This window comes from Triticum aestivum, chromosome 1B (assembly GCF_018294505.1).
Source record: "Triticum aestivum cultivar Chinese Spring chromosome 1B, IWGSC CS RefSeq v2.1, whole genome shotgun sequence".
Taxonomy (NCBI): domain Eukaryota; kingdom Viridiplantae; phylum Streptophyta; class Magnoliopsida; order Poales; family Poaceae; genus Triticum; species Triticum aestivum.
Window position 1 is genome coordinate 149,332,091 of NC_057795.1, and position 72,089 is coordinate 149,404,179.

At 45.2% G+C, this 72,089-nt stretch overlaps 1 protein-coding gene and 2 pseudogenes across 1 annotated transcript; all 3 read right to left on the reverse strand.

Annotated features, from left to right (window-relative positions):
* Positions 1-32,946: 32,946 nt before the first annotated feature.
* On the reverse strand, positions 32,947-43,179 carry LOC123112825 (BTB/POZ and MATH domain-containing protein 2-like; annotated as a pseudogene).
* A 2,032-nt stretch (positions 43,180-45,211) lies between these two features.
* Positions 45,212-50,042, reverse strand: LOC123112834 (BTB/POZ and MATH domain-containing protein 1-like; annotated as a pseudogene).
* A 505-nt stretch (positions 50,043-50,547) lies between these two features.
* On the reverse strand, positions 50,548-51,458 carry LOC123088561 (translocator protein homolog). The gene has a single exon (XM_044510768.1). It carries the CDS (start codon positions 51,363-51,365, stop codon positions 50,775-50,777), a length of 591 nt encoding a protein of 196 aa, XP_044366703.1. The 5' UTR covers positions 51,366-51,458; the 3' UTR covers positions 50,548-50,774.
* Between the last annotated feature and the right edge of the window lie 20,631 nt (positions 51,459-72,089).

The window sequence follows — 72,089 nt, forward strand, 5'->3', positions numbered from 1 at the left end:
AGCATGTGCTTGTAGTGCAAATTTGAATTATGCACATTAAATGCCCAAAAACTCAATTAATGTATAAAAAGGCCAAACAAACCCGGAATAATTCCAAACTTAAACACGATACTTCTATTTGGTCTAATCTGCCTGTGTAAAAAATTAAGGCGGGAGAAGGCAATGTACGTATGTCATTTCGCACATGGAGGTGACACGTTCCCTCTCGGAACCACGAGACTTCTTGAGGGAAGCTCCGGTTTGCAAGAAGCTTACACCAAAGCTTGTCCCAATTCGGCCAAAAAAATTACCGCAACATGTTGGTGCCATGTCATGACACCATGCCAAGTTTCATGATTTTTGGGGTGTTTTGAATTTACAGGAATTAAAAAATCAAGTTCCTCAATCTTTCCAGCCGAGCCACGACGCCCAGATGTTTGAATTTCATTCCCATTTCTTGCATGGGACCTATAAATTCACCCAAGGACACACCTGTGTTTTTTCAACCAACTTTGGTGCACTGGAGCATGTGTTTGTAGTGCAAATTTGAATTATGCACATTAAATGCCCAGAAACTCCATTAATGTATAAAAAAGGCAAAATCAACTCGGAATAATTCTAAAATTTAGCACGATACTTCTATTTGGTCTAATCTTCTTGTGTAAAAAAATTAAGGCGGAAGAAGGTAGTGTACGTATGTCGTTTCGCACACGGCGGTGGCACGTTCCCTCTCGGAACCACGAGCCTTCTTGAGGGAAGCTCCGGTTTACAAGAAGCTTACACCAAAGATTTCCCAATCCGGCCAAAAAAATTACCGCAGCATGTTGGTGCCATGTCATGACACCATGCCAAGTTTCATGATTTTCAGGCGTGTTTTGGATTTACAGGAATTAAAAAACCAAGTTTCTCAATCTTCCCGGCCGAGCCACGACGCCCAGATGTTTGAATTTCATTCCCATTTGTTGCATGGTACCTATAAATTCACCCAAAGACACACATGTGATTTTTCAACCTACTTTGGTGCACCGGAGCATGTGCTTGTAGTTCAAATTTGAATTATGCACATTAAATGCCCAGAAACTCATTAATGTTTAAAAAACACCAAACAAACCCGGAATAATTCCAAATATAAACACGACACTTCTATTTGGTCCGATCTGCTTATGTAAAAAAATTGAGGCGGGAGAAGGCAGCGTATGTATGTTGAAGAGGACCGGCGCTATCGTCGAGAAACTTATGGACGAGAATGCCATGCTGCGCATTGAGCGTAGAAGGCTGGTGGAGGAATCAGTGGATGCTCTCAAGCAGGACCTTGAGGACAAGAAAGATCTCATGGCCACTCGCCGCGGAGACTCATCAAGAAAGTAAAGATCAGCGAGCCAAATCATTGTGTTCCATCTTCTTTTGCCCTTGTGTATTTCGGGCATTGCCGCATGTGGATTTTTTTAATTATGTTCCTAAATATGTAAGACAATTATTATCCACTGTTATCGTCCTTATATTCATCATGCTTGCTATAAGTCGCAGTCGATGCTACATAGGTCTGTCGGATCTTACATCAAGATCCGTGCAAAACTTTCTTTTTAGATTTTCATTTTTCTCTCTTAAATCTCAGTCCAGTGAGATATATAGCCACGCCGTAGAACAGGGTCTTGATACGTCTCCAACGTATCTATAATTTTTGCTTGTTCCATGTTGTTATATTATAAAATCTTGGATGTTTTATAATCATTTTATAGTCATTTTATATCATTTTTGGTACTAACCTATTGACATAGTGTCAAGTGCTAGTTTTTGTTTTTTCCATATTTTTTACTTCATAGAAAATCAATATCAGATGGAGTCCAAATGCCACAAAGCTCCACGAAGAATTTTATGGGCCAGAAGGAACACAACGAGCTTGGTTGCGCCTAGGGGGTGCCCCGAGGGGGGCACACCAGGGTGCGCCAAGAGGCCCAGGCGCGCCCTGGTGGGTTGTGCCCACCTCGAGTGCCCCCCGGACCGCCTCTTTGCTCTATAAATACCCCAATATTCCAGAAGCCCTAAAGACATCGACGAAATATTCATCCAGCCGCCGCAGAGTCTAGAACCACCAGACCAATCTAGACACCATCTCGGATGGGGTTCACCACCTCCATTGGTGCCTCTCCAATGATGTGTGAGTAGTTCTTTGTAGACCTTTGGGTCCGTAGTTAGTAGCTAGATAGCTTCCTCTCTCTCGCTGAATTCTCAATACAATGGTCTCTTGGAGATCCATATGATGTAACTCTTTTGCGGTGTGTTTGTTAGGATCGATGAACTTTGAGTTTATGATCAAATCTATCTTTTTATATCCATGAAATTTATTTGAGTTTCTTTGATCTCTTATATGCATGATTGCTTATAGCCTCGTATTTCTTCTCCGATATTTGGGTTTGGTTTGGCCAACTTGATCTATTTATCTTGCAATGGGAAGAGGTGCTTTGTAGTGGGTTCGATCTTATGGTGCTTGATCCCAGTGACAGAAAGGGAAACTACACGTATGTATCGTTGCTACTAAGTTAAAACGATGGGGTCTATCTCTACATAGATAGATCTTGTCTACATCATGTCATCATTCTTATTGCATTACTCCATTTTTCCATGAACTTAATACACTAGATGCATGCTGGATAACGGTTGATGTGTGGAGTAATAGTAGTGGATGCAGGCAGGAGTCGGTCTACTAATCTTGGACATGATGCCTATATAATGATCATTGCCTGGATATCATCTTGATTATTCGAAGTTCTGTCAATTGCCCAACAATAATTTGTTCACCCACCTCTGCTATTTTTCTCGAGAGAAGCCACTAGTGAAACCTACGCCCCCCGGGTCTTCGTTCTCATATATTTGCCTTTGCGATCTACTTTTCTCTTGGATTTATTTTCAGATCTATTAAACCAAAAATACAAAAATACCTTGCTGCATTTTATTTCTATTTATTTTATTTAGCGTTCGATCTATCAATCTACTACAATTTATCTCACGTCCGTTTGCTTATCTTGAGGCGTCGTACCCCGGAAGGGATTGACGACCCCTTTAACATGTCGGGTTGCGAGGATTTGTTATCTGTGTGCAGGGGTTGTTTACGTTGTGTTTCTTGGTTCTCCTACTGGTTCGATAACCTTGGTTTCATATCTGAGGGAAATACCTACTGCCGTTGTGCTGCATCATCCCTTCCTCTTTTGGGAAATACCGACGTAGCTTCAAGCGACATCAAAAGGAATTTCTGGCACTGTTGTTGGGGAGGATCTTCAACATATACCAGGTTCCTAATGACAAATCTCATCTCCTTGCAATTTACATTATTTGCCTTTTGCCTCTCATTTTCCTCCCCCCTACTTCACGAAAATTTGCCGTTTTCTTCGTATCTCTTTTTCCGTTCGCCATTTTCTTGCCGGTTCTGTTTTGTGTGCGTTTTTGTTTGTGTAGTCATGATGCCTCAAAGAAAATATTATGATGTTCCTTACCCAAATATTTTTCTTGACATTGAGAAAAGTACCAAGGAATATATGACTACACAATTTGAGCATAACAAGTACTTTACTAAAGAAATTAAGGAACACTCCGTTGTGCTAGATGCTATTGCAAAACAACTTGATGATATTAGTAGAGAAGTTTGCAATCTACAATCTAAGTATGTTTTTGCCGAAAGTTTGCTAGGAAAAATATCCGATGCACAACCTACCTTAGTAAATCAAATGGCCGCTAAACAAATCTCATTAGAGGACAAAAGTGATGAAAATCTTAAAATGATTGGTGTTTCTTCTATTGATTCCTTATTTAGTAAAGTTAAGATTGATGAAAAAGGGACTGGAGAAGAGTCAACATTAGGTAGAAGGCGTCCCGATATTTCAGAGGTTGAAAATCTTGTTGAGAAAATGTATGAAATTGGGTTTGGAGAGGTAAAAACTTTAACTAGTGATGTGCCCACTCTTTTGGATTACAAAGACTTTAATTATGAAAGTTGCTTTTTGATTGATTGTATTTCTTTTTTGCAATCCATGATAAATTCACCCCATGCCTATGAACAAAATAAAGCTTTTACTAAACATATTGTTGATGCTATGATGAATTAGAAGTATCAATTCCTAGAAAATTGCATGATGAATGGGAACCTACTATCAAAGTCAAGATTAAAAATTATGAGTGTTTTGCTTTGTGTGACTTGGGTGCTAGTGTTTCTACAATTCCGAAATCTTTATGTGATGTGCTTGGTCTTACTAATCTTGAAGAATGTTCTTTGAATTTGCACTTGGCGGATTCTACTATCAAAAGCCTATGGGAAGATTAAAAATTATGAGTGTTTTGCTTTGTGTGACTTGGGTGCTAGTGTTTCTACAATTCTGAATCTTTTATGTGATATGCTTGGTCTTACTAATCTTGAAGAATGTTCTTTGAATTTGCACTTGGCGGATTCTACTATTAAAAAACCTATGGGAAGAATTAATGATGTTCTTATTCTTGCAAGTTGGAATTATGTGCCCATATATTTTATTGTCCTTGATATTGATTGCAATCCGTCTTGTCCAATTATTCTTGGTAGACCATTTTTACGCACTATCAGTGCCGTGATTGATATGAAAGAAGGAAATATTAAGTTCCAATTTCCTTTGAGGAAGGGTATGGAACACTTTCGTAGAACAAGAATTAAACCACCTTATGAATCAATCATGAGGGCATCTTATGGATCTCGAACCAAAGGTGACGAAACTTAGATCCTTGCTTTATGCCTAGCTTAGGGAGTAAAACTATAGAGCTTGTTGGGAGGCAACCCAATGAATAAATTTTATTTTTGCTTTTTGCTTTCTGTTCTTGAGTGTTAGCACAATTATTCTACTATTATGATTGTTTTTTGTGTGTTTTAATTAGTGTTTGTGCCAAGTAGAACCAATAGGATCTTCTGGGGTGATAGTTGTTTGATCTTGCTGAAAAAGACAGAAACTTTGCGCTCACAAAAATAATTGTAAAAAATCACCAGAATGTTATAAAATGCCAATTCATTTTGTAGAAGATTAATATACAAATTACCCATGTCCTCCTAGTTTTTCAGAATTTTTGGAGTTTTAGAAGTATTCGAACAGATCAGATTGCTACAGACTATTCTGTTTTGACAGATTCTGTTTTCTTTGTGTTGTGTGCTTATTTTGATGGCTCTATGGTTTTCTTTGATGAGTTTTTGCCATAGAAAATTTGGAATACAATATATATAATGCAAAACAAAATATGGATTGGTTTGATACATCACTTATAGTAGTGATTTATTTTTCTTACACTAACGGATCTCACGAAGGTTTTGTTGAGTTTTGTGTGATTGAAGTTTTCAAGTTTTGGGTTATCTTACGATGGATGAAGGAAGGATAGAAGAGACTAAGCTTGGGGATTCCCCGGCATCCCAAGCTATTATCCAAAAATGAGCAACCAACTAAGGTTGGGGATGCCCCGAGTGGCATCCCCTCTTTCTTCCAACGACTATCGTTATTTTACTCGAAGCTATATTTTTATTCGTCACATGGTATGTGTTTTGCTTGGAGCGTCTTATATGATATGAGTCTTTGCTTGTTTTATTTTGTATTTTAAGTCATCAATCCTTGCTGGACACACCTATTTGAGAGAGCCAAAATTATGTCACGACTTGTTAGAATTGCTCTCTATGCTTCACTTGAATTTTTATGAGCAATGGACTTGCTCTAGTGCTTTACTTATATCTTTTTTAGCACGGTGTGCTTAGTATTTTGGAAGAAATACTCTCTTGGTTCACTTAGATTTATTTGAGAGTTAGTATAATTTTCATGAAATTCTCTCTTGCTTCACTTAAATTATTTTCAGAGAAAGAAAGAAATGTTATGCTCATGATCTTCACTTATATTTGTTTGATCTTATGAAAAGCAACACATGAAAATTAGTCCCAAAGTGATAGATATCCGAGAAGAATATAATAAAAACTTTCATGAAGATCATTGGACAAAATAAACTTGATTCATAGTAATAGTTTTGAGATATGATGATGTGATATGTGAGTTATGTTGATGAGTAATTATGCTTTAATAAGAATATTGGTGTTAAGGTTTGTGATTCCCTACGCAAGTACGAAAGTCAATAGTCATGCAATGAAATTATATCCTACTTGTGGTGCATTATTCGGTGTTATTTATGCTTAATGCTTGCTTATGAGACTATTTGTTTCTTGGTTGGTCGCTTCCCATCTTTTTGCTAGCCTTCATTTTGCATCAAGTATGATCTCTACTTGTGCATCCAAAATCCTTTAAACCAGTTTTGACATGAGTCCACTATATCTACCTATATGCGGTATTCTTTTGCTGTTCTAAGCAACTTTGCTTGTGCCATCTCTAATTTTCAAAATAAACTTCTCTTTTGTGTGTTTGTTTCGCTTGCGGAGCGGTGAGGGGTGGCTAATATTTTCCATCGTGGATGTGTGATTCTCACGATGAGTGTTTATTCACTTGTCATTGCACGAGAGTAAGGCAAAGGTTTTAGGGATGCCAAGTCCTGAAATGCAAAAATGAACTTACTTTATGTTGTTAAATAATAAATTCCTTGGGAAGTGTTGGTATGGAGGGCAATCGTGGATACGGCTAGCCATGGAAAGTGAAAGTATGGTGGAAAAATGAATACACTTTGTTTTCTGTTTGGGAACCACCTATGGCATATCTAGCATGGAAAGTGTTGGGAACTCTAAGTTGTTTTCGTTGGTGGGATGGATACACCTCCCAAAATGTTTTTATCTCTAATTTATTGCTTTGAGCTCTGGCACCTCTACAAATCCCTACTTCCCTCTATGAAGGGCCTTTCTTTTACTTTATGCAATTTATATTTTGAATTTGAGCCTCCATCTTCTCTCATAAAAGCACCAACTAGGAGGCAATATGATCGTTCTTAAGTATTGGGTGTAGCTAATATTTGAGTGTGTTTCATGAATGGATCAATGGTTGAGCATGATGGGCTAGGGATAACTTGTTTTAGCGTTGATATTTTGAAAGACATGGTTGCTTGTTGATATGCTTGAGTATCTAAATTATTATGTCAAAACTAGACTATTGCTTTGAACAACTAAAAGTCCAATTGTCCATGCTATAAAGAAAAGAGTATGATATGGCATGTTAGGCAGCATTCCACATAATTCTGTTTTTATCACTTGACTACTCGAGGACGGGTAGGAGTTAAGCTTGGGGATGCTGATACGTCTCCAACGTATCTATAATTTTTGCTTGTTCCATGCTGTTATATTATCAATCTTGGATGTTTTATAATCATTTTATAGTCATTTTATATCATTTTTGGTACTAACCTATTGACATAGTGCCAAGTGCCAGTTGCTGTTTTTTTTCATGTTTTTTACATCGCAGAAAATCAATATCAGACGGAGTCCAAATGCCACGAAACTCCATGAAGAATTTTTATGGGCCAGAAGGAACACAATGGGCCCTGGCTGCGCCTGGGGGTGCCCCGAGGGGGCACAACCCACCAGGGCGTGCCAGGAGGCCCAGGCGCGCCCAGGTGGGTTGTGACCACCTTGGGTGCCCCCCGGACTGCCTCTTTGCTCTATAAATATCCCAATATTACAGAAACCCTAAAGGCATCGAAGAAATATTCATCTAGCCGCCGCAGAGTCTAGAACCACTAGATCCAATCTAGACACCATCTCAGATGCGGTTCACCACCTCCATTGGCGCCTCTCCGATGATGCATCAGTAGTTCTTTGTAGACCTTCGGGTCCGTAGTTAGTAGCTAGATGGCTTCCTCTCTCTCGCTGAATTCTCAATACAATGGTTTCTTGGAGATCCATATGATGTAACTCTTCTGCGGTGTGTTTGTTGGATCAATGAACTTTGAGTTTATGATCAGATCTATCTTTTTATATCCATGAAAGTTATTTGAGTTTCTTTGATCTCTTATATGCATGATTGCTTATAGCCTCACATGTTCCTACAACTATGAGATTATGCAACTCCTGTTTACCGGAGGAACACTTTGTATGCTACCAAATGTCACAACGTAACTGGGTGATTATAAAGGAGCTCTACAAGTGTCTCCAAAGGTACATGTTGAGTTGGCGTATTTTGAGATTAGGTTTTGTCACTCCGATTGTCGGAGAGGTATCTCTGGGCCCTCTCGGTAATGCACATCACTACAAGCCTTGCAAGCAATGTAGCTAATGAGTTAGTTACGGAATGATGCATTACGTAACGAGTAAAGAGACTTGCCGGTAACGAGATTGAACTAGGTATTGGATACCGACGATCGAATCTCGGGCAAGTAACATACCGATGACAAAGGGAACAACATATGTTGTTATGCGGTTTGACCGATAAAGGTCTTCGTAGAATATGTAGGAGCCAATATGAGCATCCAGGTTCCACTATTGGTTATTGACCGGAAACGAGTCTCGGTCATGTCTACATAGTTCTTCAACCCATAGGGTCCGCACGCTTAAGGTTTCGTTGATAGTTTTATTATGAGTTTATGACTTTTGATGTACCGAAGGTTGTTCGGAGTCTCGGATGTGATCACGGACTTGACGAGGAGTCTCAAAATGGTCGAGACATAAAGATCGATATATTGGACGACTATATTTGGACACCGGAAAGGTTCCGGGTGAGATTGGGACAATACCGGAGCTCCGGGAGGTTATCGGAACCCCCCGGGAGGTATATGGGCGTTAGTGGAAAGAAGGGAGAAGAAGCAAAGGAGGGCCCCCCCCAAGCCCAATCCGAATTGGGAGGGGGCCGGCCCCCGTTTCCTTCTTCCCTCCCTCCTCTTCCTTCCCTCTCCCTCTCCTAATAGGAAAAGGGGGGTCCTACTCCCGGTTGGGGTTGGACTCCCCCCCTAGGGCGCGCCACCCCCCTTGGCCGTCCCCCTCCTCCACTCCTTTATACACGGGGGAAGGGAGCACCCCATAGACACAACAATTGATCTCTTGATCTCTTAGCCGTGTGTGGTGCCCCCCTCCACCATAGTCCTCGATAATATTGTAGCAGTACTTAGGTGAAGCCCTACGACGGTAGAACATCAAGATCGTCACCATACCGTCATGCTGACGGAACTCTTCCCCGACATACTGTTGGATCGGAGTACGGGGATCGTCATCGAGTTGAACGTGTGCTAGAACTCGGAGGTGCCATAGTTTCGGTGCTTGATCGGTCGGGCCGTGAAGACGTACGACTACATCAACCGCGTTGTTCTAATTAGGGCTGGACTAATGAGCAGCTCGGCTCGTTAAGCTCGTACTCGTTAAGCTCGTGCTCGTTAAGGCTCGGCTCGTTAAGCTCGTTAAGATTAACGAGCAGAAAACCCTACTCGGCTCGGCTCGTTTGAAGCTCGTTAAGCTCATGAGCGCTCGCGAGCGCTCGTTAACAGATTATAATGTGTTATGATATACATGATGAATGTGTAGGTATGGTTTTCAAGATGAGATATGGTGACTACAAAAAGAAATAAAGTAGTTTGTTGCCTCATATGTCGATTAGATTAAATAGATGGGTTGAGGTGCTACAAAAAGTTTGTCACGTAATATGAAAATATGTGTGGTGTTGTTACTAACGAGCTTAACGAGCTACTCGTGAAACTCGTTAGCTCGCTCGTTAATCTCATTAAGCTGAACGAGCTAAAATCAATGATTGGATCTGTTCATTAAGAAGCGAGCTACGAGCTTAACGAGCCGAACTATCAAGCGCTTGTTAAGCTCATGAGCTACGAGCTTTTGGTCCAGCCCTAGTTCTAATTCTTCCGCTTTCGGTCTACGTGGGTACGTGCACAACACTCTCCCCTCTTGTTGCTATGCATCACCATGATCTTGCGTGTGCGTAGGAATTTTTTTGAAATTACTGTGTTTCCCAACAGTGGCATCCGAGCCTGGTTTTATGCGTAGATGTTATATGCACGAGTAGAACACAAGTGAGTTGTGGGCGATACAAGTCATACTGCTTACTAGCATGTCATACTTTGGTTCAGCGGTATTGTTGGATGAAGCGGCCCGGACCCACATTACGCGTACGCTTACGCGAGACTGGTTTTACCGCCGTGCTTTGCACACAGGTGACTAGCGGGTGTCTGTTTCTCCAACTTTAGTTGAACTGAGTGTGGCTATGCCCGGTCCTTGCGAAGGTTAAAACAACATAACTTGATGAACTATCGTTGTGGTTTTGATGCGTAGGTAAGAACGGTTCTTGCTCAGCCCGTAGCAGCCACGTAAAATTTGCAACAACAAAGTAGAGGATGTCTAACTTGTTTTTGCAGGGCATGTTGTGATGTGATATGGTCAAGATGTGATGCTATATTTTATTGTATGATATGATCATGTTTTGTAACCGAGTTATCGGCAACTGGCAGGAGCCATATGGTTGTCGCTTTATTGTATGAAATGCAAGCGCCCTGTAATTGCTTTGCTTTATCACTAAGCGATAGCGATAGTCGTAGAAGCAATAGATGGAATAACAACAATGATGCTACGATGGAGATCAAGGTGTCGCACCGGTGACGATGGTGATCACGACGGTGCTTCGGAGATGGAGATCACAAGCACAAGATGATGATGGCCATATCATATCACTTATATTGATTGCATGTGATGTTTATCCTTTATGCATCTTATCTTGCTTTGATTGACAGTAAGCATTTTAAGATGATCTCTCACTAATTATCAAGAAGTGTTCTCCCTGAGTATGCACCATTGCGAAAGTTCTTCGTGTTGAGATACCACGTGATTATCGGGTGTGATAGGCTCTACGTTCAAATACAACGGTGCAAAACAGTTGCACGCGCGGAATACTCAGGTTAAACTGGACGAGCCTAGCATATACAGATATGGCCTTGGAACACGGAGACCGAAAGGTCGAACGTGAATCATATAGTAGATATGATCAACATAGTGATGTTCACCATTGAAAACTACTCCATCTCACGTGATGATCAGACATGGTTTAGTTGATTTGGATCACGTGATCACTTAGATGACTAGAGAGATGTCTGTCTAAGTGGGAGTTCTTTAAGTAATATGATTAATTGAACTTAAATTTATCATGAACTTAGTACCTGATAGTGTTTTGCTTGTCTATGTTTGTTGTAGATAGATGGCTCGTGTTGTTGTTCCGTTGAATTTTAATGCGTTCCTTGAGAAAGCTAAGTTGAAAGATGGTGGTAGCAATTACACGGACTGGGTCTGTAACTTGAGGATTATCCTCATTGCTGCATAGAAGAATTACGTCCTGGAAGCACCGCTGGGTGCCAGGCCTGCTGCAGATGCAATTGACGACGTTAAGAACGTCTCGCAGAGCAAAGCTGATGACTACTCGATAGTTCAGTGTGCCATGCTTTACGGCTTAGAACAGGGACTTCAATGACGTTTTGAACTTCATGGAGCATATGAGATGTTCCAAGAGTTGAAGTTAATATTTCAAGCAAATGCCCGGATTGAGAGATATGAAGTCTCCAATAAGTTCTATAGCTGCAAGATGGAGGAGAACAGTTCTGTCAGTGAACATATACTCAAAATGTCTGGGTATAATAATCACTTGATTCAACTGGGAGTTAATCTTCCTGATGATAGTGTCATTGACAGAATTCTTCAATCACTACCACTAAGCTACAAGAGCTTCGTGATGAACTATAATATGCAAGGGATGGAGAAGACTATTCCCGAGCTCTTCGCAATGCTAAAGGCTGCGGAGGTAGAAATCAAGAAGGAGCATCAAGTGTTGATGGTCAATAAGACCACCAGTTTCAAGAAAAAGGTTTAAGGGAAGAAGAAGGGGAACTTGAAGAAGAACAGCAAACAAGTTGCTGCTCAAGAGAAGAAACCCAAGTCTGGACCTAAGCCTAAAACGGAGTGCTTCTACTGCAAGCAGACTGGTCACTGGAAGCGGAACTGCCCCAAGTATTTGGCGGATAAGAAGGATGGCAAAGTGAACAAAGGTATATGTGATATACATGTTATTGATATGTACCTTACTAATGCTCGCAGTAGCACATGGGTATTTGATACTGGTTCTGTTGCTAATATTTGCAACTCGAAATAGGGACTGCGGATTAAGCGAAGATTGGCGAAGGACGAGGTGACAATGCGTGTGGGAAATGGTTCCAAAGTCGATGTGATCGCGGTCGGCACGCTACCTCTACATCTACCTTCGGGATTAGTTTTAGACCTGAATAATTGTTATTTCGTGCCAGCGTTGAGCATGAACATTATATCTGGATCATGTTTGATGTGAGACGGTTATTCATTTAAATATGAGAATAATGGTTGTTCTATTTATATGAGTAATATCTTTTATGGTCATGCACCCTTGAAGAGTGGTCTATTTTTATTAAATCTCGATAGTAGTGATACACATATTCATAATGTTGAAGCCAAAAGATGCAGAGTTGATAATGATAGTGCAACTTATTTGTGGCACTGCTGTTTGGGTCATATTGGTGTAAAGCGCATGAAGAAACTCCATACTGATGGACTTCTGGAATCACTTGATTACGAATCACTTGGTACTTGCGAACCGTGCCTTATGGGCAAGATGACTAAAACGCAGTTCTCCAGAACTACGGAGCGAGCAACTGATTTGTTGGAAATCATACATACTAATGTATGTGGTCCAATGAATATTGAGGCTCGCGGCGGGTCACTACTAGGGAAAAGCCTAGCAGCAGCGCGGGTTTTGGGCCTATTAGTAGCGCGGGGGCCGGCGCTACTAATAAGGCGCTACAGCTAACTTATAGCAGTAGCGTGGGTGCCACCCGCGCTACAGCTAACGTATAGCAGTAGCATGGGTAAAAACCCGTGCTACTACTAATTTGTAATCTCTGAAAAAAAATTGAATTTTTTTGAATTTTTTTTTTGATTTTTTCCCCTAATTTTCAAATTTCTAAATTATTTTAACCTCAAATCTCTAATCACCCATCATCGCTGCTAAATTTAATCTCTAATCACCCCTCATCATTCCAAATCATCTAACTTCCCGGACGGTCACCCATCCTCTCACTACTCCAGCCTGAGCACGCTTAACTTCCGGGTTCTATTCTCCCTCGTTTCCAAGTCTGCACTTGTTGTTTTCCTGACAATAGTAAGATGTCAATCCTATTAACCTCAGGAATTTAGCTTGAGCATGTAGTGACACATTTCACTGTTTGAGTTTGAAACTATTGTTCTAAAAAATTAGTAACACTAATATTTCTTGAATAATTAGTTTGACCCACAGTATGACCATAGTTTGACCAGATTTGACCACAGTTTGACTAGATTTGACCAAAATTCAAAAAAACTAAAATAATTATTTAGTAACACTAATATTCTTGAATAATTAGTTTGACCATAGTTTGACCAGATTTAACAAAAATTAAAAAAAACTGAGATTTGATGGATTTTTTTGCCTCCAGATCTTAAAAGCCCCGTAACTTTTCGAGTAGATGATTTTTCATATAAAAAACTTTTTCATCCGAGTTCGTATGCAAAAGTTATGGCCATTTTACAAATTTCCAGAGAGATTTTGCAAATAAAGTCAAAATTCGTATTTGTAAATTTTCCCAACAACTAGACCACATATCACATGGGAAACTTATTTTCTTTTATTTTTTTGACATTTTTATCATTTTATTTTATTTATTTTAAAACTGAAAAGGCGGTCCACAGGGGGGGGTAGACTTTGACAAATAGGCCATACCCCGCGCTACTACTATGACAGACGATTAGCAGTAGCACGGGTTTTTAACCCTCGCTACTACTAAGTTGATAGCAGTAGCGCGGGTTTATAACCATCGCTACTACTATGGCATGGTCCAGGGGCCACTTAGTAGTAGCGAGGGTTAAAAACCCGCGCTACAGCTATCAACTAAGTAGTAGCGAGGGTTAAAAACCCTCGCTACTACTATGGCATATCCCAGGGGGCACGGTAGAGACCGCTTAGTAGTAGCGAGGGTTACAAACCCGCGCTGCTGCTATCAACTTAGTAGTAGCGAGGTTTAAAAACCTGCGCTGCTAGTAAGTAGCAGTAGCGAGGGTTTTTAACCCTCGCTGCTGCTAAGATTCTGTGTATAGCCTTTTCCCTAGTAGTGGGTATCGTTATTTTCTCACCTTCACAGATGATTTGAGCAGATATGGGTATATCTACTTGATGAAACACAAGTCTGAAACATTTGAAAAGTTCAAAGAATTTCAGAGTGAAGTGGAAAATCATCGTAACAAGAAAATAAAGTTTCTACGATCTGATAGTTTGGTTTACATTTGAAGCAATGCGGAATAGTTTGGCAACTCACGCCACCCAGAACACCACAAAGAAATGGTGTGTCCGAACATCGCAATCGTACTTTACTAGATATGGTGCAATCTATGATGTCTCTTACTGATTTACCGCTATCGTTTTGGGGTTATGCTTTAGAGACATCCGCATTCACGTTAAATAGGGCACCATCAAAATCTGTTGAGACGACGCCTTATGAACTGTGGTTTGGCAAGAAACCAAAATTGTCGTTTCTTAAAGTTTGGGGCTGCGATGCTTATGTGAAGAAACTTCAACCAGATAAGCTCGAACCCAAATCGGAGAAATGTGTCTTCATAGGATACCCAAAAGAAACTATTGGGTACACCTTCTATCACAGATCTGAGGGCAAGATTTTTGTTGCTAAATTCGGATCCTTTCTAGAGAAGGAGTTTCTCTTGAAAGAAGTGAGTGGGAGGAAAGTAGAACTTGATGAGGTAATTGTACCTGCTCCCTTATTCGAAAGTAGTTCATCACAAGAACCGGTTCCTGTGACAACTACACCAATTAGCGAGGAAGCTAATGATATTGATCATGAAACTTCAGATCAAGTTACTACTGAACCTCATAGGTCAACCAGAGTAAGATCCGCACCAGAGTGGCACGGTAATCCTATTCTGGAAGTCATGTTACTTGACCATGACGAACCTACGAACTATGAGGAAGCGATGATGAGCCCAGATTCCGCAAAATGGCTTGAGGCCATGAAATCTGAGATGGGATCCATGTATGAGAACAAAGTATGGACTTTGGTTGACTTGCCCGATGATCGGCAAGCCATCAAGAATAAATGGATCTTCAAGAAGAAGACTGGCGATGATGGTAATGTAACTGTCTACAAAGCTCGACTTGTTGCGAAAGGTTTTCGACAAGTTCAAGGGGTTGACTATGATGAGACTTTCTCACCCGTAGCGATGCTTAAGTCTGTCCAAATCATGTTAGCAATTGCTGCATTTTATGATTATGAAATATGGCAAATGGATGTCAAAACTGCATTCCTGAATGGATTTCTGGAAGAAGAGTTGTATATGATGCAACCGGAAGGCTTTGTTGATCCAAAAGGTGCTAACAAAGTGTGCATGCTCCAGTGATCCATTTATGGACTGGTGCAAGCCTCTCGGAGTTGGAATAAATGCTTTGATAGTGTGATCAAGGCATATGGTTTTATACAGACTTTTGGAGAAGCCTGTATTTACAAGAAAGTGAGTGGGAGCTCTGTATCATTTCTGATATTATATGTAGACGACATATAGTTGATTGGAAATGATATAGAATTTCTGGATAGCATAAAGGGATACTTGAATAAAAGTTTTTCAATGAAAGACCTCAGTGAAGCTTCTTACATATTGGGCATCAAGATCTATACAGATAGACCAAGACGCTTAATTGGACTTTCACAAAGCACATACCTTGATAAAGTTTTGAAAAAGTTCAAAATGGATCAGGCAAAGAAAGGGTTCTTGCATGTATTACAAGGTGTGAAGTTGAGTCAGACTCAATGCCCGACCACAGCAGAAGATAGAGAGAAAATGAAAGATGTTCCTGTTGGGGAACGTTGCATAAAATAAAAAAAATCTACGTTCACCAAGATCAATCTATGAGTTCATCCAGCAACGAGAGAGGGGAGTGCATCTACATACCCTTGTAGATCGCGAGCGGAAGCGTTCAAGTGAACGGGGTTGAGGGAGTCGTACTCGTCGTGATCCAAATCACCGGAGATCCTAGCGCCGAACGGACGGCACCTCCGCGTTCAACACACGTACGGTCAGCGTGACGTCTCCTCCTTCTTGATCCAGCAAGGGGGAAGGAGAGGTTGATGAAGATCCAGCAGCACGACGGCGTGGTGGTGGATGCAGCAGGGATCCGGCAGGGCTTCGCCAAGCGTCTGCGGGAGGAGGAGGTGTAGCAAGGGGGAAGGGAGGCGCCAAGATGCAGGGTGCGGCTGCCCTCCCTCCCCCCTCTTTATATAGGGTCCCCAGGGGGGCGCCAGCCATAGGAGACGGGATCTCCTAGGGGGGGCGGCGGCCAAGGGGCGAACTTGCCCCCCAAGGCAAGTGGAGGCGCCCCCTCCCCTAGGGTTCCCAACCCTAGGCTCAGGGGGGCCTAAGGGGGGGCGCACCAGCCCACCAGGGGCTGGTTCCCCTCCCACTTCAGCCCATGGGGCCCTCCAGGATAGGTGGCCCCACCCGGTGGACCCCCGGGACCCTTCCGATGGTCCCGGTACAATACCGATGACCCCCGAAACTTTCCTAATGGCTGAAACAACACATCCTATATAATTCTTCACCTCCGGACCATTCCATAACTCCTCGTGACATACGGGATCTCATCCGGGACTCCGAACAACTTTCGGTTTGCTGCATACTAATATCTCTACAAGCCTAGCGTCACCGAACCTTAAGTGTGTAGACCCTACGGGTTCGGGAGATATGCAGACATGACCGAGATGCCTCTCCGGTCAATAACCAACAGCGGGATCTGGATACCCATGTTGGCTCCCACATACTCCTCGATGATCTCATCGGATGAACCACGATGTCGAGGATTCAATCAACCCCGTATTCAATTCCCTTTGTCAATCGGTACGTTACTTGCCCGAGACTCGATCGTCGGTATCCAAACACCTCGTTTAGTCTCGTTACCGGCAAGTCACTTTACTCGTACCGCAATGCATGATCCCGTGACCAGACACTTGGTCACATTGAGCTTATTATGATGATGCATTACCGAGTGGGCCCAGAGATACCTCTCCGTCATACGGAGTGACAAATCCCCAGTCTCGATTCGTGCCAACCCAACAGACACTTTCGGAGATACCTGTAGTGCACCTTTATAGTCACCCAGTTACGTTGTGACGTTTGGCACACCCAAAGCACTCCTACGGTATCCGGGAGTTGCACAATCTTATGGTCTAAGGAAATGATATTCGACAATTGGAAAAGCTCTAGCTAAACGAACTACAAGATCTTTGAGCTATGCTTAGAATTGGGTCTTGTCCATCACATCATTCTCCTAATGATGTGATCCCGTTATCAATGACATCCAATGCCCATAGTCAGGAAACCATAACTATCTGTTGATCAACGAGCTAGTCTACTAGAGGCTCACTAGGGACTTTTGGTCTATGTATTCACACGTGTATTATGATTTCCGATAACACAGTTGTAGCATGAATAATAGACCATTATCATGAACAAAGAAATATAATAATAACCATTTTATTATGCCTCTAGGGCATATTTCCAACAGTCTCCCACTTGCACTAGAGTCAATATTCTAGTTACATTGTGATGAATCGAACACCCATTGCATTCTGGTGTTGATCATGTTTTGCCCTAGGGAGAGGTTTAGTCAACGGGTCTGCTACATTCAGGTCCGTATGTACTTTACAAATATCTATGTCTCCATCTTGAACATTTTCACGTATGGAGTTGAAGTGACGCTTGATGTGCCTGGTCTTCTTGTGAAACCTGGGCTCCTTGGCAAGTGCAATAGCTCCAGTGTTGTCACAGAAGAGTGCGATTGGCCCCGACGCATTGGGTATGACTCCTAGGTCGGTGATGAACTCCTTCACCCAGATAGCTTCATGCGCTGCCTCCGAGGCTGCCATGTACTCCGCTTCACATGTAGATCCCGCCACGACGCTCTGCTTGCAACTGCACCAGCTTACTGCCCCACCATTCAAAATATACACATATCCAGTTTGTGACTTTGAGTCATCCAGATCTGTGTCGAAGCTAGCGTCGACGTAACCCTTTACGACGAGCTCTTTGTCACCTCCATATACGAGAAACATGTCCTTAGTCCTTTTCAGGTACTTAAGGATGTTCTTGACCGCTGTCTAGTGTTCCTTGCCGGGATTACTTTGGTACCTTCCTACCAAACTTACGGCAAGGTTTATATCAGGTCTGGTACAGGTCATGGCATACATGATAGACCCTATGGCTGAGGCATAGGGGATGACACTCATCTCTTCTTTATCTTCTGCCCTGGTCGGGCATTGAGCCGAGCTCAATTTCACACCTTGCATCACAGGCAAGAACCCCTTCTTGGACTGATCCATATTGAACTTCTTCAATATCTTATCAAGGTATGTGCTTTTTGAAAGACCTATGAGGCGACACGATCTATCTCTATAGATTTTGATGCCTAATATGTAAGCAGCTTCTCCAAGGTCCTTCATTGAAAAACACTTATTCAAGTAGGCCTTTATGCTGTCCAAAAGTTCTATATCATTTCCCATCAAAAGTATGTCATCCACATATAATATGAGAAATGCTACAGAGCTCCCACTCACTTTCTTGTAAATGCAGGCTTCTCCATAAGTCTGCATAAACCCAAACGCTTTAATCATCTCATTAAAATGAATGTTCCAACTTCGATATGCTTGCACCAGCCCATAGATGGAGCGATGGAGCTTGCATACCTTGTTAGCATTCTTAGGGTCGACAAAACCTTCCGGCTGCATCATATACAGTTCTTCCTTAAGGTGACCGTTAAGGAATGCAATTTTGACGTCCATTTGCCATATCTCATAATCATAGTATGCGGCAATTGCTAACATGATTCGGACGGACTGCTACGAGAGAGAATGTCTCATCATAGTCAATACCTTGAACTTGTCGATAACCCTTAGCGACAAGTCGAGCTTTATATATGGTAACATTACCATCCGCGTCCGTCTTCTTCTTAAAGATCCATTTGTTTTCTATCGCTCGTCGATCATCGGGCAAGTCTGTCAAAGTCCACACTTTGTTTTCATACATGGATCCTATCTCGGATTACATGGCTTCAAGCCATTTGTTGGAATCTGGGCTCGCCATCGCTTCTTCATAGTTAAAAGGTTCACCGTTGTCCAACAACATGATTTCCAAGACAGGATTGCCGTACCACTCTGGTGCGGAACGTGTCCTTGTGGACCTTCGAAGTTCAGTAGGAGCTTGATCCGAAGTATCTTGATCATCATCATTAACTTCCTCTCTTGTCGGTGCTGGCACCATGGGAACATTTTCCTGAGTTGCGCTACTCACTGTTTCAAGAGGTAGTACTTCATCAAGCTCTACTTTCCTCCCACTTAATTCTTTCGAGAGAAACTCTTTCTCCAGAAAGGACCCGTTCTTGGCAACAAAGATCTTGCCTTCGGATCTTAAGTAGAAAGTATACCCTGTGGTTTCCTTAGAGTATCCTATGAATACGCATTTTTCCGACTTGGGTTTGAGCTTCTCAGGTTGAAGTTTCTTGACATAAGCATCGCATCCCCAAACTATTAGAAACGACAGCTTAGGTTTCTTCCCAAACCATAATTCATACGGTGTTGTCTCAACGGATTTAGACAGTGCCCTATTTAAAGTGAATGTAGCTGTCTCTAGAGCGTATCCCCAAAATGATAGCGGTAAATCAGTAAGCAACATCATAGATCGCACCATATCCAATAGAGTGCGATTACGGCGTTCGGACACACCATTTCGCTGAGGTGTTCCAGGCGCCGTGAGTTGTGAAACGATTCCACATTTTCTTAAGTGCGTACCAAATTCGTGACTTAAATATTCTCCCCACGATCTGATCGTAGAAACTTTATCTTTCGGTCACGTTGATTCTCTACCTCATTCTGAAATTCCTTGAATTTTTCAAAGGTCTCAGACTTGTGTTTCTGCAAGTAGACATACCCATATGTACTCAAGTCATCAGTGAGAGTGAGAAAATAACGATATCCTTCGCGAGCCTCAACGCTCATTGGACCGCACACATCAGTATGTATGATTTCCAATAAGTTGGTTACTCGCTCCATTGTTCCGGAGAACGGAGTCTTGGTCATCTTGCCCATGAGGCATGGCTGACATGTGTCAAATGATTCATAATCTAGAGACTCAAAAAGTCCATCAGCATGGAGCTTCTTCATGCGCTTGACACTAATGTGACCAAGGCGGCAGTGCCACAAGTAAGTGGGACTATCGTTATCAACTTTACATCTTTTGGTATTCACACTATGAATATGTGTAACATTACGCTCGAGATTCATTAAGAATAAACCATTCACCAGCAGGGCATGACCATAAAACATATCACTCATATAAATAGAACAACCATTATTCTCGGATTTAAATGAGTAGCCATCTCGAATTAAACGAGATCCTGATACAATGTTCATGCTCAAAGCTGGTACTAAATAACAATTATTGAGGTTCAAAACTAATCCCGTAGGTAAATGTAGAGGTAGCGTGCCGACGGCGATCACATCGACCTTGGAACCATTCCCGACGCGCATCCTCACCTCGTCCTTCGCCAGTCTCCGCTTATTCCGCAGCTCCAGCTTTGAGTTACAAATATGAGCAACCGCACCAGTATCAAATACCCAGGAGCTACTACGAGCACTGGTAAGGTACACATCAATTACATGTATATCACATATACCTTTGGTTTTGCCGGCCTTCTTGTCCGCTAAGTACTTGGGGCAGTTCCGCTTCCAGTGACCACTTCCCTTGCAATAAAAGCACTCAGTCTCAGGCTTGGGTCCATTACTTGACTTCTTCCTGGCAACTGGCTTACCAGGCGCGGCAACTTCCTTGTCGTCCTTCTTGAAGTTCTTCTTACCCTTGTCCTTCTTGAACTTAGTGGTTTTATTCACCATCAACACTTGATGTTCCTTTTTGATCTCCACCTCCGCTGATTTCAGCATTAAATATACCTCAGGAATGGTCTTTTCCATCCCCTGCATATTGAAGTTCATCACAAAGCTCTTGTAGCTTGGTGGGAGCGACTGGAGAATTCTGTCAATGACCGCGTCATCCGGGAGATTAACTCCCAGCTGAGTCAAGCGGTTGTGCAACCCAGACATCTTGAGTATGTGCTCACTAATAGAACTATTTTCCTCCATCTTACAGCTGAAGAACTTGTCAGAGACTTCATACTCTCGACCCAGGCATGAGCTTGAAAAACCATTTTCAGCTCCTCGAACATCTCATATGCTCCGTGTTGCTCAAAACGCTTTTGGAGCCCCGGTTCTAAGCTGTAAAGCATGCCGCACTGAATGAGGGAGTAATCATCAGCACGAGACTGCCAAGCGTTCATAACATCTTGGTTCTCTGGGATTGGTGCTTCACCTAGCAGTGCTTCTAGGACATAATCTTTCTTGGCAGCTATGAGGATGATCCTCAGGTTCCGGACCCAGTCCGTATAGTTGCTGCCATCGTCTTTCAGCTTGGTTTTCTCTAGGAACGCGTTGAAGTTCAGGTGGACATGAGCGTTGGCCATTTGATCTACAAGACATATTGTAAAGATTTTAGACTAAGTTCATGATAATTAAGTTCATCTTAATCAAATTATTTAATGAACTCCCACTTAGACAGACATCCCTCTAGTCATCTAAGTGAAACATGATCCGAGTCAACTAGGCCGTGTCCGATCATCACGTGAGAAGGACTAGCTAACATCGGTGAACATCTTCATGTTGATCGTATCTACTATACGACTCATGCTCGACCTTTCGGTCTTCCGTGTTCCGAGGCCATGTCTGTACATGCTAGGCTCGTCAAGTCAACCTAAGTGTATTGCGTGTGTAAATCTGGCTTACACCCGTTGTATTCGAACGTTAGGATCTATCACACCCGATCATCACATGGTGCTTCGAAACAATGACCTTCGCAACGGTGCACAGTTAGGGGGAACACTTTTCTTGAAATTATTATGAGGGATCATCTTACTTACTACCGTCGTTCTAAGTAAACAAGATGAAAAACATGATAAACATCACATGCAATCATAATAGTGACATGATATGGCCAATATCATATAGCTCCTTTGATCTCCATCTTTGGGCTCCATGATCATCTTCGTCACCGGCATGACACCATGATCTCCATCATCATGATCTCCATCATCGTGTCTTCATGAAGTTGTCACGCTAACGACTACTTCTACTTCTATGGCTAACGCGTTTAGCAATAAAGTAAAGTAGTTTACATGGCGTTCTTCAATGACACGCAGGTCATACAAAAAATAAAGACAACTCCTATGGCTCCTGCCGGTTGTCATACTCAATGACATGCAAGTCGTGATTCCTATTACAAGAACATGATCTCATACATCACATATATATCATTCATCATTCATCACAACTTTGGCCATATCACATCACAAGACACTTGCTGCAAAAACAAGTTAGACGTCCTCTAATTGTTGTTTCAAGTTTTTACGTGGCTTCTATAGGTGATCTAGCAAGAACTTTTTCTTACCTACGTTAAAGCCACAACGTGATTTGTCAACTTCTATTTACCCTTCATAAGGACCCTTTTCATTGAATCCGCTCCAACTAAAGTGGGAGAGACAGACACCCGCTAGCCACCTTATGCAACTAGTGCATGTCAGTCGATGGAACCTGTCTCACGTAAGCGTACGTGTAAGGTCGGTCCGGGCCGCTTCATCCCACGATACCGCTGAAGCAAAATAAGACTAGTAGTGTCAAGAAAGTTGACAACATCTACGCCCACAACAAATTGTGTTCTACTCATGCAAAGAGAACTACGCATAGACCTAACTCTGATACCACTGTTGGTGAACGTTGCATAAAATAAAAATTTTCCTATGTTCACCAAGATCAATCTATGAGTTCATCCAGCAACAAGAGAGGGGAGTGCATCTACATACCCTTGTAGATCACGAGCGGAAGCGTTCAAGAGAACGGGGTTGAGGGAGTCGTACTCGTCGTGATCCAAATAACCGGAGATCCTAGCGCCAAACGGACGGCACCTCCGCGTTCAACACACGTACGGTCAGCGTGACGTCTCCTCCTTCTTGATCCAGCAAGGGGGAAGGAGAGGTTGATGAAGATCCAGCAGCACGACGGCGTGGTGGTGGATGCAGCAGGGATCCAGCAGGGCTTCGCCAAGCGTCTGCGGTAGGAAGAGGTGTAGCAAGGGGGAAGGGAGGCGCCAAGATGCAGGGTGCGGCTGCCCTCCCTCCCCCCTCTTTATATAGGGTCCCCAAGGGGGGCGCCGGCCCTAGGAGATGGGATCTCCTAGGGGGGGGCGCCGGCCAAGGGGGGAACTTGCCCCCCAAGGCAAGTGGAGGCGCCCCCTCCCCTAGGGTTCCCAACCCTAGGCGCAGGGGGGCCCAAGGGGGGCGCACAAGCCCACCAGGGGCTGGTTCCCCTCCCACTTCAGCCCATGGGGCCCTCCGGGATAGGTGGCCCCACCCGGTGGATCCCCGGGACCCTTCCGGTGGTCCCGGTACAATACCGGTGACCCCTGAAACTTTCCCGATGGTCGAAACAGCACTTCCTATATATAATTCTTCACCTCCGAACCATTCCGGAACTCCTCGTGACGTCCGGGATCTCATCCGGGACTCCAAACAACTTTCGGTTTGCTGTATACTAATATCTCTACAACCCTAGCATCACCGAACCTTAAGTGTGTAGACCCTACGGGTTCGGGAGATATGCAGACATGACCGAGATGCCTCTCCGGTCAATAACCAACAGCGGGGTCTGGATACCCATGTTGGCTCCCACATACTCCTCGATGATCTCATCGGATGAACCACAATGTCGAGGATTCAATCAACCCCGTATTCAATTCCCTTTGTCAATCGGTACGTTACTTGCCCGAGACTCGATTGTCGGTATCCCAATACGTCGTTTAGTCTCGTTATCGGCAAGTCACTTTACTCATACCGCAATGCATGATCCCGTGACCAGACACTTGGTCACATTGAGCTCATTATGATGATGCATTACCGAGTGGGCCCAGAGATACCTCTCCGTCATACGGAGTGACAAATCCCAGTCTCGATTCGTGCCAACCCAACAGACACTTTCGGAGATACTCGTAGTGCACCTTTATAGTCACCCAATTACGTTGTGACGTTTGGCACACCCAAAGCACTCCTACGGTATCCAGGAGTTGCACAATCTCATGGTCTAAGGAAATGATACTCGACAATTGGAAAAGCTCTAGCTAAACGAACTACATGATCTTTGAGCTATGCTTAGAATTGGGTCTTGTCCATCACATCATTCTCCTAATGATGTGATCCCGTTATCAATGACATCCAATGCCCATAGTCAGGAAACCATGACTATCTGTTGATCAACGAGCTAGTCTACTAGAGGCTCACTAGGGACTTGTTGTGGTCTATGTATTCACACATGTATTATGATTTTCGATAACACAGTTGTAGCATGAATAATAGACAATTATCATGAACAAAGAAATATAATAATAACCATTTTATTATTGCCTCTAGGGCATATTTCCAACAGTTCCCTATGCTTCAGCCATAGGCTCTATCATGTATGCAATGATGTGTACCAGACCACCTGATGTATGCTTAGCAATAAGTTTAGCAGGGAGGTACCAAAGTAATCCAGGAGTGGATCACTGGACAGCGGTCAAGAATATCCTGAAATACCTGAAAAGGACTAAGGATATATTTCTCATTTATGGAGGTGACAAAGAGCTAGTCGTAAATGGTTACGTCGATGCAAGCTTTGACACTGATCCGGATGATTCTAAATCGCAAACCAGATACGTGTTTATATTAATCGGTGGAGCTGTCAGTTGGTGCAGTTCTAAACAAAGCGTCGTGGAGGGATCTACATGTGAAGCAGAGTACATAGCTGCTTCGGAAGCAGCAAATGAAGGAGTCTGGATACATACGGATCTGAATGTTGCAGACCCATTGACTAAGCCTCTTCCACGAGCAAAACATGATCAGCACCAAGACTCCATGGGTGTTAGAATCATTATTGTGTAATCTAGATTATTGACTCTAGTGCAAGTGGGAGACTGAAGGAAATATGCCCTAGAGGCAATAATAAAGTTATTATTTATTTCCTCATATCATGATAAATGTTTATTATTCATGCTAGAATTGTATTATCCAGAAACATGATACATGTGTGAATACATAGACAAACTTAATGTCACTAGTATGCCTCTACTTGACTAGCTCATTAATCAAAGATGGTTATGTTTCCTAACCATAGACATGAGTTGTCATTTGATTAAGGGATCACATCATTAGGAGAATGATGTGATTGACATGACCCATTCCCTTAGCTTAGCACTTGATCGTTTAGTATGTTGCTATTGCTTTCTTCATGACTTATACATGTTCCTACAACTATGAGATTATGCAACTCCCATTTATCGGAGGAACACTTTGTGTGCTACCAAACGTCACAACGTAACTGGGTGATTATAAAGGAGCTCTACAGGTGTCTCCAAAGGTACATGTTGAGTTGGCGTATTTCGAGATTAGGTTTTGTCACTCCGATTGTCGTAGAGGTATCTCTGGGCCCTCTCGGTAATGCACATCACTACAAGCCTTGCAAGCAATGTAGCTAATGAGTTAGTTATGGAATGATGCATTATGTAGCGAGTAAAGAGACTTGCCGGTAACGAGATTGAACTAGGTATTGGATACCGACAATCAAATCTCGGGCAAGTAACATACCGATGACAAAGGGAACAACGTATGTTGTTATGCGGTTTGACCGATAAAGGTCTTCGTAGAATATGTAGGAGCCAATATGAGCATCCAGGTTCCGCTATTGGTTATTGACCGGAAACGAGTCTCGGTCATGTCTACATAGTTCTCGAACCCATAGAGTCTGCACGCTTAAGGTTTCGTTGGCAGCTTTATTATGAGTTTATGAGTTTTGATGTATCGAAGGTTGTTCGGAGTCCCGGATGTGATCACGGACTTGACGAGGAGTCTCGAAATGGCCGAGACATAAAGATTGATATATTGGATGACTATATTTGGACACCGGAAAGGTTTCGGGTGAGATTGGGACAATGCCGGAGCTCCGGGAGGTTATCGGAACCCCCCGGGAGGTATATGGGCCTTATTGGGCCTTATCCCTCTCCTAATAGGAAAGGGGGGAGTCCTACTCCCGGTTGGGATTGGACTCCCCCTCTAGGGAGCGCCACCCCCCTTGGTCGGACCCCTCCTCCACTCCTTTATATACGGGGGAAGGGGCACCCCATAGAGACAACAATTTATCTCTTAACCTATTAGCTGTGTGCGGTGCCCCCCTCCACCATAGTCCTCGATAATATTGTAGCGGTGCTTAGGCGAAGCCCTGCGACGGTAGAACATCAAGATCGTCACCACGCCGTCGTGCTGACGGAACTCTTCCCCGACATTCTGTTGGATCGGAGTACGGGGATCGTCATCGAGCTGAACGTGTGCTAGAACTCGGAGGTGCCGTAGTTTCGGTGCTTGATCGGTCGGGCCGTGAAGACGTACGACTACATCAACCGCGTTGTTCTAACGCTTCCGCTTTCGGTCTACGAGGGTACATGGACAACACTCTCCCCTCTCATTGCTATGCATCACCATGATCTTGCGTGTGCGGTAGATTTTTTTTTGAAATTACTACGTTTCCCAACACATTGATACGCCTAGTTGATGTGAGACTATCTTCTCCCTTTTGTCTTCTCCACAACCACCATTCTACTCCACATATAGGTGCTATGTCCATGGCTCACGCTCATGTATTGCGTGAAAGTTGAAAGAGTTTGAGATTATGAAAGTATGAAACAATTGCTTGGCTTGTCATCGGGGTTGTGCATGATTAAATACTTTTTGTGATGAAAATAGAGCAACAGTGAGACTATATGATTTTGCAGGGATAACTTTCTTTAGCCATGTTATTTTGAGAAGACATGATTACTTTGATTAGTGTGCTTGAAGTATCACCATTTTCATGTTAATATGAACTTTTATTTTGTATCATTTGGATCTGAACATTCATGCCACAATAAAGAAAATTACATTGAGAATTATGCTAGGTAGCATTCCATATCAAAAATTCTGTTTTTATCATTTACCTAGCATGAATTAAGCTTGGGGATGCTTGATACGTCTCCAGCGTATCTATAATTTTTGATTGCTCCATGCTATTATATTACCCCTTTTGGATGTTTATGGGCTTTATTTTACACATTTGTATCATTTTTGGGACTAACCTACTAACCGGAGGCCCAGCCCATATTGCTGTTTTTTTTGCCTATTTCAGTATTTCGAAGAAAAGGAATATCAAACAGAGTCCAAACGGAATGAAACCTTCGGGAGCGTGATTTTTGGAACGAACGTGATCCAGAGGACTTGGAGTGCAAGTCAAGAAGCAGTCGAGGCGGCCATGAGAGGGTAGGGCGCCCCCCCCTATAGGGCGCACCCCCTGTCTCGTGGGCCCCTCGGGCGGCCACCGATGTACTTCTTCCTCCTATATAAGCCTACGTACCCTGAAAACATCAAGGGAGCCACCAAAACACAATTTCCACCGCTGTAACCTTCTGTATCCGCGAGATACCATCTTGGAGCCTTCGCCGGCTTTCTGCCGGAGGGGGAATCGACCACAGAGGGCTTCTACATCAACACCATAGCCTCTCCGATGAGTTGGGAGTAGTTTACCACAGACCTTCGGGTCCATAGTTATTAGTTAGATGGCTTCTTCTCTCTTTTTGGATCTCAATACAATGTTCTCCCCCTCTCTTGTGGAGATCTATTCGATGTAAACTCTTTTTGCGGTGTGTTTGTCGAGATCCGATGAATTGTGGGTTCATGATCAAGTTTATCTATGAATAATATTTGAATCTCCTCTGAATTCTTTTATGTATGATTGAGTTATCTTTGCAAGTCTCTTTGAATTATCAGTTTGGTTTGGCCTACTAGATTGATCTTTCTTGCCATGGGAGAAGTGCTTAGCTTTGGGTTCAATCTTGCGGTGTCCTTACCTAGTGACAGAAAGGGTTGCAAGGCACGTATTGTATTGTTGCCATCGAGGATAAAATGATGGGGTTTATATCATATTGCATGAGTTTATCCCTCTACATCATGTCATCTTGCTTAAAGCGTTACTCTGTTCTTTGTGAACTTAATAATCTAGATGCAGGCAGGAGTCGGTCGATGTTTGGAGTAATAGTAGTAGATGCAGGCAGGAGTCGGTCTACTTGTTGCGGACGTGATGCCTATATACATGATCATGCCTGGATAATCTCATAATTATTCGTTTTTCTATCAATTGCTCGACAGTGATTTGTTCACCCACCGTAATACTTATGCTATCTTGAGACAAGCCACTAGTGAAACCTATGGCCCCCGGGTCTATCTCTTATCATATTTGCTTCCAATCTACTTTTATTTGCATCTTTACTTTTTGCATCTATATTATAAAATACCAAAAATATATTTATCTTATCATACTATCTCTATTAGATCTCACTTTCGCAAGTGGCCGTCAAGGGATTGACAACCCCTTTATTGCGTTGGTTGCGAGTTATTTGTTTGTTTGTGTAGGTGCGTGGGACTTTTGAGGAGCCTCCTACTGGATTGATACCTTGGTTCTCAAAAACTGAGGGAAATACTTACGCTACTATTGCTGCATCACCCTTTCCTCTTCAAGGAAAACCAACGCAAGCTCAAGACGTAGCACATAACAACATACGTTGTTCCCTTTGTCGTCGGTATGTTACTTGCCCGAGATTCGACCGTCGGTATCTCAATACCTAGTTCAATCTCGTTACCGGCAAGTCTCTTTACTCGTTCTGTAATGCATCATTCTGTAACTAACTTATTAGTCACATTGCTTGCAAGGCTTATAGTGATCTGCATTACCGAGAGGGCCCAGAGATACCTCTCCGATAATTGGAGTGACAAATCCTAATCTCGATCTATGCCAACTCAACAAACACCTTCGGAGACACCTGTAGAGCCTCTTTATAATCAGCTAGTTACGTTGTGATGTTTGATAGCACATAAGGTGTTCCTCCGGTATTCGGGAGTTGCATAATCTCATAGTTAGAGGAACATGTATAAGTCATGAAGAAAGCAATAGCAGTAAAACTTAACGATCATAATGCTAAGCTAACGGATGGGTCTTGTCCATCACATCATTCTCCTAATGAAGTGACCCCGTTCATCAAATGACAACACATGTCTATGGTTAGAAAACATAACCATCTTTGATAAACGAGCTAGTCAAGTAGAGGCATACTAGGGACACTTATGTTTTGTCTATGTATTCACACATGTACTAAGTTTCCGGTTAATATAATTCTAGCATGAATAATAAACATTGACCATGAAATAAGGAAATAAATAATAACCTTATTATTGCCACTCGGACATATTTCCTTCAGATCGAACGGCTAGAAGTGTCCAATCGCTGTGGGGAAGTGTAGCTTGCTGCATCTTACTGTTTAGTAATAGGCCTAGGTCAAAGAAAAGTGGATGATTCATCAACCATGGTCCATAGCATGAAGATTCTCAACCAAAGAATATTTTGAAGTGCCACCTTTGAAATCAAGCATGGATAACGCCGTCATTTTTTTGGTTTTCTGAGTAGCCTTTTAAGACATTGTACAATGCAATACGTTTAGGGGAGGCGCTTTAAGAAATAAATCATTCTTCCTTTACGCATCAGTGCTTATTTGTAGAGAGTCGACGCTTAATCAGGCGCCTCTTCTATAGAAAGAGGCACTGGTGCTTAAAAAAAATCCGTTTTTACTTTTCTAAGAATCACCATAAGCACCTAACATTGTACAAGGCCTAAACGCATCTCTCTTTCTAGCATAACATGTTCAAAAGACGGATCTCAAGCACAATCTCATCAGCAATTTCCACATAAGCCTCGTCCAAATCAAACCACATCTTCTTTGAGCTCGTGTGGCAATCTAATGGTGTGACAACGCACCAGGTTGGTAGATATATGGGCGAACATCTGCACTCAAGAATTATCCTTTTTTGCGAGGGCGAGATTTATCCTTTAACTATACCACATTTGCACATCATGATTCTTGCACCAGGCATTGTGTTGTTTCCCGTTGCAACGCACGAGCCTTTTTCTGGTACCTAATAGTAAAGGGACTATTGCTTATGTCTGTCTGTCATCCCTTTTATAGAAACACTCCTGCATTTTATGTGAATTAACCCACGGTCCAACTTAAGTCGCAGCCGAACCCTTTTTTGTGGTGTTCTTAGAAAACCCCCTGACTTTGGAGGTAATTAACCCGCCATTCATATGTAAGTCAAATGAATTGTTTTTTTGTTTTAACAGAAAACCCCCAGATTATTTGGTTAATCAATCCACAGTCCATCTAAAACAAATGCTTTTCTAAATTATGCATATCTTTTAAACCGTAACTCCGATTTTAACATGTTATATATAAAATATGATTAGAGAAATGTGTAGAATCTGAATGTGATATTATTTTGCCTGTAAATATTTTTTAAGTATTATTCTGGATGTAAACTTAATCTATAACATACGGTCTATCATTCTTTCGTACTGGCGGCAATCCCGATTGCAAATAAACAACCACTAAAACCAAATTGAGGTGAAAGAAAATATCGATAACCACACATGCACAATTCTAAAAACCAACATATTTCTCATCTTATTTTCGTAGAGCATGAGAGAGAGAAAGGAGGGGAGGGAGGGAGGGGGAGGGAGAGAGACGCCTTAGAGTTGACCACATTCAAATGCATTATGGTTGTGTGAGAACAAAGGCCACCGCCGGCGAGAGTAAGGAGGATAAGCAGCAACACAAATGTGATGCCCTGTTAAATTAAAGGACATGAACTTATTGGGGTTTTCAGTCATGACTATTGAGTTAAGAGCGTGTATTATTTTTTCCCGTTGCAACGCACAGGCTCTTTTGCTAGTGATTGATGATGGGCGAAACGAAAATCAACAAAGCAGCCCAAACCAAACAAGGAATATTATCTCCCTTTATTAGTAGGTATAGATAGTGAATGTTTTGCTAAATCATGATTATTTTTTGAAAATCGTAAGTAATTTTAGTTTTAAGAAAAATTCAACAATATACATTTAATAAAAAAATGATTTTTCAAAAATTCACAAAGATTTTAGAAATCCTGAACATTTCTAAATTCTTAAACACTTCTTTAACTCATGAACAATTTTATAAATTCGTCAACATGTTTCATCATTTTTAAAATTTATTATCGATTTTTTTGAGAAATGAACCAATTCGGATAAAAATATATGCCTAGATATAAAAAGCTGTCTGAAATCAGCAAGAATATACCATGAACCCATCATATGCCACACATGCACTTGCATGTACTGTGGGCCAGCCCAGTGCACGTTTTGGGGTCTATTCCATTTGTTTGGTATTTTAACCCCTCCAAATAATTTATTTGGTATTTAAAATAATGTTCACAATTTAAAAAAATTATAAGTTCAAAATTTTATATAAACTCACGAAATCAAAAGATGTGTGAAATTTAGGAATTATATCACAAACTTGAAAATGTGTTCACAAGTTTGCGAAAATAGATTAAAGGGATCATGAATTTTAGAAAATGTTCATAATTTTAAAATATATCCACGGATTGACAAACAGAAAAAAATGGGAAAAAAGAATAGAAAAACAGACGAAAATGAAAGGGCCGAGGAAAAATAAAGAAATGAGGAAAGAGAAGAAAATAAAGTAAAAAACGACAAAAATCACTGGAGAAAACCAAAGGAAAAAAAGGGAAACGGAATAACTTCCCACTTCGGCTGGCTTATGCGGGATGCCGCCCTATGCTATTCGTACCGTTTCACTACGGTAGTGAAGACAGGGAAATTCCAAAATTCTATAAAGTCCAAAATAAAATGCATGTCAAAGTAATTAAAAATACACAAATAAACCGATTAATAGGTACAAATCAACGTGCATCTAACCTGCCAAAATGCCCAAATGTAAATGCTACTAGATGATACCACATGCGTTGTCGCTAGACTCTTGTTAAAACAAATGCATAAATAGGTGCCAACAACAACTAAAACTAATTAAAAAGCAAATGTAAGGAGTGTTCTTCATTTTGAAAACATATACCTTTTTTTTACTAATAACGGAAATAGGTATTCTTGGTTCGTCATGCTATTTTGCAGAAAATCTCTGATGTTTCTGATAATAAACTGGCAGCACAGTTTAAACTAGATTTTTTTTAATTTTTTTGCTTACGGAGAAACCGTCTGATGTTTCTGGTAATTAACCTATGGGTCAATTTTAAGTTAGATTTTTTGCTTTTGAAGGAAACCCCATGATATTCGGGTTAATCAACCCACGTCACATATCAAATGTGTTTTGAAAATATTCATACCTTTTAAACCCTAACTCCAAATTTAACATGTTATATATGGAATTGGTTAGAAAAATGTGTTGAACCTAAATATGATGTTATTTTATCCGTTAACCATTTAAAAAATATTATTTAGGATGCAACCTTAATCAATACTGCATGATCCGTCTTTTTTTAATACCGGTGCCGATGCGAATTAGAAATGAATACCTCAGCAAAATCAAAATTGAAGACGAAAAAAACCATCTACAACCACACATGCACGCCTCGCCAAAACGTCATAGAAAAAAAAACAGATTTCTAGTGTTATGCCGGGAGAGAGACGCCTTAGGATTGGAAACATTTAAATGTGTTGTTTTTGTGAGAGCACTAAGGCCAGCATCCCCAACTTGCATCTCAGTTACTCCCTCCGTCCCATGATATAAGATAGTTTTGCAAGCTGTACAATCTGATAACATCCTCCAACTCATCTTACTTATCGCTGTCAGTACTTGGTAGCAACTAAGCCCAATACAGATAAGAAGATGATTCTCACTACATTATCAGGTCCCCAGCTTACCAAGTGCATCTAGTGCTACGCCAATTAGCTTTTAAAAGATACCAGAACCATTCACCAATTCCAAAATACCGTACTAGAGCTATGCTCTAAAACCCGAGCTATATACACAGACATGTATCTCACTACATTATGCCCTAACCCTCCTTTTGAGCTCGGCAGTAATTAATGGGAAATTCAGAACCAGTAGCGCATAACCATCGGTGAACATGGTCCTTGAAATTTTCCTCTACCACAAAGAAGTCAATGCACTTGTTCTTCAACTCCTGACAGTTGTAGGTTTCAGCCCAACCTAAGGTAGTTGCAACTGTATCTACAGACACTTTCTCCCATAACTTCTGGGCACAAATAACCTTCAGTCGATCCAATGCATACCGATCGGCCGCAGCGAGTAGATCCTGAAACATCTCAGCAGAGGAGTCCTCAAGCCTGTCTTCTCCAGGCCATTCATCCGTGTAAATGAACCGAAGCATAACTTTGAATGTTGCAGGTGTGATCTCGTGCAGCGTGATGCATGGTATTGTAGCCTCAGACATGGAACCGAAGAGCTCTGCTCTAAAGACCGGTGAGCGGGCAGCAAGCACTGCCCGGTGAGCATGGAATGTCTCATCATTGACTATGAATGACACATCTGTCCCGTCATTGTTATCTACTCCCTCCGTTCCTAAATATAAGTCTTTGTAGAGATTTCACTATGAACCATATAGTGATGTATATAGATGCATTTTAGAGTGTAGATTCACTGGTTTTGCTCCGTATGCAGTCTATAGTTAAATCTCTACAAAGACTTATATTTAGGAACGGAGGGAGTAGCAGGCAGCCAAGATGAGTTCCAATGTCCGAAGGTGGCAGGGGAATAGGACTGTCATCGATGACCATGATGGCACATAGAAAGGTGACGTATCCCCCTATTAAGTAATCTTCCTCCAAAATACTTCCCTTGATGAACCGATCCCACCCCCAAGAATCGGCGAGGCCTTTGTCTCCCTTGATCTCAAAGGTTTCACATGTCCTTTGTATGCCTGACATAGATGGTTTGCCGTCCCTACCCAGTATGTCGACCTCCAAGATGGCCCTGACGCATCTGGATTGGCTCAAATGGTCGAGGTAGATAGAAACATACTCGCCCTTGTTGGCCTCTCTCTCCCCCCGTGGGAAGCACTCAATCCTCCAAAGGTGTCCCCCAGCGGAGACGACGTCAGAGTAGACGGACTCGCTGAGAGGAAGCTGCTTGATTTGCTGGTAGTCTACTCTGAACTGGAAGACAGAGGAGCCCACAATGGTGGTCTGCGCCTCCGGCTGCGCGGTCTTAGCCCGCTTGTTCACTGAACAAATTTTAAGCAAACACAAAGACGAATTACCACAAAAAAGGACACAAAAGAAAGTACTGCCACAAAAAATTGATGGTGCAGTCATGCAGAGTACAAGCTAGTGAATCCTTCAGCTCAACAAACTGAAACAAAAGCACAAAAGGGCACTCACTGGCTTGCTAGCAGTAGGAGGTGGCGGCGATGCGATTGGACTGCTGGTGGTGGCAATCGGTACTCAGGCACCACCGGCCGCTCCTCAGATCTCCCCGCACCCGCACCAGAATCTCCGCCGTACGCCGTATGTCTGTCTCCTCTGCTCTGCTGCTGCTCGGCGTGAAACCCTTGAGGCTTCTTCTTCTTTTCTTTTTTTTTTTTGCAATAGAAAAACCCTTGAGGCTTGAGCACAGACAGAACTGTTCTTTGCAGGCTTCCAACAATGGGGTCCCTCCAACACCGCAGGTGATATGGGCCGCAATGTGTCCCTAGCCAAAATGAAATGCATTCTCTCTAAAAAAAAGACAAAATGAAATGCAGGTCAAAGTAGTTTTTCTTTTTAACACAGTAAAATCACAGACTCTCACATACAAGCGCATACAATCACATGCATCAAAGTAGTTGACTGGAATAAATTGACCAATAGATACAACGTGCCAAAATAGTTCCAGATGTGAATATAATACAGAGACCGGGAAACAAAGACGATCAATTCGATTGTGGACAGTTGCAAATTTCGAATTGGGCCATGAATTCGGCTCATTATCATTAATAACACTAAGTTTGTCTTTTTTTATAAAGTTGCAGGTTGATTTTGAATGTAAAACTCACGTTCTATTTATGTAATTCTTATTTTATAGTTTTTTCTCGCAATTTTTTAGGAGTGATTCGAAATGTGCGATGTATCAGGAGTACTTCAGAGGTGGGAGACAAATAGGGGGTGCAATGCCCAGGAGCAGTCCTGATGGATAAGTCTGTGTACTAGGGTCCTTGTGGGGCTGCAGCACATGGTCCTTGTGGCAGTTAGGAGGATAAAGTCCTGGACCATCAAGGACTGGCTGTTAGGATAGAGTTCTGTTCTTGACCATCAAGGACTGTCAGTTAGCATCTTAGACTAGCATCTTAGACTAGCATCTTAGACTGGCATCTTAGCAGCATCTTAGCATATGCCTTGGCTGGCTAGCAGCCTATAAATATGTATCCCCAACCCCTCAGGTTGGTATGGCATTGTGTGAGAAATAAACCAACGAAAATTGTCCCAACTCTCCTAGTGTCATCCACAACTATCAATGCTCAGGTTGAAAGGTCTAACAAGTGGTATCAGAGCCAGGTTAACCTGCACCCTGAGCATTTCCTGTGAGCAGCCCAAGTCGGTAGCAGCAGCTGCTCCGTCTGCCTCTGGTTACCTTCCTCCCTCCGGACTGTCGAGCAGCAGCTCGTCTTCATCAGCCTCCTCTTCACGCAACAGCCCCCCTGCAGCGAGCCATGTCTGCAGGTCGCTCTCAGCACACGGCTACCTCGAGCATGCGGCGCCGGCAAGAGGCCGAGCGCGCCGTGGCAGAGGAGCGTGAGCGAGCGGCTGTAGCAGCGGCTGCTGCGGCGGCAAGAGTGTCGAGGCTGGCTGCAGCGGAGCTGGCAGCAGCCAGAGCGGAGGTAGAAGCAGCCAGGGCGGAGGTAGAAGCAGCAGCAGCAGCAGAAGCAGCCCGTGAGGCTACGGCGGATGCCAAGGCACTCCGCGGCAGCCCCGGCAGCTCCAGCAGCTCCGCGCCTGCGGACGACGGCGCCGACGCAGATCGCGCCAAAGTGGCGCAGGAGCGGACGGCGCAGTGGGTAGCCGAGCACGCCCGCGCTCCAGGTGGAGGCGCGCACCGCGACGGCGGCTGCAACGACCAGGACCGCGGCCTCTACGAGGTCCGGACTGTGGTCAGGGATGTTGGTTCCAGTGTTGGGTGGCCTACCCTCACTAAAACCAACTACGTCGAGTGGGCCGGGATCATGAAGGTCAGGCTCCAGGTGCGGCGCATGTGGGAGGCAGTCCAGGACAGCAACGTCGACCACCTAGAGGATCGACGGGCGCTGGACGCCCTCATCGCCGCAGTCCCGCCCGAGATGCAGTTCTCGCTTTCCAACAAGCGGACTGCCAAGGAGGCTTGGGACGCCATCGCCGCAGCACGCATCGGCAGCGACCGTGCTCGCAAGTCCACCCTGCAGGCACTTCGTAAGGAGTGGGAGAACCTGGGCTTCAAGCCAGGTGAGGACGTTGATGACTTTGCTCTCCGTCTCAACACTCTGCTGCAGAAGATGGTGAAGTTTGGCGATGCCACCTACACCGAGGAGAGAGCTGTCGAGAAGCTTTTTCGGTGCATTCCCGAGAAGTACAAGCAGATGGCTCGCTCGATCGAGTCGTTGCTGGACCTCTCCACGATGACGATCGAGGAGGCGATAGGTCGACTCAAGGTCGTCGACACCGATGAGCCACAGCCCCCCTCGGGGCCCGTCACCACCGGCGGGAAGCTGCTCCTAACTCGGGAGCAGTGGGAACCCAGCCTTGGTGACAAGAAGAAGGGGGAGCCTTCCTCCTCGACGGGCGGCCGCAAGCGTGGCAAGCAGCGTAAGGCGCGAAGAGGCCCCCCGGGCAGGGCACAAGGACGTGCCGAAGGTGACGCCCGCGGAGGCGCCAAGGACGGCGCCGCTGGCAAGCCCAGGCCGGCACAAGACAACAGTTGCCACAACTGTGGCCGGTTTGGCCATTGGGCCAATGAGTGTCGGCAACCACGACAAGGCCAGGCTCACGTCGCACAGGGGAAGGAGGAGGAGACGGCTCTGTTCATGGCGCATGCAAGCATTGAGCTACCCTCGGCGACTCCAGTCGCAAAGGCTTTCATCCACCTCGATGAGCCAAAAGCACATGCTCTTCTCGGCGATGGCTCCGGGAAGGACAAGGCTACGGGGTGGTGCCTCGACACCGGCGCCACCCACCACATGACCGGTCGAAGGGAATTCTTCGCCGAGCTCGACTCCGATGCGCGAGGCTCCGTCAAGTTCGGGGATGCCTCCGCTGTGGAGATAAAGGGCGTCGGCTCCGTCATCTTCACCACCAAGATGGGAGAGCACCGGCTGCTCACCGGTGTCTACTACATCCCCGCGCTAAGGAATTCCATCATCAGCTTGGGACAGCTGGATGAGAACGGCTCACGCGTGCTGATTGAGCATGGGGTCCTACGCATCTGGGATCGCCAGCGTCGCCTTCTCGCCAAGGTGCCCAGAGGTGAAAATCGACTCTACGTCCTTGATGTGGAGGTGGCACAACCGGTCTGTCTCGCTGTCCGTCGAGACGACGAGGCGTGGCAGTGGCATGAGCGCTTTGGGCACCTTCACTTTGAGGCCCTGAAGCGTCTAAGTGCCAAGGAGATGGTGCGAGGCCTGCCATGCCTCGACCATGTGGAGCAGTTCTGCGACATCTGCGTACTGACAAAGCAGAGACGACTCCCCTTTCCCCAACAGGCGAGTTTTCGGGCTAAGGAGAAGCTGGAGCTCGTGCACGGAGACCTGTGCGGCCCGGTGACGCCAGCCACACCAGGAGGTCGACGCTACTTCCTGCTGCTCGTCGACGATCTCTCCCGCTACATGTGGGTGATGATCCTCGGCAGTAAGGGAGAAGCGGCGGACGCCATCAGGCGCGCGCAGGTTGGTGTGGAGGCGGAGAGCGGCCGCAAATTGCGCGTGTTGCGCACTGACAACGGCGGCGAGTTCACGACGGCTGAATTCGCGTCGTACTGCGCCGATGAGGGCATCCAGCGCCACTACTCCGCGCCGTACAGCCCGCAGCAAAACGGCGTCGTCGAGCGGCGCAACCAGACGGTTGTGGGGATGGCTCGGGCTCTCCTCAAGCAGAGAGGGATGCCGGCTGTCTTCTGGGGAGAGGCGGTGCTAACGGCCGTCTACATCCTCAACCGCTCTCCTACTAAGGCACTCGACGGCAGAACTCCGTACGAGGCCTGGCATGGGCGGAAGCCGGCGGTCTCTCATTTGCGGGTCTTTGGCTGCCTTGCGTTCGCCAAGGAGCTCGGCCACATCGGCAAGCTCGACGACAGGAGCACTCCGGGAGTCTTCATCGGCTACGCGGAGGGCTCAAAGGCCTACCGCATCCTCGACCCAAAGACACAACGTGTGCGCACAGCGCGAGACGTCGTGTTCAACGAAGGGCGAGGGTGGCAATGGGACAAGGCGGTGGACGACGGCTCGACGCCGACGTATGACGACTTCATTGTCGAGTACGCTCACTTCAAGGAAGCTGGGGAAGCAAGCAGCTCCTCTTCACTGGGCACGTCTACCCCGGCCCCCAAAACTACATCGACTCCGGCGCCTGCTACACCGACGACACCACAACCGGCGACGCCGCATACTCCAGCCCCGGCGGTCGCCACTCCGGGCTCGTCTTCATCAGCACCAGCTCACGCAGAGCACAACCCGATGAAGTTCGCTTCCCCGCTCACTCACGACGAGGAGCGGGTCGACGCATGGTATGGAGGCGAACCGCTGCGGTACCGTACGATGGATAATGTGCTCGGCGACCAGCCGGTGCCAGGACTGGTGCCACGTGACCTGGAGGCGCAGCTACAGCTCGTGTGTGAAGACGGCGAACCACGGTCCTTTGCAGAGGCCGAGAGAGACGCGGCATGGCGCGCCGCGATGAAGTTGGAGATGGATGCGGTCAAGCAAAACCGCACCTGGGAGCTTGCTGATCTCCCTCGAGGTCACCGCGCAATCACCCTTAAGTGGGTGTTCAAGCTGAAGAGGGATGGAGCCGGCGCCATCATCAAGCACAAGGCTCGTTTGGTGGCCCGAGGCTTCTTGCAGCAGGAAGGAGTCGACTTCGACGACGCTTTCGCTCCCGTGGCACGGATGGAGTCCGTGCGACTTCTCCTTGCGCTGGCTGCCCAGGAGGGCTGGCGTGTCCACCACATGGACGTTAAGTCGGCATTCCTCAATGGCGACTTGAAGGAGGAAGTCTACGTGCATCAACCACCGGGGTTTACGATTCCCGGCCAGGAGGGCAAGGTGCTCCGCCTGCGCAAGGCTCTCTATGGCCTGCGGCAGGCACCCAGGGCGTGGAACGCCAAGCTGGACTCCACGCTGAAGAAGATGGGTTTCGAGCAGAGCCCGCATGAGGCTGCCGTCTACCGACGGGGGAGTGGAGGAAATGCCCTGCTGGTGGGCGTCTACGTTGACGACCTGGTGATCACCGGCACCAAAGATGCAGAGGTGGCGGCGTTCAAGGAAGACATGAAGGCCACGTTCCAGATGAGTGACCTGGGGCTCCTCTCCTTCTATCTAGGGATTGAGGTGCACCAGGACCACTCCGGGATCGCGCTCCGACAGTCCGCCTACGCCAAGCGCATCGTTGAGCTAGCTGGGCTCACCGACTGCCATCCAGCTCTCACTCCGATGGAGGAGAGGCTGAAACTAAGTCGCGACAGCACGACGGAGGAAGTGGATGCTACGCAGTACCGACGCCTTGTGGGGAGCCTTCGCTACCTCACTCACACACGGCCGGACTTGGCATTCTCCGTCGGCTATGTCAGTCGGTTCATGGAGCGACCAACGTCGGAACACCAGCAGGCAGTGAAGAGGATCGTCCGCTACATAGCAGGGACCCTCGACCACGGCCTCCATTACCCTAGGTGCCCTGGGGCGGCACACTTCGTCGGGTACAGCGACAGCGACCACGCCGGCGACATCGACACCAGCAAGAGCACGAGCGGGATCCTCCTCTTCCTCGGCAAGTGTCTCGTGAGCTGGCAATCAGTCAAGCAGCAGGTGGTGGCCCTGTCCAGCTGTGAGGCTGAGTACATAGCGGCCTCCACCGCCTGTACTCAGGCGCTGGCTTGCTCGACTGCTTGGTGATCTTCTCGTTCAAGACACCAGAACGGTGCAGCTCCTGGTGGACAGCAAGTCCGCCCTAGCCCTGGCAAAGAACCCCGTGTTCCACGAACGGAGCAAGCACATCCGACTGAGGTATCACTTCATCCGCAGCTGTGTGGAAGAAGGGAGCATCGAGGCGAGCTACATCAACACCAAGGATCAGCTCGCAGACCTGCTCACCAAGCCCCTTGGGAGGGTCAAGTTCCTCGAACTTTGCTCCAGGATTGGGATGATTCAACTCTCCCACAAGACGACGTACAAGACTTAGGGGGAGAATGATGGATAAGTCTGTGTACTAGGGTCCTTGTGGGGCTGCAGCACATGGTCCTTGTGGCAGTTAGGAGGATAAAGTCCTGGACCATCAAGGACTGGCTGTTAGGATAGAGTTCTGTTCTTGACCATCAAGGACTGTCAGTTAGCATCTTAGACTAGCATCTTAGACTAGCATCTTAGACTGGCATCTTAGCAGCATCTTAGCATATGCCTTGGCTGGCTAGCAGCCTATAAATATGTATCCCCAACCCCTCAGGTTGGTATGGCATTGTGTGAGAAATAAACCAACGAAAATTGTCCCAACTCTCCTAGTGTCATCCACAACTATCAATGCTCAGGTTGAAAGGTCTAACAAGTCCTACCCATAGTAGCCTGGTTCGCGGGTCGAGGGTGCGTCCCGTGACCCGGGGTCGATCGACCCCAATCGAGGGTCGGGAACGACGTGGGGTCGAGGTGGGTCGTTGGGTGGATCGCGACCCCGATTGCTCCATGATACCCCAGTATCGAAGATTGCAAGCTAAGAAGCCAGCCAAGAACATCTATGGGGAATCGGTCGGGATTTCATGGTGATTCGAGGCTTACCTGGCAATTGCGCTCCAAAGTTCTGAACTCCGTCGGACTGCCGATGTCCGCCCTCCGATGATCCGCCACTCGCCTGCCGGTCGTCGAGCTGCTGCGTATGCGCCCTCTCCTGTCCCACCCAGTCCTGCCATTGAAGGATGCACGCCTTGCTTGCCGCTGCCGCTTGAGAATCCGATGCTGACTAGGGAACGAAGACTGCATAAGGAAGAAGGAATGGCTGGATGGGAAAATAGGAGAGTGCTGGACGGCTCGAGGGTTGGAAGTTGGAACTGAATCGGGGACTAGAGCTTTGCTGATGAACTGATGAAGAGAGATTTGGGGACAGTTCTTGCAGAAGGTCCGTATACGTTTCATGTGAAAGAAAATGGTAGATGAAAAAATCACGCCCTAAATGGCTGACTTGCCGCACCATTTTTTCTGACAAGGAGGGAAGGGAAATAAATCATGGCGCAAATCGTAATCTTTTCCGGGGGAATAGCAGGATCTTCCTTTCCCTTCCATGGAAAGATCACCACGACCCGGGTCCATCGACCCGAATTTGTTTGGATCGCGATCCACGTTCCAAATCAACGTCCCGAAGATGTATAGTCCTCGTCGCACCTCGTTCCGGCGGGTTAGCGACCCACGACCCCGTTCCTCGACCCACACGACCCGGATTTCTGGCAACTATGGTCCTACCGGGCCGACCCATTGCAGGAACCGAACCGAATCAAGTAATAATGTAGCATCAGGCCGGCATTGTAGCGGTCTACTGTATCGGATGGTTACTATAGCGTGAGGTTTACTGTAGTTGATGTCAAAAATTTGCGAACTCATTTTGAAAAAAGTGAACATTTCTTGCGATCATGTAGAAAACCTGCAATTTATGTGTAATTATTTTGGTAGAATCTGTGACTTAACCTTCAAATCACCGTTTTGTTTTCTGAAATGTGATCCATGTCAAATATTTTGTTATTGATGATTAGTGTCAGACACTTATATAGGCTAAGAACTTTTCCACTTATACTAAGAGTTGACTAATGAGACTCCACAACACATTTAAACCATGTGGTTGACATATCGGTTAGCTTGCTACATAAATGTTGACACACCCGTCTCCTGTTTTATATTGACATAATGACCAACATGTCTCTCTGGAACATCATCTTTAAAACAATAGTATGTGCAGAGAGATGCCAAGAAATGATTCTTGCAAGCGGATCTAGAATTTTGAAACAGGGTGGTGCATCTTCAAAAAATTGTTCTGGCAACGCATATTGCATTGCTACCGTACTTAATTAATTTACCAATTGGCAATAGGACAATGGAAAGATACAATATGGTCTTACAAACATATTAAAATCCTCAATCAAGTATGTATTTTGCATAAAAGAAGACTTCATGCATGTACTTATTAATGGACATGAAAGTACTCCCTCTGTAAAGAAATATAAGAGCGTTTAGAGTAGTGATCTAAACATTCTTATGCTCCCTCCGTTCGGAAATACTTGTCGGAGGAATGGATGTATCTAGATGTATTTTAGTTCTAGATACATTCATTTTTATCCATTGCTCCGACAAGTATTTTGGGACGGAGGGAGTATTTCTTTATGGAGGGAGTATCAATTGTATCATATCATCTTCATTGTCCGTGGCATATTTCCAGAAAAGAGAAGCACTGAGTCTCATCCTCTTCATTCTTCAACAACTCTACACTTTTTTTTTACATTCTATCAATCATAGTTGGACACGACAAATTATCCTCATTTGTTCATGTATGTGGCTGATAGCACTATAAATAACAGACCCTAGATTCCTTTCAAAACAAAGACCCTAGATTCCTAAATCCTAATGAGAACAATCAATCAGACATTGAAATGGGGACGAGGAAAATGGACAAGGTACCTCAAATACGATTGGCTCCCTTTGTGTCGTAGCAGCACACCACCACACCGCCTGCCGCCGGGCAGGACCAGTGCTGCTGCCGAGTGAGCAGGGAGCGAGGAGCGGACGGCTAGGCACTGTGATTGCGGCGGCCGAGTGGGACGGGCCTTGGGCAGCTCCTGGACTCCTGGGGTCCGGCGACGGCGATTCGCCGGCGAGTAAGCGGCGAGTCCGCGAACAGTGCGGCGCAGAGGGGAAAGACTGGGACGAGACGCAGTGCGGCTGCGGGGTTTTTTTCTAGAAGTTTTTTTTTTTTGAGACAAGCGGACTAGCAGGCCGAGTTTTAGAAGTGCGGCTGCGCGTTCTATAGTTGAGACGAGCGGCCTAGCAGGCCGAGTTTGTTCGGCCTGTTTTTTATTTTTCTTCTCCAGCCCATCACCAAATCTCCTATGTTATACAAGCCGACCAGAAATCCCAGGGTGGGCCGGGCCCATCCTATCCTCCCTGTAGCTCCGCCCGCTACTAATATTCTGACACTTCCTCAAAAAAATATACTAATATTCCGACACTTTCTAAAAAAATAATATTCTGACACATTATTTCCTAATAATGGAAAATTGGAAATCCTACATTAGTGAAAGATTCGTCTACTGATAAATTTTCTTAATGCCTCTGCCTTGGTCTGTCAAACAGGAAGTTAGATCATTATCTTGAAGGATCAAGGGTTATTGCCCATCCAAGAAAATGTAATCCCACATACTTGCATCATGGAAGTTGCTTCCTATTTTCCTCTATGTGTTTGGGATAATTGAAATATGTGTTATCCCATTGTTTTTTTCCAGGGATGTTATCTCATTGTTTATCCTGCACAAAATTGCATCTTCCCTTTAGTTAGTGAAGGACGGAATCCATTCTATGGAAACCCATAGGATATTATATGGTGTGATGAGCATTTGTTTGTTAGGCAAAATGTTTGATGATATTATCATGTAGTCATACATTTCATCTTTTGTAAGGATGAGAATGAGCTTGATATCTTACAATTGTCAGGATCTTTATTTGGTACTCATTTTACACAATAAATGTATCTCAATCGAACAAAATACACACATTTAAAATACTCCATGTTCCTATATATGTCTCAATGAATTGGTCATGACACTTGAATGTCATGTCTTATGGTGTTTCAGGAAGCTGCTCAGCTGACCAATAACACAAATAAGAAAAGAAAGCATATTTTTTAACGTAAAAGAAAAAGTCGGGAGCAACAAAGCACACCTTTTTTTTATTCTAGTAGGAGATAAAATGCACCAGGGCCCCGTCCCATTTAGCTTATTGGCTGAAGAAATCAAAAGTGGCTGGCGCTGAAAAACCATGTCGTCAGTTTATTAAGTACCAAAGAAAACACGATTTCAAAAATATTAGGTATTTTAATAATCAGAATTTAAAGATTTTGTCAATTTGTAAAATTAAATAAATAATATCATAAAACGAAAAGTTCATGAATTTTTAAAATGTTTCACAAACTTGCAAAGTGTTCACGAGTTTGGGAAAAAATATTAAAAAGGATCATGAATATTATAAAATGTTTCATGTACTAAAAATGTGCACTATTTTTAAAAATATTCATGAATTGACAACAGAATCAAACAGAAAAAAATAAGAAGAAAAAAATAACAAACGGGAAAAAAAGAAAGTGAAAAGAGGAAAAAAGTAAAGAAAAACAATGAAAAGAACTGGAGGAAAAAGGGGGAAACCGCTACATAGGGCGGCCCATGGCAGCGCTACCTTGTGGGATTCGTCCCGTTTGACTACTGTAGTGTGACTAGAAAATTCCAAAATTGTCTAAAAAAAGGAAATTCGAAAATAAATTCCCTATAAAGGCCAAAATAAAATGCACATCAACGTGATTAAAAATTTTGGAATAAATTGAACAATAGGTACAAATTGACGCATATCTATAGCATGTCATAAAATTCAAATGTAAATAGAATTAGATGATACCCCACACGCTGTCGCGGGATTAAAATAAATGCATAAATTGGTGCCAGGGACAACTAAAATTAATGAAAAAGAGAATGTAAAGAGTGTTTTTGATTTATATTTTAAAATAATAAAACATATGAAGCAGCAACAAGATGACAAAGGTTGTATAAAAGGGAGGGGGCAGGGATGGACTGAAGTTAATGGAATGTTATTTTTCAAAAAAAAAAGTGCAAGTATGAATTACATAGATTTGCTTCAAGCATCCGTCATGTATACAGTCCATGCCCAAACAAAAAAAATTGCAAAATTAGAATGGCAACCAAAAATAGAAGCAATTACAAAGCATAACACCTGCTTAATAAGACAACAATTTGAATCCTGTCTCCCAACTGTTTCACATTCTAGAAGAGCAAAATCTTTTATCTTGCGTCATGCAAAGGCCTTTCTCTAATATAAATAATGTGTTGTATGCAGACAAACTGAGCCCTTCGTATGGTGTTATTTTCTTCTCTCAAACATGCAGGCCAATTCATTAGAAAACACCATCCTAGAACTATACACTAAAATCTAGACTATATACACACAGATGTATCTCTCACTACATTATGCCCTAACCCTCCTTTTGAGCTCAGCAGTAATCGATGGGAATTTCAGAACCAGTAGCGCATAACCATCCGTGAACATGGCCTCCTTGAAATTTTCATCCGCCACAAAGAAGTCAATGCACTTGTTCTTCAACTCCTGACAGTTGTAGGTTTCAGCACAAGCTAAGATAGTTGCAACTGTATCTACGGACACTTTCTCCCATAACTTCTGGGCACAAATAATCTTCAGCCGGTCCAGTGCATACCGATCAGCAGCAGCGAGCTGGTTCTGGAACATCTCAACGGATGAGTCTGTGGGATCGTCTTCTCCGGGCAATTCATCGGTGTAAATGAACCGAAGCATAACTTTGAATGTTGCAGCTGTGATGTCGTGCAGCGCGATGGATGACATTGTAGCCTCTGACATGGTGTTAGGTTCCACTCACAGATTACTCCATTACTGGGGAATCAAGGTCTGATACAAGGGGATTTGGGAGGGAGGAAGGAGGAAGTACAGGAGGTAGGGGAAGGAGGAAGCCACCGTGCCGTTTGCCTGATCCAAGCCCGGATGGCTAGCTCGTTGCTGTCCCCTGTATATATATAGCTGGTAGCTCTTGCTGGTTCTCGACGGCCCAGGCCCATGTGTTGGTCGCTCTTGGTGGGCTGGCTGCGTGGGTCGCTGACATCCCCTCCTCCTTAACAACCGGCTTGCCCCCAAGCCGGTGCCTGTTCTTCACTGGTTCTGCAAAATCCAATCCTCCTGGATCCCATTGAGCGTAAGACGAAGTTGTCGGTTGAAGTGACTGTACCGCATGTTGTTCATTGTTGTGTGCAGTGCTCTGAAACTCCTTCGGGGTTGAGCGTCCCAGACATGCAGCAGGGACATCTGCATCTGGGTAAGTGCCCCAAGAGAAGCACCACCAATGGCTTGACAAGATATTAACATGATCAGCACAGATCCACAATGGTGTGATTTCCCAAAGAACTCCAGCGAGGTGTAGAAACTCTGAATTAGTTCTTCGCATATTGCTGCTGAATTGTGTAGAAATTTGTGGTGGAACAAGAGGTGACCACGGAGGCTTGGGTTGCAACAAGACCAAATGCTCTCCTGGTTTTGGAATAAGTAGGTCCAACTCAATCAGAAGGAGCCCACTCCCTGCCACTGAGATGCCAAGGCATATACCATAGTTGTAAGTGATTTTGTTGCTCGCCCCTATATGATACTGGCTTCTCCACTTATGAAACATGTCACTTAGCTGCCCAACAAGATACACCAACACTTCAACGACCACCGTGCATTGGTTCCCATAGAAATATGCATCAGAACAGGGACCAGAACTAGCTTGCAGGAAATTAGGCTTCAACAGTCTCCATTCATATTGTCCGCTCCACTTATACTTGAACAGATTACCACCTGCTTGTATACTGGCACATATAGGAACTACCCAGTGATGTACTAAATCATGGGAATCTCTAGTGCGCCAAAATTTTGCAAAGTAACAACTACCAGCCAACTCAGTGACGTGCTCATGAACCCAATGGTAGAGTAACTGTACTGCCTGACAAGTGCATAAAAAATATGATCCTGGTAACTTCAGCTGGGCATTTTTTTGACTGAAACAAAACATCGGTTGGGCGTCATGAGCGAGAAATTCATAAGAGGACTGCACCCAACAGATGACTAGCCGCTGTTCTGCAATACTCAAGGCCAGATCATCAATAAATTGTTTTATTGGATGACTCGGGACAGGAATATAGCTTGGTACCATGGGGATCCAGTAAGCACCCGTCTCAGAAAGATTCCAATGCACCTGAGTTGTACAAACAAGAAGTGGTCCCTGATTGAAACAAAGTATCAATACCCACTCCTGAGAATTTCCCTGATCAAACTTGCAAATAGCAGCAACACAGACTTCATCTGATTTCAGATATGCTGGAACACAATTGGTTGATATAAGATGCTGACAATCACCTTTTTCCAAGGCTTCAGTACTGGTCATCTTGTGCAAAAAGTACAAATGAACTAGAATCATGTGTTGAACTCCCACCAAAAGAAGAAGACACTTGTATTTCCACCAGAGTACAAATGGTATGCAATTTGGTCCACACTTGAAGGAGCAACACTCCAGGCTGATTAGCTCGGCAAACTGAATTCTTGTTTTTGAAACATCAACTACATGTTCAGGTCTGAATTCACTATCAAAACGACCACTCCCCTTTAATTTCTCTTGGCTCAGAAAGTGCCATTGTACTGACATGCTCATAATCTGTAGTTTATTGTGCCCAAACTGCAGCTTTGCACCCGACAAACAACAGAATGACTCGTCCATGGAATTCGACCGACGATAAGGAACTTGAGGAGAACTCACATCGCTGAATGGTAATGGTACTAGCTCAACACTGAACCCTGAAACTTCATGAGGTTGGTGATGTGTACGTGAAGATGGCTCCTCAAGATAGCATGCAACTGAATCATATTTGAGCGACCGCCACTGCCTTGGTCTGAATAGGTGACCCAATTGACCGATCTTATAAGTAATTTTCAGCAAGCACCACCAGGTTTCTCTCGTGATTTTTGGATCAGTAGGATCATGAGCACAAAACTGAAATTCCACTGTCGGTAGCTCTGACCATAACTGTACTGCTTGGCAATTGCTTGAGAATGATGAAAACAGTAGTTTCAGGTGCATAATTTGCAAATACTTCCTAGGTCTTCTCAGCGAATCTGGAGTACCAGAAAAATGATTCATCGCAGATGTAACTTGTGACAGCAGCCCAACGTGCTTCCGATTCAGTTCACGAGAGCAAGCTAAGGACGGCCATGGCATGGGCCGTTTCTCGTTTCCATCTGCATAATGTCTCCAAAACGATGGCCATGGTTGCGGTCGTAGCACCAGCCACGAAGGTGTCGCTGCTGGGTGGAGCACATACCTCCGTAGGTTTGTGTGGCGACAGGTGCATTGCGCCGAACACATTGTCAGCGTCGATGCAGTAAGGTCGCTGGAGACGTTGTGGACGACGGTGTGGTCCACCTCACTCGTCACTGGGGTGGTGTTGACAGTGAGTGCATCGAGCTCTTGCACACTGGCCTTGGAGTCAACGTCGGTGGTGGTCGCCACAGGGGGAAGGACTTTGGTGGTGCTGGTGCCGATGGCAGGCGTTGCATGAACCGTCATGATCGGCACGACCTCCTGGTGGATGAGATCGACCGCGGGCTCAAGGCGGACAGTTGTGGTGGCGGCGTGGACCTCGTCAACTCTGGCGATGGTGACTACCTCGGTCGGACATTCCGTCGAACAGGTGACTGGCACCATCTCGATGGAAGCAGGGGACGCGCCGGGGGTGAGCTCGAAGGTCTCGTCGGCCTTGGTGGTGGAGGAAGAGGTGTCGGGGACGACCGCAGGGACACTAGAGTCGTCTGTGAGGCCGTCATCTGCTGCCGTGGCCATGGGACATGCCGGCTGCGGGGTCGAGACGCCCGTGAGGATCTTCAACATCAGCCCGTACTGCTTGTCCACGGCGTCATAGCGCGCCATGGCCCGCGCATGGTAATCATCCAGGTAGGCCTTCAGCTCCGGATGCATGGTGGTGGAAGGAATTGATGAACTGAGAAAAAAAAATTGGGCAAAATTGGGAGGATTTGTGGCAAATCGGAAGGGTGGAAGGAGGCTCTGATGCCACGATGTTAGGTTCCACTCACAGATTACTCCATTACTGGGGAATCAAGGTCTGATACAAGGGGATTTGGGAGGGAGGAAGGAGGAAGTACAGGAGGTAGGGGAAGGAGGAAGCCGCCGTGCCGTTTGCCTGATCCAAGCCCGGATGGCTAGCTCGTTGCTGTCCCCTGTAGATATATAGCTGGTAGCTCTTGCTGGTTCTCGACGGCCCAGGCCCATGTGTTGGTCGCTCTTGGTGGGCTGGCTGTGTTGCCCTTCGACGTGGCCGTGATAGTAATTGGGTCGCTGACACATGGAACCAAAGAGCTCTGCACTAAAGACCGGTGAGCGGGCAGCAAGCACCGCTCGGTGTGCACGGAATGTCTCATCGTCGACGATGAATGACACGTCTGACCCGCCAGCATGATCTAGCAGACGGCCAAGATGGGTTCCGATGTCTGGAGGCGGGACGGCAATGGGACTGTCGTCGATGATCATGATGGTACATACAATTGTGAAGTGTTTCCTGTTAAGTAATCTTCCTCCAAAATAGTTTCCTTGACGAACTTACTCCATCCCCAGCAGTCGCGCTGGTCTTTATCTCCATTGATTTCAAAGGTTTGGAGTGTCCTGGATATCTTGGACGTGTCCCACGTAGGTGATTTGCCGTCCCTGCCGAGTATGAAGATATCAAAGATGGCCCCGACGCTTGTGGATTTGCTCATGTGCTCGAGGTAGACAGAAATATACTCGCCATTGTCGTCCTCTGTGTCGCCGCGCGAGTAGCACCTAATCCTCCACAGATGTCCCCCGGCGGAGACGATGTCGGAATAGATGGCCTTGTCAATGGGAAGCTGCTTGCTTTGTTCGTAATCAACTTTGTATTGGAAGACACAAGAGGCCACGATGGTGGTCTCCGTCTCCGGCTCCGCCATCTTGGCTCGCTTGCTCACTGAACAACGTTAAGTAAACGATTGTCAGCACTCAAAAAATCGAGCAAGAGCAAAACAGGGCACTCACTGGCTTGCCAGCTGCCGGAGATTGAGCCGCCTGCTGCTGTCGGTGGCTACGGTGCTGACGCGCCGCCGCGTGTTGACCTCTGCGCCCGTCTCCGCCAGCGCCGTATGTCGTGTGGCCGCCTGGTCTGCCGCGCCGCTGCTCGTCGCGTGCTCTCGTGGCCACCGCCCGTCGCTGCTTGCTCCGCTCAAAACCCTTGGGCCAAGAACATCGCCGATTTCCAAGAGGGGTTTAATCGATCTGAGACGCGGTCTGCTTTATTACGAACTAACACGCGATGACTCTACAGAACAGAATTTGAACCAACTCAATTCCGATTCTATCTGGGACTCTTCGCTGATCGAACCGACGTGGACGATCTGGTTTATAGAAGTGTGTGTTCGGGGCCATACTCCCTAGTCGATCAAAAGCAGCTAATCGAAAAAGAAAAACCGAACATTTGAGCACAACATGAACACGATCATATTTCGTACGCGTACATAGTAAGTACATTGTAGATTGTACGTATTAAACAACAGTAATACACAAAAAGATAGCGGTGTTTTGCGACGAGATACAACAAACTACGCTCGCGTGTACAGTGTACTGTACATACACAAACTCGCCACCCGACGTGGTCACCACGCGACAACTCGCAAAGCCTTTCTAACTGTCTCTCCTCCCTTCTACAGCATCTTGTAGTTCATCAGGGCGAGGAGCACGGCCCAGGCGACGCACGGCTTGGCGAGGTCGCCGGCGACGGGGTTCACGCCGCCGAACCCGCGGACGCACGCGGCGGCGCCGGCGGCCATGGCGGCGCAGCACGCCATCCCGGCCCACCCGGCCCCGAGCCTGAGCGCCAGAGCCGGCCACGCCGCGGCCGCCAGGAGCTGCGCCGCGAACGGCGCCAGCGTCGCGCCGGGCCGCCCGTGAAGCCCGCCCTCCGCCCACACCATCCACGCCGCCAGCGCCATCACGGCCTCCGCCGCCACCGACCCTGCCCGCGCGATCGCCACCATCGCGGACGACGGCGCCTTGGCCGTCCCCGACGACGAGCCAGCGCCGGAGGCGTAGAAGGCGGCCGCGGTGAGCGCGGCCGAAACCGTCACGGCGGCCGCGAGCGACCGGAGGCCCCGCTTGGCGCGGCCCAGCTTCCTCTTGGGGTCCCGGCTGGTGGCGCGAGCGCCGGAACCGGGCATCCGCGCCGGCGTGGCGTCCACGTCCCCGACGGCGCGGCGGGTGAGGCCTTGGTCCTGGGTGGCGGTGGCGGTCTCCATGGGTGATGGGTTATGGATCCTAACTCGGCTCGATTATTGCTTCGATCGGAGGTTCTCGCGCGTCTGGTGAATTCCCGAGCGTGATGAGGAGGAAGCGGTCGCGGCGAGTGGTTAAGTAGGCGCGAGGTTGGCTCACGCCGGGATACGTGTGGAGAAGAGGTGGCGGGCGGTTGAGGCACGTGGCGGAGGGGCTCAGTAATCTATCCATTCTTTTCGGCCAGGTGACTGAGGCGGGCGATTAAAGGAGCTTCTGGAGTGGGGGTGACTCGGAGCACTCATGGACTCGTGTGATCTTGTCATCGAAATGGTTCTTGTTTTTTTTTTTCGGAGGGTAAAACTTTATTGATTACCCAGAAATAATGTCTTGCTTACAGAGATCCGGCACATCGCCAGGACCAGAACCGAGCCACACAGCAGTGCGCTCTTCTACTCTATCAAAGTTTGCAAGAAAATAACTGACTTTATTTTGATCACGGGATATGTGAGCTAATATCACTTCTCGTCCTCCATACATGAGACGCTTGGTTTGATCTATCAACATAGTATATCGGGATCGATCAACAAAGTTACTCCTCAGCATATTGATGCCCACTAGGCAGTCGGTCTCAATCTCCACCGGCATCGGCGTCCACTGGAGTGCCAAGTTTAGGCCCTCCATACATGCAGCCAGCTCCGCCTCCAATGCATCTGCGCAAGATCGCAGTTGGCGGCAATAACGAGAAGATGATCGTGCCCGTGTTATCCCGGAGCACCATGCCCGCACCAGCCGACCCCCGTCGTAGGGCAAAAGGACCCATCAACGTTGAGTTTGGCCCAGCCCGCCGGGGGTGGGGCCCATCTGACCGGGGTCGAGCTGCTCTCCTGGGTGTGAATTGGCGCCGTCGAGTGCAGCACCTCTCCCGCTTGCTTGCCCCTCACCGGGTCCGCTTCAGGCCGGTTCTGCACCCCGATGATGGACTCCACGTAGCTCACCAGGAAGCGGCAGGATACCTCGACTGGGGGCGGCTTCTTATCGTGGGTGATTTCATTCCGAACGTGCCAGCAGCGCCATAGCAGCATCATTAGCTCCATTCGTTCCTGGTCCGGGAGATCGCAGAGGCTTTGGGCGAGCCACTCCGGCCCCGTTCTCCTGAATGACCGCACCTCGGGGATGCGCCAGAGTTCTTCCATAGCTTGCCATAGCCCGATGGCCCGTGGGCACCTGCAAAACGCATGAAATGTATCCTCCGGCTCGGAAGCATAGAGAGGGCACAAGTCAGAAACCTCGAGGCCCCGGCGTTTCTTGTTCACCCAGGTGGGTAGACAATCAGTGACGAGTCTCCAAACGAAGGTGCGCACCTTGGGAGGAGCAGGGCGCCTCCAAATATAAGACCAGACGGCCCGTCGCCCATTCGGTGCCCTGCTCGCCGCGACTGATGAAGGCCTCAACCGAACCTCCAAAGCTAGTCGATAAGCACTCCGAACAGAGAAGGTGCCACTTCTCTCTGGCGCCCATGCAATAATGTCTTCTCCTAACCGGGGAGACGTTCTTATTTTTAGTATCTCTTCCGCGTCAATCGGGAAGAAGATTTGGTTGATCACCACCGTCTTCCAAGCACCATGGTTGTCCAGGAGGTCGGCAACTCGTCTCAATCTGCATCTTCCCTGCGGGGTGATGGGTTTCCCGGAGCCATTCCTCGGAATCCAGCTATCGCGCCATATACGAATGGATTCACCGTTCCCCACTCGCCAGATAAGCCCTTGTTGATTGGAGAAGCAGTATTTTGATTTGATATTACTAGTGCAACGGGAAAAATTGATGTTTTGCGCAAGCATAATATCCCACGGCACCGGATTCATTATGAAGAACATGCTGCAACGCAGCACTCTTATACAAAATAAACATAAAAAAATACTCCCTCCGTCTCAAAATTTTTGTCTTAAATTTGTTTATATACGGATGTACCTAATACTAAAACATGACTTGATACATCCGAATTTAGACAAATCTAAGACAAGAATTTTGGGACGGAGAAAGTACGATGCAATTTAGCCGTGTTATATTTTCTTTGCCGGGCATAATCTCCATTGATTCCATTTAAGTATATAATCCTTTCTTTAATTACCATGATGTCCTCACCCGTTTTAGTCGGGTATCAAATCCTTCATGTTCTAATTTAGTAGCCGCAACACATTAAAGCCTACAAATCTTTCCTTTTAATTGTCCTACCTCTTTACCTCAAGTCCTTCCTTTAATTAGCCTTATCTATTTGAATATTCTATTTATTAAGACCACAATCTTTCTTTTATTTATTCCACCAGTTTACCCATAATCTTTTTTTAATTAGCCACATCTGTTTAAATATTTTATTTAAGTCCAGAATCCTTCCTTTGATTAACTCATTCGCTTAATTAGCTCGCCCTAAACACGAGGACTGCCACTCGTATATTTAGAGCGAGTTGGCATTAGTAAATGTGAATGGCGCATAGGTCATTGGTTGTTACATTGAAGATCCAGATAGTTCGAGACAGGAGGTCCTGTGGAGGTCCTGTGATCAGTTCCCACAATGTTGATTTATTTTGACCCAACTATTTTTCGCGGTCTCTATGAAAGCCCATAAAAGACTCATCAACGTACAAGTACCTAGCCCAGATCGCTTAGCCCTTGTACGAGTCAACATTACGGAATTTTAGCGTGCACTCAAACCAAACGAAAAGGACTAAACAAAACCAAGAATACCTATTCCCTTTAATAGTAGGTATAGATATAGATATAGTATATAGTCACCGGCCATATATGTTTGGGCTTGTTGTGGCGTGTCAATTTGCAGAGTTAGATTAAAAAAATGCACTATTAGTCGTATCATATTTTCACATTTCAGTTCACACCAAGTCAGCGGGTCTACGCACTGAATGTGTGTTATATCATGAAGTGGTTTTCTCTACAATTCAAGTTGAAAAATAAATGCATTTGACCAAAAAAATAGCACAATTTTGCTCTTTTATATGATACGTAGGTCAAAAATGGTGTAAATATGTCAACTATTCATACAAATTTGCACACATAAATTCTCGATTACGTGAATACAGGAAAATAATTTACGCAACTTATCATTTTTCACTTCCTTCGATGCCATTGTCTCTGCTTCCACTTCCCCCTGTTTTTTTTGAGCATCAGTACAGACACAGGCGCTCATATACACGCGCATACACTCACCCCTATGAACGCACACATGCACACCCTATCCCTATGAGCACCTCCGAGAGACTGAGCCGGCATATCATCTTGAGATTTACGAAGTCACCGTAGACGCCTCGTCGTTGATGGGAACGTCTCCTCCCACTGAAAGCGCATCGCCGGAAATCCTGAAATAAATCCAGAAATAATGCGAGCACCAGGATTTGAACCCTGGTGGGTTGGGGATACCACTGTCCACTTCTCCCTGTTGAAACATGCTTTCACCTACCCGCAAAAAAAACATGCTTTCGCTCAGGTCTATAGTTTTTTTACGGGACAGCCTACGGATAAAGCAACAACCAAGGTTCACACCATACGTCATACACAAGTTCTGAAAACGAAATAACGAAAGGGCATTTTGGTCGCGGGCCATATGGAGAGAGGTAGAGATATAGGTGAGATGGGAATAATCGACTGGGAGGCTGAATGCATGATCTAATAGAACATGAATGAATATTTCCCTAGTCCTTGCGATAGCGCCGTTGCGAGTTCTTTTATCTTTCCCTAATAATAAAGCACGGATTGACTCCGTGGATTCACCGTCACAATACGTTTATTTTCATAAATTTTCATAAATTTATGCTATAATGAAATAGAGTGAGTAAATAAATTTAAGAATCCCACCAAATTAAACGGCGTAGCAAAGCGCGCCTAACCCTTCTAGTTGATTACTACAACACAAACTTCACTAATGGTGCTGATACCTTCCGACTTTGCCTGACCTACGATGAGTTTGTGAAGAGGTGTTCTGACCTTGAGAAGGTCACTCTGAGCGATATATTCGCCCTTCAGCTTATGCAGGTAACTGGGTGAATATAGCCACGCCCACCAAAGTTTGTCGGGTAGTCCATTTCATGCAATAGTTTGCTCATTTATCCTGCATGTAAATTAGGTGCCAGAAGTGACGGAAGAAGCTGCTCTTGCTGTCACGAGTCTCTACCCCACTCTTCTCTCGCTTCCTAAGGCATACACCATGCTTGTGAGTCCTCTTGTCCTTTCAACTTATACAATGTTCTTTACATATACAACTTATACAATGTTCTTTACATATACAGTTTATGCAATCTTTACTTACTCATTGGAACAGATGTGACTAGTGTATGTACACACACATCCTTAGCTGCTATTCACGCTATTGATGTAAATCACAATTCAGCATGTCTGTAGAACTAAAAGTTTATCCTTGTAAATTTGAAGGATGACGATAGGCGTGCCCAGGAGGAGATGCTGAAGAACAAGAGCGTCATGGTCAACGTGGGGGCTAGCAAGAAAATCATCAAGCTCATCTGGGCGGAAGGATGAACACCCCGTACTTAGCCGGTCTTTTGGTCACGTCGCGGTGATTTCTGATGGAAGTATGCCCTAGAGGTAATAATAAAATGGTTATTGTTATATTTCCTTAATCACGATAAAGGTTTATTATTCATGCTAGAATTGTATTGATCAAAAACTTAAATACATGTGTGGATACATAAACAAATACCGTGTCACTAGTGAGCCTCTACTAGACTAGCTCGTTGATCAAAGATGGTTAAGGTTTTTTAATCATAGACATGAGTTGTCATTTGATAACGCGGTCACATCATTAGGAGAATGATGTGATGGACAAGATCCAACCTTTAGCATAGCATATGATCGTTCAGTATATTGTTACTGCTTTTTTAATGTCAAATACATGTTCCTTCGACCATGAGATCACGCAACTCCCGGATACCGAAGGAATACCTTGTGTGCTATCAAACATCACAACGTAACTTGATGATCACAAAGATGCTCTATAGGTATCTTCAAAGGTGTCTGTTGAGTTGGTGTGAATCGAGATTGAGATTTGTCACTCCGTGTATCGGAGAGGTATCTCTGTCCCCCCTCGATAATACACATCACAAGAAGCTTGCAAGCAAAGTGACTAAGGATTTATTTGAAAGACAATGTATTACAGAACGAGTAAAGAGACTTGCCGGTAACGAGATTGAACTAGGTATAGAGATACCGACGATCGAATCTCGGGCAAGTAACATACCGATAGACAAGGGGAATTACGTATGTTGTCATAAAGGTTCAACCGATAAAAGATCTTCATGGAATATGTAGGAATCAATATGGGTATCAAGGTCCCGCTATTGGTTATTGACCGAAGAGGTGTCTCGGTCATGACTACATAATTCTCGAACCCGTAGGGTCGCACGCTTAACGTTCGTGGACGCTAGAGTTGTATTGGGATATTTGATGAGTGGTAACCAAATGTTGTTCGGAGTCCCGGATGAGATCCCGGATGTCACGAGGAGTCTCGGAATGGTTGATAGGTAAATATTTATATATGGAAAGTCATATTTTGGGTTCCACAAAAAGGTGTAGTTTTTTGGTATTGTACCGGAAAGCTTCCAAAAGGTTTCGGAGGATTCCGGAGGGGTCCGGAAGTCCACAAGTGGGTTAACCACGACCCAAGGGCTAGCATGGGATATGGGGAGGCGCCCTGGCCTTATTGGGCTAGACGCACCTGAAGGAAATATGCCCTAGAGGCAATAATAAAGTTATTATTTATTTCCTCATATCATGATAAATGTTTATTATTCATGCTAGAATTGTATTAACCGGAAACATGATACATGTGTGAATACATAGACAAACATAACGTCACTAGTATGCCTCTACTTGACTAGCTCATTAATCAAAGATGGTTATGTTTCCTAACCATAGACATGTGTTGTCATTTGATTAATGAGATCACATCATTAGGAGAATGATGTGATTGACATGACCCATTCCGTTAGCCTAGCACTTGACGCTTAGTATGTTGCTATTGCTTTCTTCATGACTAATACATGTTCCTGTAACTATGAGATTATGCAACTCCCGTTTACCGGAGGAACACTTTGTGTGCTACCAAACGTCACAACGTAACTGGGTGATTATAAAGGAGCTCTATAGGTGTCTCCGAAGGTACATGTTGAGTTGGCGTATTTCGAGATTAGGTTTTGTCACTCCGATTGTCGGAGAGGTATCTCTGGGCCCTCTCGGTAATGCACATCACTATAAGCCTTGCAAGCAATGTAGCTAATGAGTTAGTTATGGAATGATGCATTACGTAACGAGTAAAGAGACTTGCCGGTAACGAGATTGAACTAGGTATTGGATACCTATGATCGAATCTCGGGCAAGTAACATACCGATGACAAAGGGAACAACGTATGTTGTTATGCGGTTTGACCGATAAAGATCTTCGTAGAATATATAGGAGCCAATATGAGCATCCAGATTCCGCTATTGGTTATTGACCGAGAATAGTTCTAGGTCATGTCTACATACTTTTCGAACCCGTAGGGTCCGCACGCTTAACGTTACGATGACAGTTTTATTATGAGTTTATAAGTTTTGATGTACCGAAGGTTTTTCGGAGTTTCGGATGTGATCACAGACATGACGAGGAGTCTCGAAATGGTCGAGACATAAAGATTGATATATTGGAAGCCTATGTTTGGACGTCGGAAATGTTCCGGGTGAAATCGTCATTTTACCGGAGTACCGGGAGGTTACCGGAAACCCCAGGTAACCTAATGGGCCTTATTGGGCCTAGTGGAGGAAGAGGAGAGGAGGCCTTGGGGATGCCGCGTGCCGCTCCCCCCCAAGTCTGAATTGGACAAGGAGGGGGGGGGGGGCGGCGCCCCCCCTTTCCTTTCCCCCCTCTCTCTTCCTTCCCCCCAAGTCCTAATCCAACTAGGGAAAGGGGGGAGTCCTACTCCCGGTGGGAGTAGGACTCCTCCGGCGCGCCTCCTCCTAGGGCCGTCCGCACCCCCCCTTGCTCCTTTATATACGGGGGCAGGGGGCACCCTAGAACACACAAGTTGATCTTGGTGATCGTTCCTTAGCCGTGTGCGGTGCCCCCCTCCACCATATTCCACCTCGGTCATATCATTGCGGTGCTTAGGCGAAGCCCTGCGTCGGTAGAACATCATCATCGTCACCATGCCATCGTGCTAACAAAACTCATCCCCGACACTTTGCTGGATCGGAGTCCGGGGATCGTCATCGAGCTGAACGTGTGCTGAACTCGGAGGTGCCGTACGTTCGGTGCTTGGATCAGTCGGATCGTGAAGACATACGGCTACATCAACCGCGTTGTCATAACGCTTCCGCTTACGGTCTACGAGGGTACGTGGACAACACTCTCCCCCCTCGTTGCTATGCATCACCATGATCTTGCGTGTGCGTAGGAATTTTTTTGAAATTACTACGTTCCCCAACAGTGGCATCCGAGCCTGGTTTTATGCGTAGATGTCATATGCATGAGTAGAACACAAGTGAGTTGTGGGCGATACAAGTCATACTGCTTACCAGCATGTCATACTTTGGTTCAGCGGTATTGTGAGATAAAGCGGCCCGGACCGACATTACGCGTACGCTTACGCGAGACTGGTTTCACCGTTACGAGCACTCGTGCTTAAAGGTGACTGGCGGGTGTCTATCTCTCTCACTTTAGTTGAACCGAGTGTGGCTACACCCGGTCCTTGCGAAGGTTAAAACAACACTAACTTGACGAACTATCGTTGTGGTTTTGATGCATAGGTAAGAACGGTTCTTGCTAAGCCCGTAGCAGCCACATAAAATTTGCAACAACAAAGTAGAGGACGTCTAACTTGTTTTTGCAGGGCATGTTGTGATGTGATATGGTCAAGACGTGATGCTATATTTTATTGTATGAGATGATCATGTTTTGTAACCAAAGTTATCGGCAACTGGCAGGAGCCATATGGTTGTCACTTTATTGTATGAAATGCAAACGCCCTGTAATTGCTTTACTTTATCACTAAGCGGTAGCGATAGTCGTAGAAGCAATAGATGGAGTAACGACAACGATGCTACGATGGAGATCAAGGTGTCGCACCGGTGACGATGGTGATCACGACGGTGCTTCGGAGATGGAGATCACAAGCACAAGATGATGATGGCCATATCATATCACTTATATTGATTGCATGTGATGTTTATCCTTTATGCATCTTATCTTGCTTTGATTGACGGTAGCATTTTAAGATGATCTCTCACTAAATTATCAAGAAGTGTTCTCCCTGAGTATGCACCGTTGCGAAAGTTCTTCGTGCTGAGACACCACGTGATGATCGGGTGTGATAGGCTCTACGTTCAAATACAACGGGTGCAAAACAGTTGCACACGCGGAATACTCAGGTTAAACTTGACGAGCCTAGCATATAACAGATATGGCCACGGAACACGGAGACCGAAAGGTCGAGCTGAATCATATAGTAGATATGATCAACATATTGATGTTCACAGTTGAAACTACTCCATCTCACGTGACGATCGGACATGGTGTAGTTGATATGGATCACGTAATCACTTAGAGGATTAGAGGGATGTTTATCTAAGTGGGAGTTCTTAAGTAATATGATTAATTGAACTTAAATTTATCATGAACTTAGTACCTGATAGTATTTTGCTTGTCTATGTTTGTTGTAGATAGATGGCTCGTGCTGTTGTTCCATTGAATTTTAATGCGTTCCTTGAGAAAGCAAAGTTGAAAGATGATGGTAGCAATTACACGGACTGGGTCCGTAACCTGAGGATTATCCTCATTGCTGCACAGAAGAATTACGTCTTGGAAGCACCGCTGAGTGCCAGGCCTGCTGCTGATGCAACTGACGACGTTAAGAACGTCTGGCAGAGCAAAGCTGATGACTACTCGATAGTTCAGTGTGCCATGCTTTACGGCTTAGAACCGGATCTTCAACAACGTTTTGAACGTCATGGAGCATATGAGATGTTCCAGGAGTTGAAGTTAATATTTCAAGCAAATGCCCGGATTGAGAGATATGAAGTCTCCAATAAGTTCTATAGCCGCAAGATGGAGGAGAATAGTTCTGTCAGTGAACACATACTCAAATGTCTTGGTATAATAATCACTTGATTCAACTGGGAGTTAATCTTCCTGATGATAGTGTCATTGACAGAATTCTTCAATCACTGCCACCAAGCTACAAGAGCTTCGTGATGAACTATAATATGCAAGGGATGGACAAGACTATTCCCGAGCTCTTCGCAATGCTAAAAGCTGCGGAGGTAGAAATCAAGAAGGAGCATCAAGTGTTGATGGTCAACAAGACCACCGGTTTCAAGAAAAAGGGCAAAGGGAAGAAGAAGGGGAACTTCAAGAAGAACAGCAAACAAGTTGCTGCTCAAGAGAAGAAACCCAAGTCTGGTCCTAAGCCTGAGACTGAGTGCTTCTACTGCAAGCAGACTGGACACTGGAAGTGGAACTGCCCCAAGTATTTGGCGGATAAGAAGGATGGCAAAGTGAACAAAGGTATATGTGATATACATGTTATTGATGTGTACCTTACTAATGCTCGCAGTAGTACCTGGGTATTTGATACTGGTTTTGTTGCTAATATTTGCAACTCGAAACAGGGACTACGGATTAAGCAAAGATTGGCTAAGGACGAGGTGACGATGCACGTGGGAAATGGTTCCAAAGTCGATGTGATCGTGGTCGGCACGCTACCTCTACATCTACCATCGAGATTATTTTTAGACCTAAATAATTGTTATTTGGTGCCAGCGTTGAGCATGAACATTATATCTGGATCTTGTTTGATGCGAGATGGTTATTCATTTAAATCAGAGAATAATGGTTGTTCTATTTATATGAGTAATATCTTTTATGGTCATGCACCCTTGAAGAGTGGTCTATTTTTATTGAATCTCGATAGTAGTGATACACCTATTCATAGTGTTGAAGCCAAAAGATGCAGAGTTGATAATGATAGTGCAACTTATTTGTGGCACTGCCGTTTAGGTCATATCGGTATAAAACACATGAAGAAACTCCATACTGATGGACTTTTGGAATCACTTGATTATGATACACTTGGTACTTGTGAACCGTGGCTCATGGGCAAGATGACTAAAACGCCGTTCTCCGGAACTATGGAGCGAGCAACTGATTTGTTGAAAATCATACATACTGATGTTTGTGGTCCAATGAATGTTGAGGCTCGCGGCGGGTATCGTTATTTTCTCACCTTCATATATGATTTGAGCAGATATGGGTATATCTACTTAATGAAACACAAGTCTGAAACATTTGAAAAGTTCAAAGAATTTCAGAGTGAAGTGGAAAATCATCGTAACAAGAAAATAAATTTTCTACAATCTGATCGTGGAGGAGAATATTTGAGTTACGAGTTTGGTTTACATTTGAAACAATGCGGAATAGTTTCGCAATTCACGCCACCCGGAACACCACAACGAAATGGTGTGTCCGAACGTCGTAATTGTAGTTTACTAGATATGGTGCGATCTATGATGTCTCTTACTGATTTACTGCTATCATTTTGGGTTTATGCTTTAGAGACGGCCGCATTCACGTTAAATAGGGCACCATCAAAATCCGTTGAGACGATGCCTCATGAACTGTGGTTTGGCAAGAAACCAAAGTTGTCGTTTCTTAAAGTTTGGGGCTGCGATGCTTATGTGAAGAAACTTCAACCAGATAAGCTCGAACCCAAATCAGAGAAATGTGTCTTCATAGGATACCCAAAAGAGACTGTTGGGTACACCTTCTATCACAGATCTGAGGGCAAGATTTTCATTGCTAAATTCGGATCCTTTCTAGAGAAGGAGTTTCTCTCGAAAGAAGTGAGTGGGAGGAAAGTAGAACTTGATTTGGTAACTGTACATGCTCCCTTATTGGAAAGTAGTTCATCACAAGAACCGGTTCCTGTGACAACTACACCAATTAGTGAGGAAGCTAATGATATTGATCATGAAACTTCAGATCAAGTTTCTACTGAACCTCGTAGGTCTACCAGAGTAAGATCCGCACCAGAGTGGTACGGTAATCCTATTCTGGAAGTCATGTTACTTGACCATGATGAACCTACGAACTATGAGGAAGCGATGATGAGCCCAGATTTCGCAAAATGGCTAGAGGCCATGAAATCTGAGATGCGATCCATGTATGAGAACAAAGTATGGACTTTGGTTGACTTGCCCGATGATCGGCAAGCCATTGAGAATAAATGGATCTTTAAGAAGAAGACTGACGCTGATGGTAATGTAACTGTCTATAAAGCTCGACTTGTTGCGAAAGGTTTTCGACAAGTTCAAGGGGCTAACTACGATGAGACTTTCTCACCTGTAGCGATGCTTAAGTTTGTCCGAATCATGTTAGCAATTGCTACATTTTATGATTATGAAATTTGGAAAATGGATGTCAAAACTGCATTCTTGAATGGATTTCTGGAAGAAGAGTTGTATATGATGCAACCAGAAGGTTTTGTTGATCCAAAAGGTGCTAACAAAGTGTGCAAGCTCCAGCGATCCATTTATGGACTGGTGCAAGCATCTCGGAGTTGGAATAAACGCTTTGATAGTGTGATCAAAGCATATGGTTTTATACAAACTTTTGAAGAAGCCTGTATTTACAAGAAAGTGAGTGGGAGCTCTGTAGCATTTCTGATATTATATGTAGATGACATATTATTAATTGGAAATGATATAGAATTTCTGGATAGCATAAAGGGATACTTGAATAAAAGTTTTTCTATGAAAGACCTCAGTGAAGCTGCTTACACATTGGGCATCAAGATTTATAGAAATAGATCAAGACGCTTAATAGGACTTTCACAAAGCACATACCTTGATAAAGTTTTGGAAAAGTTCAAAATGGATCAGGCAAAGAAAGGGTTCTTGCCTGTATTACAAGGTGTGAAGTTGAATCAGACTCAATGCCCGACCACAACAGAAGATAGAGAGAAAATGAAAGATGTTCCCTATGCTTCAGCCATAGGCTCTATCATGTATGCAATGCTATGTACCAGACCTGACGTATGCTTAGCAATAAGCTTATCAGGGAGGTACCAAAGTAATCCAGGAGTGGATCACTGGACAACGGTCAAGAACATCCTGAAATACCTGAAAAGGACTAAGGATATGTTTCTCGTATATGGAGGTGACAAAGAGCTAGTCGTAAATGGTTACGTCGATGCAAGCTTTAACACTGATCCGGACGATTCTAAATCGCAAACCAGATACGTGTTTTTATTAAACGGTGGAGCTGTAAGTTGGTGCAGTTCTAAACAAAGCGTCGTTGCGGGATCTACATGTGAAGCGGAGTACATAGCTGCTTCGGAAGCAGCAAATGAAGGAGTCTGGATGAAGGAGTTCATTTCCGATCTAGGTGTCATACCTAGTGCATCGGGACCAATGAAGATCTTCTGTGACAATACTGGTGCAATTGCCTTGGCAAAGGAATCCAGATTTCACAAGAGGACCAAGCACATCAAGAGACGCTTCAATTCCATTCGAGACCAAGTCCAGGTGGGAGACATAGAGATTTGCAAGATACATACGGATCTGAATGTTGCAGACCCGTTAACTAAGCCTCTTCCACGAGCAAAACATGATCAGCACCAAGACTCCATGGGTGTTAAAATCATTACTGTGTAATCTAGATTATTGACTCTAGTGCAAGTGAGAGACTGAAGGAAATATGCCCTAGAGGCAATAATAAAGTTATTATTTATTTCCTCATATCATGATAAATGTTTATTATTCATGCTAGAATTGTATTAACCGGAAACATGATACATGTGTGAATACACAGACAAACATAACGTCACTAGTATGCCTCTACTTGACTAGCTCATTAATCAACGATGGCTATGTTTCCTAACCATAGACATGTGTTGTCATTTGATTAACGAGATCACATAATTAGGAGAATGACGGGATTGACATGACCCATTCCGTTAGCCTAGCACTTGATTGTTTAGTATGTTGCTATTGCTTTCTTCATGACTTATACATGTTCCTGTAACTATGAGATTATGCAACTCCTGTTTACCGGAGGAACACTTTGTGTGCTACCAAACGTCACAACGTAACTGGGTGATTATAAAGGAGCTCTATAGGTGTCTCCGAAGGTACATGTTGGGTTGGCGTATTTCGAGATTAGGTTTTGTCACTCCGACTGCCGGAGAGGTATCTCTGTGCCCTCTCGGAATGCACATACTATAAGCCTTGCAAGCAATGTAGCTAATGAGTTTGTTACGGAATGATGCATTACGTAACAAGTAAAGAGACTTGCCGGTAACGAGATTGAACTAGGTATTGGATACCGACGATCGAATCTCGGGCAAGTAACATACCGATGACAAAGGGAATAACGTATGTTGTTATGCGGTTTGACCGATAAAGATCTTCGTAGAATATGTAGGAGCCAATATGAGCATCCAGGTTCTGCTATTGGTTATTGACCGAGAATAGTTCTAGGTCATGTCTACATAGTTCTCGAACCCGTAGGGTCCGCACGCTTAACGTTACGATGGCAGTTTTATTATGAGTTTATAAGTTTTGATGTCCCAAAGGTTGTTCGGAGTCCCGGATGTGATCACGGACATGACGAGGAGTCTCGAAATGGTCGAGACATAAAGATTGATATATTGGAAGCCTATGTTTGGACATTGGAAATGTTCCGGGTGAAATCGACATTTTACTGGAGTACCAGGAGGTTACCGGAAACCCCCGGTAACCTAATGGGACTTATTGGGCCTAGTGGAGGAAGAGGAGAGGAGGCCTAGGGGCTGCCGCACGCCACTCCCCCACCCACAAGTCCGAATTGGACACGGAGGGGGGCGGCGCCCCCCCTTTCCTTTCCCCCCTCTCTCTTCCTTCCCCCCAAGTCCTAATCCAACTAGGGAAAGGGGGGAGTCCTACTCCCGGTGGGAGTAGGACTCCTCCGGCGCGCCTCCTCCTAGGGCCGGCCGCACCCCCTTGCTCCTTTATATACGGGGGCAGGGGGGCACCCTAGAACACACAATTTGATCTTCGTGATCGTTCCTTAGCCGTGTGCGGTGCCCCCCTCCACCATATTCCACCTCGGTCATATCATTGTGGTGCTTAGGCGAAGCCCTGCGTCGGTAGAACATCATCATCGTCACCACACCATCGTGCTGACGGAACTCATCACCGACACTTTGCTGGATCGGAGTCCGGGGATCGTCATCGAGCTGAACGTGTGCTGAACTCGGAGGTGCCGTACGTTCGGTGCTTGGATCGGTCGGATCGTGAAGACGTACGACTACATCAACCACGTTGTCATAACGCTTCCGCTTACGGTCTACGATGGTACGTGGACAACACTCTCCCCTCTCGTTGCTATGCATCACCATGATCTTGCGTGTGCGTAGGAATTTTTTTGAAATTACTACGTTCCCCAACAGCACCAAGTCCTCAAAAGCCCATGTGGCTAGGGAAAGCAAAAAAGGAAGGAGTCCTAGTAGGAATATGATTGGACTTGGAGTCCAAGTCCTCTCCCCCTTAGCTGCACCCTAGGGCTTGGAGGGGCTGTTTCCCACACCCTCCGCCAATATATAGAGGGTAGGGGCACCCCAAGAGGATACACCAAGCCCTTGGCGCCCCTCTCTCTCTCTCCTGTTACTCCATACTTCCACTGCCTCGTCTCGGCGACGCTTAGCGAAGCGCTGTCGGTACTCCACCACCACCATCACCACCACGCCATCGTGTCGGTTGTGATCCCATCTACTTCTACTCTCCCGCTTGCTAGATCAAGAAGGAGGAGATGTCATCGATCCGCACATGTGCTAAACTCGGAGGTGCCGTCCGTTCGGCACTAGATCGGTTGGATCGTGATCAGATCACAAAGAGTACGACTACATCAACCATGTGATAAACACTTCTGCTTAGCGATCTAAAATGGTATGTAGGTGCTCTCCCCCTCTCGTAGCTATGCATCTCCATGGATAGATCTTGCGTGTGCACAGATTTTTTTTGTTTTCCATGTAACGTTTCACAACAATTTCAGGCCACCAACGCAAGTTCCCAAGGCAAAAACAGGCGGGACCATTTTTGTGCTGTGCCTGCTGCCTTGGAGAAGCGAAAGTCTCTGAACTTGTAACGACCACCTAAAAGAACGCCTTAGAGTAGCCTCACTCCCCGTATAAATTACTACTCGTACGTCGTAGAATTGCATGCCGCACATTATGGAGTCGTCGTGTTAATGTAGTGCATTAGCGCTTCGTGTGTGTGTGTGTGTGTGTGTGTGTGTGTGTGTGTATACTATTAGCTCTTGACTCAGTTGCTTTGATCCATGTGCAAGAATGACATGTTGAGCAGATTTTGTTCTGTGAAGATTGTGGTGTTGAGTTCTGTGAAGACTGTGGTGTTGAGTTCTGTGAAGATTGTGGTGTTGAGGAGACGATTGAACATGCACTTTTCTCTTGCACCCGGGCCAAGCTGTTCTGGTCTGAACTTCGTTGCTTCCTTCCGGTCAAAATCTTTTCTCTTCATCCGGATTCAAGGGCTGTAGATATTATTGATGGCAAACAAGTTTTAGAACTGCATGCTGCTATCATTTTGTGTGGGTGCTAGACGATTTGGACTGAAAGAAGCAATAGGAGACATGGAGCGCAGTTGGGCCATTGATACCATCCACGATCTAGATGCACTAGTGGGCTCGGCATGAGAGCCGAGAGAGAAATCGGTCTGGATAACCCTAAGATCTCTTACATCAAGGTCAATGTTGATGCAAGCAATATGGCTATGGTAGCACGAGAGTTGTTCTTCGGGACCATATCGAAGTGCTGGTTCGGGCACAAGCTATTTGGTATCGATTTGCACAAAATGCAAGCCTTGGTGATTCGTAATAGCATTCATCTTGCTCTTGGACATCTCAAGGTGATCATCAAAACTGATGCACGAGATGTTGTGTGAATGCTAAATGAGGCAAGTTTTTCAAGAGCAAACCTGACATACATATGATATGAGATTTAGCAGGTAAGCTCCAGTTTTCAATCTTGCTCCATTGCCCATATCAATTGAGAAGCAAATGAAGCGGCACATGGGTGTGCCAAATAGGCTGGTGAGGATCGTAGAAGATGTATCTGGATGAATTACGCCCCTGCTTTTCTTCTTGGATGTATTTTCTTCTAGGATGTATTCATACACACTATAATCCTCCTGAGTAATTCAATATAACCTATTGTTGCACCCCAAAAAAAAAATGTCCGGCCTACTCAGAGCATCCATTTGTTTGTCACTTAGGTGGTGATCTTATGGAGAGGTACCCTTGGAATGTAGAGGCATGGGACATGAAAGAACCGCAAAGAAAGAAGAAATTAAAGAATCACAGGCCACACCACTTTGGCGCATAACAGAGCGTCGCTCCTTGGGTCCCGAATGTTCATGGTTTTTGAAAAAAATTACAAACTTAAAAAAATCACGAATTAAAAAAAAACTTATCGAATTTGAAAAAAAACACATATTTTTTCAAAAATTAATTGATTTTCAAAAATCTCATTGAATCGGAAAAAAGTTCATTGAATTTGAAAAAAAGCTCATCAATGTTGGCAAAAAGTTCACAATAAATGAAAAAAGTTCATCGATTTTGAAAAAAAACCATTGAATTTGAAAAAAGGTTCATCAAATTTGAAAAAAACTTCTTTAAATTTGAAAATTCCATTGAGTTTGAAAATATTTCAATTTGAAAAAAGTTCAGAAAACTAAAAAAAGTTCACCAATTTTGAGAAAAGGTTCATCGATTCTGAAAAAGGGAAAAAAGAAAGAAGGAAAGAAAAAACACCACACCATGCCCTAGCACATCTAGGCTCCACGACAACGCCCTCGGCAGGGAGCACGACACAAAGCATTATCGCTACCGAGTCCGCAACGAACAAAGATCTTCACCCGAAGCCCTGACACGGAAAAGAGAACCACAAGGGCGTCTTTAGGAAGATAGCGACACCCACCAAGGCACAGAGCTTTGGCTCAGCACCTCACCCGTGCCACTACGAGGTCAACAAGACAAGCTCGGTGAGGACATATCTCATAGATCCAGATCGGAGCATCACCACTTCAAAGACAGAGAAGATGCCTGAGCCACCCGCCTCTACCCGTCCTGTCGCCCACACGACCAAGATGGAGAGTCACCACCGCCGCAATGTTGCCTGCCGAAGAGCCAAACATATGGACTACCATACGATGTCGCCACCCGACATCCATGTCCAACTCATCTGTTGGGGAACGTTGCATAAAATAAATTTTTTCCTACATTCACCAAGATCAATCTAGGAGTTCATCCAGCAACAAGAGAGAGGAGTGCATCTACATACCCTTGTAGATTGCGAGCGGAAGCGTTCAAGAGAACGGGGTTGAGGGAGTCGTACTCGTCGTGATCCAAATCACCGGAGATCCTAGCGCCGAACAGACGGCACCTCCGCGTTCAACACACGTACGGTCAGCGTGACGTATCCTCCTTCTTGATCCAGCAAAGGGGAAGGAGAGGTTGATGAAGATCCAGCAGCACGACGGCGTGGTGGTGGATGCAGCAGGGATCCGGCAGGGCTTCGCCAAGCGTCTGCGGGAGGGAGAGGTGTAGCAAGGGGGAAGGGAGGCGCCAAGTGCAAGGGTACGGCTGCCCTCCCTCCCCCCTCTTTATATAGGGTCCCCAAGGGGGGCGCTGGCCCTGGAGATGGGATCTCCAGGGGGGCGGCGGCCAGGGGGGAGGCTTGCCCCCCAAGGCAAGTGGAGACGCCCCCCCACCCTAGGGTTTCCAACCCTAGGCACAGGGGGGGCCCAAGGGGGGGCGCACCAGCCCACCAGGGGCTGGTTCCCCTCCCCACTTCAGTCCACGGGGCCCTCCGAGATAGGTGGCCCCACCCGGTGGACCCCCGGGACCCTTCCGGTGGTCCCGGTACAATACCGGTGACCCCTGAAACTCTCCCGATGGCCGAGAGTGCACTTCCTATATATAATTCTTCACCTCCGGACCATTCCGGAACTCCTCATGACGTCCGGGATCTCATCCGGGACTCCGAACAACTTTCGGTTTGCTGCATACTAATATCTCTACAACCCTAGCGTCACCGAACCTTAAGTGTGTAGACCCTACGGGTTCGGGAGACATGCAGACATGACCGAGACGCCTCTCCGGTCAATAACCAACAGCGGGATCTGGATACCCATGTTGGCTCCCACATGCTCCTCGATGATCTCATCGGATGAACCACGATGTCGAGGATTCAATCAACCCCGTATACAATTCCCTTTGTCAATCGGTACGTTACTTGCCCGAGACTCGATCGTCGGTATCCCAATACCTCGTTTAATCTCGTTACCGGCAAGTCACTTTACTCATACCGTAATGCATGATCCCGTGACCAAACACTTGGTCACATTGAGCTCATTATGATGATGCATTACCGAGTGGGCCCAAAGATACCTCTCCGTCATACGGAGTGACAAATTCCAGTCTCGATTCGTGCCAACCCAACAGACACTTTCGGAGATACCCGTAGTGCACCTTTATAGTCACCCAGTTACGCTGTGACATTTGGCACACCCAAAGCACTCCTACGGTATCCGGGAGTTGCACAACCTCATGGTCTAAGGAAATGATACTTGACATTTTGGAAAAGCTCTAGCTAAACGAATTACACGATCTTTGAGCTATGCTTAGGATTGGGTCTTGTCCATCACATCATTCTCCTAATGATGTGATCCCGTTATCAATGACATCCAATGCCCATAGTCAGGAAACCATGACTATCTGTTGATCAAGGAGCTAGTTAACTAGAGGCTTACCAGGGACATGTTGTGGTCTATGTATTCACACGTGTATTACGATTTCCGGATAACACAGTTATAGCATGAATAATAGACAATTATCATGAACAAAGAAATATAATAATAACCATTTTATTATTGCCTCTAGGGCATATTTCCAACAGTCTCCCACTTGCACTAGAGTCAATATTCTAGTTACATCGTGATGAATCGAACACCCATTGCGTTCTGGTGTTGATCATGTTTTGCTCTAGGGAGAGGTTTAGTCAACGGATCTGCTACATTCAGATCCGTATGTACTTTACAAATATCTATGTCTCCATCTTGAACATTTTCACGTATGGAGTTGAAGCGACGCTTGATGTGCCTGGTCTTCTTGTGAAACCTGGGCTCCTTGGCAAGTGCAATAGCTCCAGTGTTGTCACAGAAGAGTGCGATCGGCCCCGACGCATTGGGTATGACTCCTAGGTCGGTGATGAACTCCTTCACCCAGATAGCTTCATGTGCTGCCTCCAAGGCTTCCATGTACTCTGCTTCACATGTAGATCCCGCCACGATGCTTTGCTTGCAACTGCACTAGCTTACTGCCCCACCATTCAAAATATACACGTATCCGGTTTGTGACTTAGAGTCATCCAGATCTGTGTCGAAGCTAGCGTCGACGTAACCCTTTACGACGAGCTCTTCGTCACCTCCATATACGAGAAACATGTCCTTAGTCCTTTTTAGGTACTTAAGGATGTTCTTGACCACTGTCCAGTGTTCCTTGCCGGGATTACTTTGGTACCTTCCTACCAAACTTACGGCAAGGTTTATATCAGGTCTGGTACAGGTCATGGCATACATGATAGACCCTATGGCTGAGGCATAGGGGATGACACTCATCTCTTCTTTATCTTCTCCCGTGGTCGGGCATTGAGCCGAGCTCAATCTCACACCTTGCAATACAGGCAAGAACCCCTTCTTGGACTGATCCATATTGAACTTCTTCAATATCTTATCAAGGTATGTGCTTTGTGAAAGACCTATGAGGCGTCTTGATCTATCTCTATAGATTTTGATGCCTAATATGTAAGCAACTTCTCCAAGGTCCTTCATTGAAAAACACTTATTCAAGTAGGCCTTTATGCTGTCCAAAAGTTCTATATCATTTCCCATCAAAAGTATGTCATCCACATATAATATGAGAAATGCTACAGAGCTCCCACTCACTTTCTTGTAAACGCAGGCTTCTCCATAAGTCTGCATAAACCCAAACGCTTTAATCATCTCATTAAAACGAATGTTCCAACTCCGAGATGCTTGCACCAGCCCATAGATGGAGCGCTGGAGCTTGCATACCTTGTTAGCATTCTTAGGGTCGACAAAACCTTCCGGCTGCATCATATACAGTTCTTCCTTAAGGTGACCATTAAGGAATGCCGTTTTGACATCCATTTGCCATATCTCATAATCATAGTATGTGGAAATTGCTAACATGATTCGGACGGACTTCAGCTTCGCTACGGGAGAGAATGTCTCATCGTAGTCAATCCCTTGAACTTGTCGATAACCCTTAGAGACAAGCCGAGCTTTATATATAGTAACATTATCATCCGTGTCCGTCTTCTTCTTAAAGATCCATTCGTTTTCTATTGCTCGCCGATCATCGGGCAAGTCTGTCAAAGTCCACACTTTGTTTTGATACATGGATCCTATCTCGGATTGCATGGCTTCAAGCCATTTGTTGGAATCTGGGCCCGCCATCGCTTCTTCATAGTTCGAAGGTTCACCGTCGTTTAACAACATGATTTCCAAGACAGGGTTGCCGTACCACTCTGGTGCGGAACGTGTCCTTGTGGACCTTCGAAGTTCAGTAGGAGCTTGATCCGAAGTATCTTGATCATCATCATTAACCTCCTCTCTTG

Bases quoted from the DNA above. Each gene is read 5' to 3' on its own strand.
- LOC123088561 (XM_044510768.1), bottom strand. From the start codon at position 51,365: ATGGAGACCGCCACCGCCACCCAGGACCAAGGCCTCACCCGCCGCGCC.